This window comes from Bactrocera dorsalis, chromosome 2, assembly GCF_023373825.1.
Source record: "Bactrocera dorsalis isolate Fly_Bdor chromosome 2, ASM2337382v1, whole genome shotgun sequence".
NCBI classification, from domain to species: Eukaryota; Metazoa; Arthropoda; class Insecta; order Diptera; family Tephritidae; genus Bactrocera; species Bactrocera dorsalis.
Genome location: NC_064304.1, coordinates 90,505,204 through 90,577,292, shown reverse-complemented (window position 1 = coordinate 90,577,292; position 72,089 = coordinate 90,505,204). Strand labels below are relative to the sequence as shown.

General features: G+C 36.5%; 2 protein-coding genes across 6 annotated transcripts; one reads left to right on the top strand and one right to left on the bottom strand.

Moving 5' to 3' along the window:
* Positions 1 to 47,328: 47,328 nt before the first annotated feature.
* Positions 47,329 to 49,060, top strand: LOC125776573 (uncharacterized). 2 transcript variants are annotated; one of them, XM_049449509.1, is made up of 4 exons: positions 47,329 to 47,860; positions 47,920 to 48,287; positions 48,344 to 48,618; positions 48,722 to 48,859. In XM_049449509.1, exons 1-4 carry the CDS (start codon positions 47,565 to 47,567, stop codon positions 48,731 to 48,733), a joined length of 951 nt encoding a protein of 316 aa, XP_049305466.1. In that variant the 5' UTR covers positions 47,329 to 47,564; the 3' UTR covers positions 48,734 to 48,859. The 2 variants fall into 2 exon arrangements, with proteins under 2 accessions (XP_049305466.1, XP_049305465.1); XM_049449508.1 differs by having other exon boundaries at positions 47,330 to 47,860; positions 48,344 to 49,060.
* A 147-nt stretch (positions 49,061 to 49,207) lies between these two features.
* On the bottom strand, positions 49,208 to 50,478 carry LOC125776574 (transcription factor Adf-1-like). Of its 4 annotated transcripts, none has more exons than XM_049449511.1 (4): positions 50,240 to 50,478; positions 49,986 to 50,142; positions 49,912 to 49,929; positions 49,208 to 49,327 (listed from the first exon to the last, which is right to left on the bottom strand). In XM_049449511.1, exons 1-4 carry the CDS (start codon positions 50,370 to 50,372, stop codon positions 49,312 to 49,314), a joined length of 324 nt encoding a protein of 107 aa, XP_049305468.1. In that variant the 5' UTR covers positions 50,373 to 50,478; the 3' UTR covers positions 49,208 to 49,311. The 4 variants fall into 4 exon arrangements, with proteins under 4 accessions (XP_049305468.1, XP_049305470.1, XP_049305469.1 ...); XM_049449513.1 differs by having other exon boundaries at positions 49,306 to 49,397; XM_049449512.1 differs by lacking the exon at positions 49,208 to 49,327 and adding an exon at positions 49,370 to 49,467.
* Between the last annotated feature and the right edge of the window lie 21,611 nt (positions 50,479 to 72,089).

Genomic DNA, 72,089 nt, shown 5'->3' with positions numbered 1-72,089 from the left:
CCAGGCACTTTTTTCAAAGGTTAAGTGCAATGAACTTACGGTTTCAGAATAATTTTATTATTAGTTACGAAATCAGCACATCATTTACCAAAGTACCCAAGGCTTATACTTTACTCATAATTCCCTGTAGTCAGCATTTTCTTTCGAATTCAGGATTTCCAGAATTGTTATCAGTTGTGCAGTTTATGCAGGTTTGCTTGCTAATGCAACTTCCTAGAATATCATTGTACAAATGGGGTGTATGTAGTATAGAATAATGCATACCTGTTTTGCTAATGGGTATTAATAAATATGTTATCTTCTGTTTTTCGGATAAAATATCACAAGTGAAATTCTGAATAAATGCATATATATGGCATATACAAATACCAAATTCCATGTAATCAGTTTGTGTAGCACGGAAATATTTTATGTGTCGCATTTTGAAAAACGGTTGAAGTGAATTGCACCAAAACTAATTAAAACTAGCTGAATAACCGTTTGATTGAATGCGACAATTAAGCAATCAAGTAATTAAATATTCCATGTGATTGGTTAACACGTGACACTCCAATAGCAATTGAGTTTATTCAATTACATTCCGATAGATTTGTGTAAACTGTTTGTGAGTGTTGAGATTCTGCATGGAAAAATATAAAATTGAAGCTTCAATCTTCTGTCTATGTATATGTAAGTTAACTCAAATAGCTCATCCACAGACGGAGAACTCACGCGTGGCTTGAGGGAACAAAATTCTTATCCCACACTAGCCACTGCGTTGGTCGCTCGATATTATTAATAGTACAACAGAAGATATTGAGAAGATAAGGATATTCGTTATCTCACGTCAGCCACTGCATTGGTCGCCTGATGCTATTAATAGTGAAACAATGCAAAGCCACGTAGCTAATAGTAAACATAGGTTCTAGATATACTTTTCTTTAGATTTAAGTTTTAGTTATAAATTGTAGCTCATAAGGTGCAGCAGTAGTCCACCAAATTATTATAAAATAAATAAGAATTGTTTAACTTATTTAACTGGCGCCCAACAAGAAGGAGGAACCCAACAAAAGGACTGGAACCCAACAAAAACAAACGGATTGGAATATAACTATTATAAATAAATAAAGAAGCATGTAAGTAGAGTGCTTATTAAACAAAGAAACAAATAGAATCTGTACGAAAGGTTAATTAATTTTCATTAAATATTGTAATATTTTTACGTGTGATAGTGAAGTAGAGTAGTCAGACCATATAAAATGTCGCTTAGAGAATCAGAAATAAAAACGCTTATTGAGTTTGCGGTTAACTCTGCACTTTCAAATCAAGCTCAAATTTTTGAACAAAGGGTAAAAACTTTAGAAAATAAATTTGCATCATTAACGGTACCTGAAGTAGAAGTATTTAGAGATGCTGAAATAGTACCAGGAATATGTTGCGATGAATCATTAGACATGGTAAAATCACTACATGATTTCGAAGGGAAACACGAGACATATGTCTCATGGCGTAAGGCTGCTCATGCGGCTTATAAACTGTTTGATAGTTATGTAGGAAGTTCTAAACACTACCAGGCAATAGGCATTATTAGAAATAAAATAAGGGGCTCCGCTGATATGGTGCTGTCCTCATACGATACACCACTGAATTTTAAAGCTATTATCAACAGGCTAGACTTTACCTAAGCTGACAAACGACCTATTTACCTTATTGAACTAGAGTTATCGACTCTACGTTAAGGAAACTTGTCAATAATGCAGTGCTATGAGGAAATCGAGCGTAAGTTAACGCTCCTCATTAATAAAACTATAACGACACACGACAGCCCCTTAGCTTCCTCCCTTAACGACAAATATAGAACAGATGCACTGAGAGTATTTATTTCAGGCACGAAAAAACCCTTAAGTGACATTCTTTTTGCAGCACGTCCAAATGACCTGCCATCAGCATTAGCCTTAGCTCAAGAAGTTGAGTCTAATCATGAACGTTTCCAATTCGCAAACAATTTTGCTAAAAGCTTAGAAGAAAGAGCTCATATAAATGAATATCAGCATTAAAAAAGCTTAGATCCAAACAATGAAAACGTGCAACTGGCTAAAAATCCATTTTTTGGCAGACAAAAAACACAAAATAGAAGACCATTTTCAAAACAGGATACACCCCAACCGATGGATATTGACAATTCATCTCGATTTAGGCAATCTATCCAACAACCAAATAGAAGTTTCTCTCATTATGTACCACCCCCTAATCAGATCATTAAAAGATCATATAATGGCACTGCACGGTATACGGGACCAAAGCAACAAAGGATAAATCATCTTTTACAAAATAAAACCACACTTGCTCAAGACGAATCTGAATATCAAATTACAGCCGAATTAGAGGCAAATGATATTACAGATAAAACTAATCAATATGATGAAATAAATTTTTTAGAAATTGCTCCCTGTTACCGTTTGTAGAGCGAACGATAGGAGGTAGAACCATAAAGCTTCTTATTGACACAGGAGCTTCTAAAAATTATATTAAACCTTTAACTGAACTAAATAACGTCACCGCAGTAAACGAATCTTTCTTAGTTAAGTCACTTCATGGCTTCAATTCCGTTAAAAAAATGTCCTATGCATATTTTCAACACCATAACTACATACATTCTTTATACTCCCAAATCTGTCAACATTCGACGGGATAATAGGATTAGACCTGCTTAATGAAGTAGGTGCTACATTGGATTTCAAACATAAAGTATTAAAAACAGCATCCGGTTCAGAAATAATTCAGTTTTTAAAATCTTCTGACGTTAATTTTACAGAGGTCGAAAGCATAGAAGTTCCCAAACAAATTCAGCCAAAATTCAGAGAAATGATAACAAAAAGACAAGGAGTATTTGCTGACCCTAATGAGGCACTGCCTTACAATACCAATATTGTTGCCACCATCCGAACAGAAGACGAAGAAGCGGTATACTCTAGATTGTACCCTTACCCAATGGGAGTTTCTGACTTTGTAAATAGCGAAGTTAGTAACTTGTTGAGAAATAATATAATTAGGCCATCTAAAGCATCACCCTACAATAACCCAGTATGGGTAGTAGATAAAAAAGGATCAGACGAACAAGGAAACAAAAAAAACGGCTAGTTATAGACTTTAGGAAGCTAAATTCCAAAACAATTGACGATAAATATCCCATACCAAATATAAGTGCAATTCTGTCGAATCTCGGAAAAGCCAAATATTTTACCAAGCTAGACTTAAAATCTGGATTTCACCAGATATTACTTTCTGAAAAGGACAGAGAAAAAACCGCTTTTTCTGTAGTAAATGGAAAATACGAATTTTGCAGACTTCCTTTTGGTTTGAAAAATGCTCCCAGCATTTTTCAAAGAGCTATAGACGATGTACTTAGGGAGCGAATAGGAAAATCATGCTACGTTTATGTAGATGATGTTATAATTTTTTCAGAGAACATGGAAGACCATGTAAGACATATAAGATGGGTATTAGATAAACTCTATACAGCCAATATGAGGGTTTCACGAGAAAAGTCGCATTTTTTCAAAAAAAAAGTATCTTGGGTTCGTAGTTTCACGAGGAGGCATTACAACAAACCCAAGTAAAATAGAAGCTATTAGCCGATTTGAACAACCAACCACATTGTTTCAAGTTCGATCATTTTTGGGTATGGCAAGCTATTATAGATGTTTTATCAAAGACTTTGCATCTGTAGCCAAACCATTAAGAGAAATTCTGAAGGGTGATAACGGTAAAGTGAGTGCCGGTCAATCAAAAAAGATACCAGTAAGCCTCAATGAAAAACAACGACTAGTTTTTGACAAACTAAAAAATATTCTTATTTCGGAAGACGTCATGCTGCTCTATCCTGACTACCAAAAACCATTTGACTTAACAACAGATGCCTCATCTCTTGGTTTAGGAGCACTTTTATCCCAAGCTGGGAAACCAATTACTATGATTTCTAGAACCCTTAGGGATAACGAACAAAATTTCGCAACAAATGAACGTGAGCTACTTGCTATAGTGTGGGCATTAAAAACCTTAAGAATCTATCTGTATGGCGTAAAAAATCTAAACATTTATACCGACCATCAGCCGCTTACGTTCGCAGTTTCGGATAAAAATCCAAACGCGAAAATAAAAAGATGGAAAGCCTTTATTGATGAACATAATGCACAAATCTATTATAAGCCAGGAAAAGAAAATTTTGTTGCTGATGCTTTATCAAGGCAAAATTTACATGCTTTAGAAGAAGATGTACCATCTGATAAGGCCACTGTACATAGCGAATTGTCGTTGACATATGTCATTGACTCCTCTGACAAACCAGTAAATTGTTTCCGGAATCAAATAATCATTGAAGAAACCTCAGTCTCCTCAACACAAACTATAATTATGTTTGGCCAAAAAACAAGGCATATCATAAACTTTTCAGACAGGAAGGGTCTGCTAGAAAAAGTAAAAAACGCAGTCAATAAGAATGTGGTTAACGCAATCGTGTGTGAATTACCAATCTTAGCACATATTCAAAATAAACTCGTAGAGATTTTCCCGACAACAAAATTTTGGCACTCAAAAAATTGGTTATAGACGTTATCGACAAGAATGAGCAAAAAGAGATAATAGTCGCCGAACACAATAGGGCCCACAGGGCAGCCCAAGAAAATAGCAAACAAATACTTCAAGACTATTATTTCCCAAAGATGACCCATCTGATAAATGAAATAGTTGCAAATTGCAAAATTTGTAATAGAGCAAAATATGTCCGACACCCGAAAAAACATATTACCGGCGAAACACCTATTCCTTCTCATGTAGGCGAAATACTTCATATTGACATATTTTCTACAGATAAAAAATATTTCTTAACTTGTATCGATAAATTTTCAAAATTCGCCATAGTACAACCTATAGCGTCGAGAACTATAATTGATATAGAACCATCAATTTTACAACTTATGAATTTCTATGCGCATACCAGAATTATATTTTGCGATAATGAGCCATCTTTAAATTCAGGGACAATAAAATCACTTCTGGAAAATAGTTTTAACGTTCAAATTATAAACTCTTCACCACTCCATAGTACATCAAACGGACAGGTAGAGAGATTTCATAGTACCCTCGCGGAAATTGCTAGGTGCTTGAAACTTGAAAAACACATTAATGACACAGTTGAATTAATACTTCAAGCAACAATTGAATACAATAATTCTGTACACTCTATAATAAATAAGAGACCAATCGACGTAATACACTCCCACCCACCAGATCTCGAAGCAGATTATGAGAAAAAATAAAAAAGAGTCAAGAAATACACCTGCGGACACATAATGAGACAAGACGTCACAGAACTTTTCAGGTTGGGGATAAAGTACTTATGAAAATAAATAAGAGGCTAGGCAACAAACTTACGCCTCTGTATGAAGAAGCTACAATAGAAGCCGACTTGGGAACAGCGGTTCTAATTAAAGGTAGAGAGGTCCATAAAGACAATTTAAGATAAGTCTAAATCCCACTTTCTATTCTAAACTATATTTTTCTATTTAGGCTATCGACCGTGCTGTTTTTCGTGACTGTAGCAACTGCAAAACTATCCGATTATACACACTCGGACTACATCCCACTAATCGATGGAAATGTAGTTATCTGGCAGCATTTTAAATATCTCAGACACTCATCTAATTTAACCATGTATTCAGAAACAAGATTACTGATGAAACACTTTCCACAGTCGCATATGAAAAAAATTTTAGAATCTGATATAGGTCATATAGAAAGACTTCTAGAAACAGTTAACATTCACCATAGGCAAGCAAGGAGTATTAATATTCTAGGAACTGCTTTGAAAGTGGTTGCTGGAACCCCCGATTTTGATGATTTTGAAAAACTAAAATTCAATCAACAAAAGCTAATTGAGTCAATAGATAGACAAGCAATAATAAATACTCGGATACAGGAACGAATTAACAAATTAACAGAAACCGTAAATACTATCGTTAATTATGAAAAAGATAAAGAAATCGACACTGGTCACCTCTATGAAACATTACTCGCAAGGGATAGAACCTTAATCTCAGAACCTGAAACACTATTGTTGTCAATTACACTCGCAAAGATTCGCGTTATTAATCCTCTTATTCTCGATTCTAAAGATATAGAAAACATCTTAAATGAGCACTCTACAGGTATGACAATAATAGATTTAATGGAAGTAGCATACATATGTCAATGTAATACTAGATCATAATTTCCTACATTTCATAATTAAATATCCTGAACCTAGTTTAGTTTGTAAAAAGATAACTCTTTTTCCTGTCGAACACAACGGCACAATACTACATTTCGCTAAAGACAAAAACTTTGCAGATTGCGGCGATAAGATCCTGCCAATTGGAAACTACACCAATACATTAACTAAGACTTTCTGCAAAAATTACCTTTCACCACTTGCGCTCAACAACTACACTCCGGTGGCACGGCACATTGCCACCTAAAACCATTGGAAGTAATAGACGACGGTATCATCATTTTAAATGATGTAACTGCTGTTATAAAAATGGACAACAGTTCCGCAAAAACCATCTATGGTACATTTCTGGTGACATTCGATGAAGAAGTCGAAATAAATGGGTCTCTATTCTCGAACATGAAGAATATTGTTAGACGACATCCCAGCTCAGCGACATAGTCGTTCTTGAATATCACTGGACACCAAGAAATTCTAAGTCCATCATACCTACAAAGGCTTAACATCAAGAATCTACAATACATTGGAGAAATAGATAAAAAACTGACAACAAGGCCCGCAACGTTTAGCGTGGCTATCCTCCTCATCATAGCTATTGTATTTTCTATATTTAAGGTGCTCCAAAAATTAAAAGAAAAGAGACGCACATCTTCCCTAAAGATTGTTATTGACAGCCTGAGGAAGCCCGAGGACGGCCTACAACTAGAAGGGGAGGAGTTAACTCAAATAGCTCATCCACAGACGGAGAACTCATGCGTGGCTTGAGTGAACAAAATTCATATCCCACACTAGCCACTGCGTTGGTCGCTCGATGTTATTAATAGTACAACAGAAGATATTGAGAAGATAAGGATATTCGTTATCTCACGTCAGCCACTGCATTGGTCGCCTGATGCTATTAATAGTGAAACAATGCAAAGCCACGTAGCTAATAGTAAACATAGGCTCTAGATATACTTTTCTTTAGATTTAAGTTTTAGTTATAAATTGTAGCTCATAAGGTGCAGCAGTAGTCCACCAAATTATTATAAAATAAATAATTGAAATAATAAGAATTGTTTAACTTATTTAACTTGTATGTAAATAGGTAAATATGGACATTTTTCGAATAAATATTTTGTTTGGGTTGAGTATTGGATGGAGAGTATAGTGAGGTATAAAAAATGGCTGAAAATTTAAATTTAAAGCTTTAAAGATGAACAGCAAATTTTCATTTCATTTTACAATATAATTGCCATAGATAACGGTAGGCCGCTTGTAGCAAATTTTCGAACTTCATTGTAATACGAGGTGTGTTCAAAAGTATCGCGAATTTTGTGTTTTTCAAAAAATATTTATTTATTCATGAATATCTATTTTGTCCCCTTCAAAGTAATCCCCATGAGATATTATACACTTGTGCCAACTTTTTTCCAATCTTCGAAGCACTTCAAAAAATCATTTTTTTTTAATCTTCTTCAGCTCCTCCTTCGATGCCGTCTTTATCTCGCGTAACGTCGTCCTTTCATGGGCCTCTTCAGATTAGGGAACATGGCTGCGGCATCATTAGTATGTTGTTTTTGGCCAAAAAGTCGCGCACAAGCAACGATGTGTGAGCAGGGGCGTTATCGTGGTGCAATTTTTTTGATAGCTAAAAATCGAAGACGATCCAAAACACGTGCAAGCAAAGCAGCTGTCAACAATTAAATGAACATTCAAAATGGCCGAGCTTGTCGGCATAAGTGAGAGACATGAGTACCAACATAACGCCACAAAAAATTCGAAATTCGAATATACATACGTAACCCGCGAAAATTCAAAATTCGCGATACTTTTTGAACACACCTCGTATTTCGTTTCCTTCAGAAGGGGTTTTATTGGTGTCAGCGATCAGCTCTATATTGTCGCTCAACTTCTATACAGGGGAAATTCTTTCGTGGTCTGCGAAGATACAAAAATATCTGGGAGTCCGGAGTATAATTTGAAGCGGATCCAATCTCGACTTATGCAATTTTCCATCGTTTTCATTGATTTGTGACACCCATTTCCTTCACCATTTCATTTCGAGCTTGCATCTCATGGGATACAGCTTTTGATAAGGTCTACTTTTGTCAAAAATATTATTATTAGAAGCAAAACATAGCGAGTTAGATGCAATCTACGAAAGTATAAAGATATATTAAAGGATAAAATACTCCTTAAGCTACTTTCTTAAATGTTACCAAGTTTGGTTACAAGGGTTCTAGAAAAAATTTGCTGTTGCTTTCGACTTCAACGCCAGATATCTGTCAAAAATCGGAGTAGAAAGAATTTGGTTATTGATTCTTAGAAGTTAGGTCTTGATTTGCAATATAAGAACCAGTTATTAAAAGGGTATTTACCGAGGAAGGAAGAGTTTCTCAATCAAAAAACAAAAAAACACGAAAATATTGGCATGTCTTCCAGGTCGCTTTAGCACAAGACTTCGGCGAAAGTGTAGCGGGCCTATTGGAACAGCTGGTGTAGCTTGTTCGATTCACTACTTTCTAGCTTTGATGAAGCTAAAAAAAACCTGATTTGTCAGCAGAGGTGTATGTGCAATGAGCGATTTGTGAAAATTAAGATTTTTTTTCGAATTCGGTATGATATTTATGTTATATTGAACAAATCACAGTAAATTGCCAACTTTTGTGGCTCTTCGTTAGAATTTACATTTAATATCGCAATCTGAAGCTGTATGTTTATATTATAATGCAGCGAATAAATCAGTTTTGAAAAACTAAATGAGTGAACGAGTTTTCAAGCTACATCTTGCCATAAAGAAGACAACAGATAATTTTAAAATATGTAGTTGTAATGTTTTTTTACTAAAAAGTATTATAATTTGAATCAATTGTCCATTTTGGTTCATGCACTAGGCGCAGGAATTTTGATTTTTCAGTTATATACTTATCAGCCTCGCTATTATTTGATACAGTCGTGGTGGAGACGACATGCTAAATTTGGTCTAATAACAAAATCACAAGAATTAGAAATAAGTTTTTGAATTTAAATTGAAACACCACTACATTTATTGTGTATAAGTTAACAAAATAAATATTTTGTTATAAAGTGTACTGTACCATGCAAGCTTAAGAATGCTCAGAAATGTAGGTACACAATTTGGCAAACGCATCACGCCACTTTACCGCTGCCCAGTAAAAGAGCGCCAAACTAATATTACGGATTTTAATGACGCTACTAGCACGCCATATATTAAGTAGAATTAGAATATTAAGTTGGTGATAGCATAAGCTTAGATTTAAGTTTCACTTTTAATTCGGCTGTTCTATAAGTTGGTTGGACATCGCTCCAACAACTTAGAAATTAAAGTTAAGCCAGTATTTTTTGTACAGTTGTAACAAAATGTTTAAATAAAAACTTAATATAAAACTTAAAAGTAAGTTAACTTACATATATAAACATTGTACGCGCCGGTAGGTAGACGAGCTGGGACAGAAATGTTAAGTGCTTGGCGTAAATTCGATTTTCCATTGGAGCATTAGTAAGGCTCTACGTCAGAGTTTCCCAAAGTGGGCGATAACGCCCCCTTGTGGGCGCTGCAGGTGTCAAGGGGGGCGGTAAGAGACCCAGAAAGAAAATGGAGGCGTTGTGTAGAGGCCTGTAGGGTTATTTGTAATTTTATTTAGCTGGGAGGCCTCTTAGACAACGACTACATAAGCTCTCGACTTTCAACAACAACTTGTGAACATAAACTATTACGAGTATGAATTAAAAGATTGCTCAAACTCGGTTCTATATTTCTCTCCGCGTAGTATAGTATATAAGTTATCGCGAAGAAACGACACACCCTAATTCCCGTCGTAATAAGAGCCTACCACTCTGCACATGTCGCTAAGTCAGCACATTTTGCGTGAGAACATTGGCCAGACATCTAAGTAAACAAACACCATGCACGAGGCGCAAGGTCAGCAAAACGTCAGCAGAGGAGCTACAACGCGATGCGGGTTGGTGGCTTGAGCGAAGTTAGGAATAATTTAATGGGCACTTTATACTTGACAACTAAGCCGTGATGACGGCAAATAAAATAACTTCAAATTGAATAATACATTTGAATAATTGGCGCCCAACGTGGGGCTCGCGAGTGAAAAGTTTAATAGAAAAATATAAAGTTCTTAACTCGACTCGTGTAACTACGACAGTTGGCTCACTTAAAATCGACAACAATCAACTACTTGGACTCAGCGTGGACTTAAAGAAGAGACAACCTTTGGCCCGATCAATTAACCGGAAGAACCTGAACCTAATTTTAATCTATTCAAATCCAATGGAAGGGTAAGTGAGATGCTCGTTTCCTGGAATAAATATAGCAATAATTGTGAATAAAATAAAGGAAAGTGACAGAACAAAAATTAATGAGTGAAGGTCTGGAAGACCTTTTTAGAAATTTAAAGTTAGGAAGTCAGAAAGCAAATATGAACACGGAACAAATAACCGAGTTAATTAAGGCGGAAGTTAGAAGTGCTTTGGCAGCACAAAGGTTGGAGTTCGATAGGAAGTTAGGAGCAATCCAAAACCAGGTGACAGGCAGCAGGCCAAAGGTAGAAAAATATCTAAAGGTATCTGTAAATCCACTAGTGACATGTGACATAACGCTTGATGCTATCAAATCACTTCCAGAATTTCATGGTCACATAGGCACATATGTGTCATGGCGCGAGGCGGCGCATAACGCTTATGAACTGTTCAAAAGGTACGATGGCAGTGAACGACACTACCAAGCAGTTACCATTTTGAGGAACAAAATAAGAGGGGCTGCCGATGCGGTCCTCTCATCGTTTAGTACTGTGCTGAACTTTAATGCCATTATAGCACGTTTAGACTTTACGTACGCGGACAAACGTCCCGTATATCTTATAGAGCAGGAATTATCTACCTTAAGACAGGGTTCTAGGTCCTGTCTGGAATTCTACGATGAGGTAGAAAAGAAGCTAACGTTACTAGCTAATAAGACTATAATGTCTTACGAGAGTAGCGTGGCAGAAATTATAAACGAGAAATATAGGGCAGATGCCCTAAGAGTTTTCATTTCCGGCTTAAGGAAGCCCTTATGCGACATTCTTTTCGCCTCACGGCCGTCTGACCTTCCGTCTGCTCTTGCTTTAGCACAGGAGGTAGACTCAAACCATGAGCGGTATGCGTTCGCGGCCAATTTTGCTGCCAGGAACGTCGAGGGCAACCACATTAAAAAAAATAATAATATAATTTCAAGCCAGAACAACCATAGGACAAACACTTATGATCCACCCTCAGCTCATAAGAGCCCACACTACTATAGTAATAGGCAGTACAAACCCGGACATGCACCTCATTTTACGGAAAATCAAAGGGTAAATAACGGACGTGACAACGACAGACTAGTCAGAGCGGAACCAATGGACGTTGATCCATCCTTATCGAAATTTAAACACCAATCGTTTGACAGAGACCGAGGTGCCTATCAAGGAAACAGTAATAGAATGCAACAGGGCTATCAACAAAAACGTCCAGCAAATTCTGGACGTTACACAGGACCAAAGATCCAACGTGTTAATCATCTGGAGGAGGAAGTTGAGCTACAGAGTGAATCATTGTACGGTGCAGAAGCCGAACAAGCGGCGGATGACGTAAGTTTAGATCAACTTAATTTTTTAGGGGAAGGTCCCTCCTACCCTGGATTTCAAAGTTCCTAGGAGGGAAAGAAGTGAAACTCCTTATCGATACTGGTGCGTCGAGGAGTTATATGAAACCAACACCGGCTTTAAGGACACAACATTTCAGGGACACATTCTCTGTAAAATCTATTCACGGGGTTACTTCTATCATGGAAAAATGCTACATGAAAATATTTGGCGTAGTGGCAGAATTTTTCATCTTACCGGACTTAACATCATTTGATGGCGTGATTGGGCTCGACATACTAAACAGGGTCCATGCGAACATTGACCTTAAATCGAATACAATAAATCATGATTTTGGTGAGGAGGAAATCTTCTTCATTTCCAGTCATGACGTAAGCCATCTTAGGCTTCAAACAAATCTAGTACCAACAGACGTTAGGGAAGATTTTTCTAGAATGATCAAAAGGATGAATAGGGTTTTTGCTGACCCCAATGAGGCACTACCGTACAATACAAAGGTGATAGCAACAATTCGCACAGAGGACGAAACACCAGTTTACTCAAGATTATACCCGTACCCACTGAGTGTAGCGGATTTCGTGGACAAAGAAATCAAGGATTTGTTAGCAAATGGAGTTATCCGGCCATCAAGATCACCCTTTAACAACCCTATATGGGTGGTAAAGAAAAAGGGGGTAGACGAAAACGGACAGGCGAAGCAGAGATTAGTTATAGATTTTCGGAAACTCAATGAAAAAACTATCGGTGATAAATACCCAATTCCCGACATAACAGGAATTCTTTCCAATTTGGGTGGTAGTAAATACTTCACCACTTTGGACTTAAAATCTGGTTTCCATCAGATTAAACTATTGGAGCGTGATAGGGAAAAAACAGCTTTCTCTGTCAAGAATGGCAAGTATGAATTTTGCCGGTTACCTTTTGGATTAAAAAACGCGCCGAGCATCTTTCAACGCGCCATAGACGACGTATTAAGAGAGCATATTGGGAAAAGCTGTTTTGTCTATGTAGACGATGTTATTATTTTTTCGGAAAACAAACAGCAGCATCTGAAAGATATAGAATCAATTTTAAATGAATTATTTAGGGCCAACATGAGAGTGTCAGTTGAAAAATCCAAATTTTTTAGGACTGAGGTCGAATACCTGGGGTTCTTAGTTTCACAAGGAGGAATAAAAACGTGTCCAGACAAAGTCGACACAATACGAAGTTTCCCTGAGCCCACCACTCTAAGGGGACTCAGATCATTCCTAGGTCTAGCGGGTTATTATAGATGTTTTATAAGGGATTTCGCTAGAATATCAAAACCATTGTCGAGCATCATGAGAGGCGAATACGGTCGAGTTACTGCGTCCCAATCAAAAAAAATCAGAATTGATTTGACGGACGAACAGAAAAAGACCTTCGAAACAATTAAAGAAATTTTAGCGTCAGAGGATGTAACCCTGACGTATCCAGATTTTAACAAACAATTCGACCTAACTACTGACGCGTCGGCTCATGCTATAGGCGCCGTCCTCTCTCAGGAGGGCAAACCGATTACCATGATTTCTCGCACTCTGTCCGGGAGCGAGGAGCATTACGCTACCAATGAAAGGGAATTGTTAGCTATTGTATGGGCATTGAAAGCTCGGCGTAACAAAACTTAATGTTTATACTGACCACCAGCCGCTGACCTTTGCGGTTTCGGATAGGAATCCTAATTCGAAAATTAAAAGATGGAAAGCCTTCATAGACGAATGCAACGCAAAGCTAATCTACAAACCAGGAAAGGAAAATGTGGTGGCAGACGCTCTATCTAGGCAACATATAAATGCTTTAGATAACACGATCATCGAGACAATTCATAGCGAGGAATCATCAACCCATACAATTGAAAGATCGGAAAAACCGGTAAATTGCTTCCGCAACCAGATTATTGTGGAGGTAGGTACAGAACCTCAAAGAAAAACTTTTATAATTTTTGGAAAAAAGACAAGGCATATCATTTCTTACCGAGAAAAAAAGGATTTATTAGAACTTTTACAGGAGGTCGTAAACACAACAGCAGTAAACGCAATACACTGCGATCTGCATGCACTTGCACAGTTTCAGCACGAACTGGTCGAAATGTTTCCAACAGTTAAATTCAGACATACGGAGAAATTCGTTAACGACATTTCGAATCCGAATGAGCAGCAGGAAATTATCGCTGCAGAACATAACAGAGCGCATCGAGCAGCGCAGGAGAACACAAAACAAATTCTAGAGGATTACTTCTTTCCAAAAATGGAGAAAAAAGTTAAACAATTTGTGGGAAATTGTCGAACTTGCTCGCGGGCGAAGTATGATCGGCACCCAAAGAAGCAGCTTATTGCTCAAACGCCCATACCAACATATTGTGGAGAAATTCTTCACATTGACATATTTTCTACCGGGTCCAAGTTCTTCTTGACGTGCATCGACAAGTTTTCAAAATTTGCGATAGTACAGTCGTTGAAATCAAGAACGATAGTAGATGTCAAACCACAGCTCCTTCAGTTACTCAACATGTTTTTCGGTACTCGAATAGTTTATTGCGACAATGAGAAGTCGCTGAATTCACACAGCATCAAAGCTACATTAAAGAATCACTTCAATATCGACATTGCGAATGCTCCACCACTACATAGTACATCAAATGGTCAGGTGGAGCGATTTCATAGCACACTAATGGAAATAGCACGATGCCTTAAACTTGACAAAAATCTTGATGATGTTGAGGAAATTGTCCTTTTAGCTACGATTGAGTATAACAGGTCCATTCACACAGTAACGGGGATGAAGCCCCTTACCGTATTTCGTTCAATTAAAGATGACAACCAAATACCATGCCGCTTAAGAAACGCACAGGAAAGAGAACTAACAACTCATAATAAGAACAGGCAGGATAGGGAGTTCCCTGTTGGAGAAAAAGTACTTGTTAAAAATAACAGGAGACTAGGCAATAAGCTTACGCCTCTTTATACTGAGGAAGAGGTGGAAAAAGACATGGGTACAACAGTTTTAATAAAAGGGAGAAGGGTCCATAAGGACAACCTTTGTTAAACTTAATCTAGAACCTAGGCGTTTCTAATGATAAACAATTAACAAAAAATTTCATATATGTTTTTAGGATTTTCATAATTTTGGCCATATCAATATCGGTAACGACAGGAAGGTTAATCGACTATACCAATGCAAGGTACATTCCGGTGGTCGGTGAGGACCTTGTAATTTGGGAAAATTCAGGACACATCAAGCATGTTACCAACTTGACACTTTACGAATTACTGAGAGACGAGACAATTAATGCCACAGACCACTTTCCTCAGTCACATATGAGGAAGTTACTAGACGCGGACATAAACCAGATAAGTCGACTGATACAAATGATAAACGCTCACCACAGACAGGCGAGAAGCCTGAATGCCCTAGGGACAGTCCTGAAATACATTGCTGGAACTCCTGACCATGACGACTTCAATAGATTAATGAGCACAGAAGAACAGCTAATTAACTCGCAGGACAGACAGTTTACCATAAACACTCAAGTACAGAAAGAAATCAATAACCTTACCATTACAGTAAATAAAATCCTGAAATTAACAAAAGAAAGAGAAATAAACACCGGTCACCTTTATGACATACTACTGGCTAGAAACAGAGCAATTATTACAGAATTAAATAACATTATAACAGCTGTCACTTTCGCCAAAATTGGGGTCTTAAGTCCCATTCTCTTAGACAGTAACGAAATAAATTTCATAACAGGAGACGAGCACTTCACTGACCTTACCGTGGCCGATGTTATGGCAGTAGCTAGAATTAAGATATTACAGTATAATAACATAATTTACTTTTTAATAAGATATCCGATTCCTATGTTTAGATGTAAGAAAATTACTATTTTACCGGTAGCTCATGGCCACCAAATCCTGCACCTAGAAGAATCCATCTTAGCCAAGTGTTATAACCATACCGTAGCCGTAAAGAACTGCAGCGACACAACACCAACGTTTTGCTTACCATCTCCGACTACATCATGCGCTCTGCAACTACTGACTCGCAACACCGCTAATTGCAGTACAACATTTAACAACCTCACACCAATTTCACCGATAAGTGACGGCCTTGTTGTCATCAATGACCAATTGGCTGTCATCGAGGAAAATAATGAGGTCCCTATTACGGTCAACGGAACATACCTCGTGGTCTTCAAAAACAACGTAAAGATTAATGGTACGACTTTTTATAACGAAAATTCTACATTGCCTCTAAAACCTGAAACTCCATGGGCTTCTACAATCAACTTGACGCAGCACACAGAAATATTAAGCGCTTCTTACCTTCACCATGTGAATCTAGAGAATGTTCAAAGGATCAATCACCCGCAGCGATCAATCCATTATGGCCACGTTACAGGTTTCTCAGCCATTGGTGTCTTATTAATCATGGCATTCACTGTTTACGTCCTTCTCAGGATAAGGAGGACCAAGAGAGAGATTATCGTATCCAGGTCCGTTGAAACTGCAATTAAAACCGCTTCTTTGAGGACCGAGGACGTTCCCCATTTAGAAGGGGAGGAGTTATCGCGAAGAAACGACACACCCTAATTCCCGTCGTAATAAGAGCCTACCACTCTGCACATGTCGCTAAGTCAGCACATTTTGCGTGAGAACATTGGCCAGACATCTAAGTAAACAAACACCATGCACGAGGCGCAAGGTCAGCAAAACGTCAGCAGAGGAGCTACAACGCGATGCGGGTTGGTGGCTTGAGCGAAGTTAGGAATAATTTAATGGGCACTTTATACTTGACAACTAAGCCGTGATGACGGCAAATAAAATAACTTCAAATTGAATAATACATTTGAATAATTTATATAATATAGTAAAAATGAAAATCATGTCAATCGGTCGCTCCGTTTCATAACGGGGCATCTCGACAGGATAGAATTTATAGAATACTAACTGTCAAACGTATTGTTATTTATTGCCATTGCCAAATCTGTATGTAGGCATTTGCCATCATAATATAATCATTTGCGCAAATGTGTAGGGTAGGTAGGTTCGAGAGGATGTAGCGCATGCTTTGAGCTCTTGAAAAATTTATTTTATCACTTGCGAAATGACGTCGGGTAGGTAGCTGATGTAGCGCACGTTTTGAGCTTTTGAACTCCTTAAATCTTTTATGTGGAAAATAAAAAAAAGGATCTTTATCCTTTCTTACAAATGTATTTCTGGGAAAAATAAAAAAAGGATAAAGATCCATTTTTTTACAATTGTATTTCTCGGAAAAATAAGAATTCATATTTTTGGACTACTATATAATAGTTGTGCTTAAGCATTCCTATACAAACAATGTAATATTTATTTCATATTCATTTGTGGTTTTGCGCGCAATAGATGAGCATTACTTACGCCTCCTTTATACTACACGCGAAGTTAAACGTATTTCTCAAAGCAAAACAATGTCGGAAGTAAAAAAGAAGAGACGGCAATACTGTGCGGAATACATTAAATTCGGATTCATTGAAAATCCCACAAACCCATCCTCGCCTTTGTGTCTTCTATGTCTAAAAACATTTTCGAATGAAGCAATGAAGCCTTCAAGACTGCAAGATCATTTGAATAAAATGCATCCAGATAAGAGAGACAAGAATGTAGCATATTTTCAAGACCTAGAGAAGAAGCATAATACTCAGCCAAGTGTAGCAAAACTATTTTCGGCGGCTCTCTCTTTGTTAATTGCTCAAAAAGGCAAACCACATAACATCGGAGAAGAGTTAATATTGCCAGAAATAAATGAAGTAATAACTACCGTGCTTCATAAACCGGCCGCAGTTATTATCCGAAAAATTCCTTTGAGTAATAATTCTGTGCAAAGACGAATTGATGAAATGGCATTGTGCGATCACCTGAGGACAAGCCAATTCTCAATTCAGCTCGATGAGTCCACTTTACCAACTAATGAAGCAATGTTGTTGTCTTACGTGAGGTTTATTAAAGATGAGAAAATATGTGAAGAACTATTATATGCTAGAAACTTAGAGACCGATACAAAAGGCGAAACCATATTCAATATATTGGAAAAGTTTTGCGATGAGAAAGAGATTCCTTTGAAAAATATTATTTCAATTGCTACAGATGGCGCTCCGGCTATGATAGGGTGCCATAAAGGCTTAATACCGCACTTAAAAAATAAACTTCCAAATGTCCTTGGTGTACATTGCGTTATTCATAGACAACATTTAGTTGCTAGAAACTTAAGTGAAAAACTATTTCAATCACTGCAATATGTCATCAAAGCAGTCAATAAAATCCGCAACAGCTCTTTGAATGATAAATTATTTCATCAGTTTTGTGTTACTAATGACGAGAATTTCAATCGTTTGTCGTTTCATACTGAAGTTCGTTGGCTATCAAGAGGCAATTGTCTGACTCGATTCTACAACCTGTTTGACTCTGTTATAGAGTTCTTGAAAACTAAAGATACAGAATTTCAAGACAAGCTCATAACATCAAAGAATGATATAGCTTACATGACAGACCTGTATAAATTGTTCAACGACACGAATCTCCAACTGCAAGGCGATAAACTAAATTTAATCCACATTGACTTCACCGAACGATACCCGGACATTTTGAACTTGGAAATATCAGACTGGGTGTTGGATCCGTTTTCAAATGTCAACACAGCAATGTCACCTCAGCTGGAAGAAGAACTTATAGAATTGACAACAAACGAGGAAATAAAAATCAAGTTCAAAAATGGTTACCAAGAATTTTGGCTACAAAAACCGATCTCGCAATTGTACCCTGGATTGTGGTCAATCGTTCAACGATTCTTGATAGCATTCCCATCGTCATATTTGTGTAAGCGTGGATTTAGTGCTGTGACAACACTGCTTACTAAAAATAGAAATCTTTTGCTTGTTACCGAACGTGGCGACTTGCGACTGTTCTTGAGTAAATTGGAACCTGATATTAACAAACTTATTAAACAGCATCGGATTCATCCTTCACATTAGTTTTTATATATGGATCGATTATTTTAGTTTTATTTTTAATAAAAGATTCTCTGTTTTAATACTATAAAGTTATGTTTCAATAATCATACTTATTGGCAGGTGGAGCCCGTAAGAGTTAACTTGAGACCTAAGCGCCGTTGTACATATGTTACCTACTGCGCTCAGGTTTCAAGATGCTGGTTATAGTAAAAGTTTCGTTTAGAATTCTCCGTTAATATACATAAGTATATAGGTCACAATAATTAATTTGAAGTTATAGTGGTTTTTAAATAGGTGAAAAAATGGGGGCGCTAAAAAAATATTTATTCTCAAAGTGGGCGGTAGACAAAATAAGTTTGGGAACCACTGCTCTACTTATTGACAGCAGCATATGCATCTGCGCCATAACTTAGTTGTGTGCATGGTGAGCATAATCGGATGTTTTCCTATCGGCAATACACATACACACACAATAATTATACACATATATGTAGGGAATTGTTTTTAAAATTAAATGCCTTAGTTTGTTTTAGTATATAATATAAAATGATTTATTTAATAACATCGGTTGAAAACGTAGGGTTAAACACACAGTAATATAAAATTAGTTTAGTGACCAATTAATATTCTTTCGAGCACACGTCCGTATGGTATGGAGTTTCAAAATCAAGTGTCTATATTTTTAACTGTCGCTGTCGGCGTTCATTGCTATTCGTTGAGTCCATTCATTTAGGGTGTATGTTTAGAGTTGCATGCGTGCGCAGGTCAGGTCATTATTCGTTGGGTCCGTTCAGTCAGGGTGTACGTTTAGAGTTGCATGCGTGCGCAGGTCGGGGTTGCAATCCCACATATATGGATGTGTAACTGGTGCATGGAAAAGTTTCACGCATTAAATTTTCATTTGGGTAGTTTTGAGGATTCAGGGAGTGCAGGTGTGTGTGAGAAAGCTGCTATCTTAATGAGTTTTACGCAGGTGGCTATTGAGTGGAAATTAAAACTGTATAATCCAGTAAGTGTTGTGAAAATATCGTGTTCTATATATTTGCGCATATAGTATAATAGATACTTATCTCAAGCCGTACAATCGTTTGCTAAACTCTTTTTTTGGATTTTACCAGTTTACATATTAGTGCCAGTGAATTGTTCGATTCGCTATTCTTAAATTTTACCAAATTTAAGATAATTTATATGGTAGGCCTTATGGTTGGAGCTTATGCCCTTGAATTTATAAACAAGATTTGCCAGTTACCTAGCTTAGAATCTACAATGCATTCTGAGCAAATATAAAACTACTTTTCCGTTCCAAAGTAAATAGGACTTGAAAAAAAAAACAGAACAAACGTTTTTTCGGCAAAATCAATTTATTTTATTCAAGATAGTTTCCTTCTGCTTCAAAACAGCTTTTTGCACGGTCCAAAAGCATGTCGAACGAATGTTTTAGCTTGTTGGCCGATATGGAAGCCAGAATGCCGGTGCATGCCTTTTGAATGGCCTCTACATTTGCATAACGCTTTCCTTTCATGGGCAAATACATTTTTCCGAAAAGGAAGAAGTCGCATGATGCCATATCAGGTGAATACGGGGGGTGGTTAATGCTTTAAATGTGATTTTTGGTCAAATAATTGTCCTTCGAATGTTGGATTCTGAGCAATTGTTGGTCGTCAGTCAATGTGTGCGGACCAAACCGTGCATACACCTTTCGTAAGCCCAAACGTTCATACAAAATGTGATAAATCGATGTTTTGGAGATGTTCAATTCCATTTCCATGAATTTCAATGATGATTTCGGCTGACTTTTGATGAATTATTGGCCCACATATTGATCGTCATGTATATCCTCACGACCACTTTGAAAACGGGATAGACAATCAACGCCATAAACTTGTTTCATCAATTGAAACATTTCCGTAAAAGTTTTACCATTTTCAAAACAAAATTTAAATTCGTTCGAATCTCATTTTCTCACCGATAACACAAGCGAACTGACACTTAAAACGCAATAACTTCACTTCGAATCAATGAAATGTCATTAAACCGTCTCACCGGATATTCGATAAAGATAGCAGATTCTAACGCACCAGTCAACATATAGATGGCGCCACCAGAGGGCGCTAGATTCAAAAAGTCCTGTTTACTTTGGAAAGTTCCTTGTTAATAATAACACTAGCCGACAATTTTGACATTTTTTTGCTGCTCTGAAACCAAACTTGTTTTTATACTCTCGCAACAAAGTTGCTAAAGAGAGTATTATAGTTTTGTTCACATAACGGTTGTTTGTAAGTCCTAAAACTAAAAGAGTCAGATATAGGGTTATGTATACCAAAGTGGACAAGGTGACGAGTAGATTTGAAATCCGGATGTCTGTCTGTCCGTCCGTCCGTCCGTCTGTCCGTCCGTCCGTCCGTGCAAGCTGTAACTTGAGTAAAAATTGAGATATCATGATGAAACTTGGTACACGTATTTCTTGGCTCCATAAGAAGGTTAAATTCGAAGATGGGCAAAATCGGCCCACTGCCACGCCCACAAAATGGCGGAAACCGAAATCCTATAAAGGGTCATAACTAAGCCATAAATAAAGATATTAAAGTGAAATTTAGCACAAAGTATCGCATTAGGGAGGGGCATATTTGGAGGTAATTTTTTTTGGAAAGTGGGCGTGGCCCCGCCCCCCACTAAGTTTTTTGTATATATCTCAGAAACTACTATAGCTATATCAACCAAACTCTACAGGGTCAGGGTCATACAAAGGTTATGTTAAAAATCACTAAAAGTGCGTTAACCGACTAACAAAAAACGTCAGAAACACAAAATTTTACGGAAGAAATGGCATAAGGAAGTTGCACCCAGGCTTTTAATAAAAATTGAAAATGGGCGTGGCGTCGCCCACTTATGGACCAAAAACCATATCTCAGGAACTACTCTACCGATTTCAATGAAATTCGGTATATAATATTTTCTTAACACCCTGATGACATGTACGAAATATGGGTGAAATCGGTTCACAACCACGCCTTCTTCCAACATAACGCTATTTTGAATTCCATCTGATGCCTTCTCTGTATAATACAATATATACATTAGGAACCAAAATAAAAAAATATGTAAATGACGGATAATGAAATCTCGATTATCACTTTATCATGCGAGAGTATAAAATATTCGGTGACACCCGAACTTAGCCCTTCCTTACTTGTTTTATGTTGCTTTGATAAGGTACATATATAATTTGATTAGAGGGCTGAAGCCCCCCCCGAAATAAGGAAATTTTTTAAATAAATCGCAAATAAAAAAGATTTATCACTGACTGAATCTTTTGAAACTCTTATACACAACTCAGCTCAAACCTATAACAGTCGTACGCAACTACACTAGACGGTGACTGAAAACTTATCAAAAGTCATACTTAAGCGTTGTACAGATCTCCATCTTGATATGGCGAAGTTGGTTGGACAGGGATATGACGGAGCAGCAAACATGTCAGGGCATTTAAGTGGAGTGCAAACCAGGATAAGACAACTGTATCCAAAAGCACGATATGTTCATTGCGCTAGTCACCGATTGAACCTTGCGCTTTCTAATACTATGTCATTACCTTCAATACGGAACTGCCTTGGTATTGTCAATAAAATAGAAAATTTATTTAGAAACCATTCAAATGCAAACACAACTTTCCAGGACGTTATACAGAAGCACGCAACAGAAAGCAAAAAAAGACGACTTGTTCGCCTTTGTGAAACAAGGTTTATAGAAAGGCATGAAAGCATTATAAGCTTTGTGGAGCTTTTCAAATTCATTGTACTAAGTTTGGAAATAATTTCGAGTAAAACATGGTCCATTTCGTCTAAAGCATCAGCCTTCTTAGCAGCGGTAGAGAAAAGCGATTTTTTGCTTAGTCTATTCGTCTGTGAGCAATTGTTCAGCTTAACGCTGCCACTGTCTGTGCAACTCCAAGAAAAATCTATGGATTTTGTATCAGCAATGAACCGAGCCAAAGAATTAATAAGAACTCTGCACCAGATAAGAGAAACAGCGGATGGTTTTTTCAACGATATTTTCCAAACAGCATCACAAATGTCTAAAGATCTTTTTGACACAGATCTTGTAGTGCCTAGAGTGACTTCGCGTCAAACTACTCGTGCTAATCCACCTTGCACAACCCCTGAAAGCCACTTCAGAGTTACAATATTTATTCCATGCGTTGATGCTCTGATTCAAAACATCCCAGGTTTTGCTGCAATTGATAATGCCGCAGAATTAAAAAATTTAACTATTTACTTCGAGGAGCAAATATCAATGACAGCATTAAAATCAGAGTATCGATTGTGGTGTGGCAGCTTATCAACAATAGATCCAACCATAGAAGTGTTGAAATTACTGCAACATTGCGATGCAACGTAATTTAAAAATATTCACTACCTGCTTACAATTTTAGCAACTCTTCCAGTGACGACCGCTTCCGTTGAAAGAACTTTTTCAACCTTAAAAAGAATAAAAACTTTACCACGCAGTGTGATGGGCAATGAGCGGCTGAGTGCACTTCCTGTTATTGCAGTGCACTGGGATATTAAAATAGATCCAGATGAAGTAATTAATGATATGGCAAATAAGAAGAAAAGAAAAATATTACTTATTTAAGTTACAACTACCAAATCATTTAAGTAATATGTATATGAATTTATATTGTTTTTTTAATAAACAGAAAATTTAAAGTTTATATATTTATGTTTTTACTTCAGCGCCCCCCCCGAAATGAAAAGCTGGCTACGGGCCTGGTCAGGATTATCACGTATGTAAGCATATCCAGCAATAGTCTGCCAGCATGCCTTGATACCTTTTCTCCATACTCAATATGTCTTGGTGAAATCTCTCCCCATGTTCATCACTGACTGCACCTAAATTGGGAGGAAAGAAATCCAAGAGCGAATGTAGGAAATGTATTTTCAGAGACATGTTACACCCTAAAGCCTGAAAATCCGTCAGTAGGCTTGATATGAGTTCTTCATAATCGGGTAATTTGGTGTTACCCAAAAAATTTTTTACAACCTCAACAAATGAAAGCCATGCTTTTTTTTCTAGCGTATTTAGTTTAGAGACAAAGTTTTGATCCTTCATAACTCGTCATATGTCTGGCCTCACAAAAATCCCTTCTTTTAATTTCGCATTACTAAGTCTCGGAAATATACTTTTAAGGTATTGAAAACCTTCTCCCGTTTTATCCATTGCTTTTACAAAATTTTTCATTAAGCCTAATTTTATATGAAGGGGTGGCAATACAATATTCTCGGGTTCAACAAGACGAAGATTGGATTAGGTACATAGTCTGTTCTTTTTGGCCACTCTTTTTGGATATAGTGTTTGCTTCGAGCTCTGCTATCCCATTCGCACATAAAACAGCAAAATTTTGTGTAACCAGCTTGCATACCTAGTAACATCCCAACTACTTTTAAATCAGAACAAATTTTCCAAGAATGTTTAGCATACTGTATTTTTTGTAGTAGATTTTTGATATTTTGAAAGTGTACAAATGAGCATCCTCCCCCGACCTCAACACACACCCTACATTACCACACCACATCGTTTCAAAACTTACATCACTAACACGCAACCTTCACCACATCACACCACATCGACTCAAACCTACATCACTAACACGCAACTTTCACCACAGTACGCTTACAACCCACATCCTACACTACTCGTGAGAGCATTTACACACCGACATCTACACACATCAGCACACATGTACACCAACACTCATCACATCATCCGATTCAGCACCAACGGGATCCAGGAAGGACCGATAAACAGATCGACTCGCTCAGTTCGTTTGCGATATTAACAGCGATCGGTTTGTGACTATTTTTCTGCGCGTCCCGTTTCCAATCCGCCATCATCCGAATCCACGCCGCAATTTAATTTATCAGTTTTTATATTAATGATTATTATATAATCATCACGAGTCGTTTTGTGCTTTTTCTTGGCAATAAAAATCGGTTGGTGTCACCCGGACACAAGAATCACACCCCCTCGATAAATTGGGTTATTTTATTTCATTTTCTTGCGCTACTGACGGTATTGGTGGTATAAAATCAAAAGGGTGAGTGCAAAGATTTCCACATAGGTTTCTTTGATATGTACTCCATGCACCTGAATCTATCGCAACCTTTTCCGAACTCGTATAAGAAGTATAACTTCAATAATATTATCGTAATTGGACCTAAGGATTTTTTTTATTATTTTTCTAATGATATACATACTAACAGGAACCAAAATATATAATTTTTATTTCAGAGCAAAATCCATTGTCGGCTAGTGTAATTATTGGTTTCTTGTTATGCTATGATGGTCATGAGCGCGAATCAGGCGATGCAAAATCAAATTTTTCACAAAAGCTCTCTTTGGGTTCTTCATCGCTATTAATGGTAAGCAGCAAGTTATAGATAACATCATTTGCTATAGAATTCATGGTATTGGGATTAATGATTCTCAATCTTTTACTCAAAATATGACAATTCTCTAATAATATTTGCTCAGAATGCATTGAAAACTGCGCAAGTCCCCATTTTTAAGCCCTGAAGTTATATTTCTAAAAAAGAAAAATAAAAACATGAAAAATGGTATTTATTTAGGATCTCAAAATGGTTAGCTTTAGAGGAATATATGTATGTATGTATACAAATTTACTGGCGTAGACACCGCTTACACAGCGTCTTATAGAGTTTGGCTTTTGTTCGTCGAGAGAGGACTTTACTTTTCAATTGCTTACTTAGTCCGAAGTATTACCTGTTGGCAAGAGTTATCCTGCGTCGGCGCTAGCAGCTGTACACTCTTATAAAAGATTGTACCTGCTCGATTAAGTTCTGCAGCTCGAATTATTTTATCCAGCAGCACATTGAAGAAGTCGCACAATAGTGAGTCGCCTTGTCTGAGACCTCGTTTCGTATCGAACGGCTCGGAGAGGTCCTTCCCGATCCTGACGGAGCTTTCGGTGTTGCTCAACGTCAGTTTGCACAGCCGTATTAGTTGTTCGGGGATACCAAATTCAGGCATCGCGGCATAAAGCCAGCTCCTTTTCGTGCTGTCGAAAGCAGCTTTGAAATCGACGAGGAGGTGGTGTGTGTCGATTCTTCTTTCATAGGTCTTTTCCAAGATTTGGCGCATGGTGAATATCTGGTCGATTGTTGATTTGCCAGGACTAAAGCCACACTGATAAGGTCCAATCAGTTTGTTGACGGTGGGCTTTAATCTTTCACACAATACGCTCTATAGAACCTTATACGCGATGTTGAGCAGGCTTATCCGACGGTAGGCGGCGCAGATTGTGGGATCTCCCTTGTTGTGAATTGGGCAGATCACACTTAAATTCCAATTTTTGGGCATGCTTTCTTCTACCATATTTTACAAAGAAGCTGATGCATGCTCCTTATCAGTTCTTCGTCGCCGTATTTGAATAGCTCGGACGGCTATCCATCGGCCCTCACCGCTTTGTTGTTCTTCAGGTGGGTAATTGCTATTCGAACTTCTTCATGGTCGGGCAATGGAACGTCTGCTCCACCGTCATCGATTGGGGAATCGGGTTCGCCTTCTCTTGACGTTGAACGTTCACTACCATTCAGCAGGCTGGAGAAGTGTTTTCTCCATAGGTTAAGTATGCTCTGGGCATCGGTGACTAGATCACCTTTGGGGGTTCTACAAGAGTATGCTCCGGTCTTGAAAACTTCTGTATGACGTCGCATTTTTTCGTAGACTTTTCGAGCATTACCCCTGTCGGCCAAGCTTATCAAGCTCTTCATACTCACTCGTTTCGGCCTCTTTCTTCTTCTGTCTGCAAATGCGTCTCGGTAACCTGTTCAACTCTCGCTGCGACACGGCACTCCTCATCGTACCAGCTGTTCTTTTGCATTTTCCGAATACCAATGGTTTCGGTAGCAGCTGTACATAAGGAGTTTGAAATGCCGTCCCACAGTTCCCTTATACCGAGTTGTTGACGAGTGCTCTCAGAGAGCAGGAGTGCAAGCCGAGTAGAGAATCGTTCGGCTGTCTGATGTGATTGCAGCTTCTCGACGTTGAACCTTCCTTGTGTTTTTTGATGTGCGCTCTTTGCTGCACAGAGGCGGGTGCGAATCTTGGCTGCAACAGTGGTCCGAGTCGATGTTAGGGCCTTGGAGCGTACGCACTTCTAGAACACTGGAGACGTGTCTTCCGTCTATCACAACATGATCGATCTGGTTGGTAGCTTTTCGTCCCGGAGACTGCCAGATAGCTTGATGTATTTTTTTGTGCTGGAATCTAGTACCGCAGATAACCATATTTCGGATCCCGGCGAAGTCGATCAGCCTCAGCCTGCCAGGTGTATGTCCTCAATTCGTAGTCCTTGTTTCGTTTGCCATGGTCATTATCAAAAGGGGGGTCTCTCATCCGAGGCTGATTGCTAACTTTCATTGGGTATCTGGGAGACGCAAATCATGCGTCAACAAACAAAATTTGCCCTATTTTCATTAAAGAACGGGAAATACAAGCTATTAAAACGCTACAAAAAGTCGACAAAAAACCGCGCACTCAATCTATATAAGCCGACATCCTATAAACGATTCAATGTATTCTAAAGTCACCAAAGCCCAACCTGTCTCCCTTCAAACCAGCCATTTCCACACATCCCATACAGCACTCACAAATCAATCGAGCAGACCAATAACAACATACGACGACATAGCGACAACCTCACACGGTGAAAACCCAACCACATGCACACTTCCAGCACCAGCACGCAAAAATACTTCATTCAACTCTCCAAGCACCAAAATCAAAATACTTCCAAAATCCACATCCCATAGAGCTATATCAAAACTGAAAGCAGAGTTAAAAGCAAAAAGCAGCAAAATTAACAACAAAACTAACCATTCAAACCAAAAATCAGCTGAAACACTCGACATCGACAATAGCTCAGACTCGATGTCATTCGACCAAGACCTCTAAACAACTCCGCTTAGTTTATCTAGTGAACTAAAACGCGAGTTATACGATCATCCTCAATGAACCTCAAAATCCTTCAATGGAATTTGAACGGCTTCAAAAATAACTTACATGAATTACAGATCCTCATCAAAACAGAAAATCCAGACATCATAGCCTTACAAGAAACCCACCACAAAAACGAAGATATTAAAATCAGTAACTATGTAACAATAAAAAGCCCACCATCACCGACAGCAACAGGAGGTGCAGCTATCTTGATCAAGAAAAATATTCAGCACAAGCCCCTCCCCGCACCACAAAACACACAAGCAGCCATAACAGAAATAAACCTAAACTTAAAAATAGTAATAATATCAATATATATTCCACCATCCCAAGCCATTCCACAAGCTGAACTGGAGATGATGTTAAATCAGCCCAATAGCCACAATATTATTGCCAGCTATGGGGATCTTTCAAAACCAATACAAGAGGGAAGGATTTAGAGACACTCACAACACAATCTAACTTGACAATCCTCAACAACGGTGAACCCACTCACCTATCCACCCACTCCACCTTCACTCACGTGGACATTTCACTAGCTTCTGCGAGCCTCACAAGTTTCCTGAGTTGGACAACACTAAAAACCATGCACGGAAGCGATCACTATCCCATAATCATAACATATGGCGACAACACACAACCAGCAACTATAAAACACATTTCAAGTTACATTGTAACTAAAGCTGATTGGCCAAGATATCATAACCTGATAAACTCTAAAATAAAAAACTATGACATATCTAACAACATAAATAGTGAAGCTTCGAAACTCAGAAAATTAATAATGGCAGCCGCAAATGAAGCTATTCCTCATACATACCCACAACACACCACAAAGAAGAAAGTGCAATGGTGGAACGACCACTTAACTGAACTAAGGTCAACCAAACAAAATCTCTGGTATATATTCAAAAACAATATGACTAGCGAAAATAGAATAGCCTACAAAAAAGCGAATGCAATGTTTAAGAAGCAAGCCAAAGCCGCTAAAAGAAAATCATTCTTCGAATTTACCAGTTCAATAAACAATAGAACATCAATGAAAGAACTATGGCACAATGTTAATAAATTATACGGACCAACACCATCAGGACTATAAAAGATAACCTTAATAATACTTTCACAGATCCTAAGGACATAGCAAATTCCTTTGCCAAAAAATGGTCGTCATATGCAAGTGACAGCAACTTCGACAGCAAATTTATTGAACTCAAATATGCACACAATGCTACAGAATACATCACCAACGGACAAAACAAAGACGTACAAAAAATGGAAACAGACATTACTTTATCAGAATACTACACTGCACCAAAAGGCAATACCCCAGGTCACGATAAAATAAACTACAAAATGCTAAAAAACCTTCCTCTCGTCACGACACGAAGACTTCTAAACCTCTATAATAAAATACTAAACACGAACATCATCCCACAGGAATGGAAATTGGCAACGATTATTCCACTCACAAAACCGGAAAAAGAAAAAAATTCTCTAGAGGGCTACCGACCAATCTCACTAATTTCATGTGTCAGTAAACTGATGGAAAAAATAATAGCAAACAGGCTCACCTCGGTAATGAATAAAAAGAAACTATTGTCACAAAATCAATTAGCATACAAAAATGGCAAAAGCACCACGGATGCACTCCTCTTTATAGACTATGTAACAAACAAAGCACTATCAACTAATAACCATATTTCAGTGATATCCATTGACTTCGAGAAATCATTCGACAGAGTAGGCATACACACAATTAGAATGCAACTGCACGAATGGAAGACTAGTAAAAAGATAGTAGAATACATAACAGCCTTCTTAACAAAGAGAAAGTTTAGAGTACTGCTCAATGGACATTTTTCCGAAACTTACATGCTGCAAAACGGGATACCACAAGGATCCCCACTGTCAGTTGTTTTATTTCAAATCGCTTTCGAAAAACTTAACAAAATTATACTTCAACACAAAGACTTCAAGCACTGCATCTATGCGGACGATCTATACATAACAGCTAAATACAAATCAGACCAAAATTTTCGCAACAATTTCAACGAACTAAACAGGGATATCAAAGATTGGTGCCTAACAAGTGGAGCGAAAATTTCAACCACGAAGTGCAAAGCTTTGCACATTTGCAGAAAAACAACATGCAACCCCGTAACCATAACACTCAACAATACAACACTCGGCTACGTCGACAAATTAAAAATTCTAGGGCTAACCTTCGACAAAAAGTTAAGCTGGTCAAGCCACGTTGAAAACCTGAAAAAAGATCTAACAAGCAGGTTAAACCTAATAAAACGTCTGGCAAGTTTTCACAGCAACTGCCACATAAATACAATCATAAACATCTTTAAAGCCATTTTTTTGCCAAAGTTAGATTATGGCCTAGCTATATACGGACGTACTGCTAAATCAAATCTAAACAAACTAAAAGGAACTTACCATGCGGCAGCTCGCTATTGCATAGGAGCATTTACGTCCACGCCTATCACTAACATACTTACAGAAGCTGGTATACCCATGCTTAGAGCAACGAATTGAAGAACTCACAGCGAAGCTATACTACAAAATAATCAACGTGAACAAAAACTATTATACGCACCCAAAAACCCCCCGTGGAGTTTCAGTAAAGCAAGCATAATTAAAAATCTAACCAACAAAAAAAAAGATAATACAAGTGCAACAGTTTACATCCTGTTATTCCTGGAAATACAAAATGAATATAAAAACTGGAAATTTCACTACACCGACGGAGCAAAAACTAACACAGGAGTCAGTTATTCAATAACAGACAATAACCATCAAACGCTACGACTCTCAAGACTCGAGGAATATTGCTCCATATTCACAGCGGAATCGGAAGCCATATTATCCGCCATAAAAATATTTAAAACCCAAAAGGGCAAACACATCATCTGCACAGACTCGCTGTCCACCATTCAAGCAATCTGCAACACCCTACACCGCAACAATACAATAGCAGAAATCCGCGATTTGCTGATCCAATTACAAAACAAAATAAAAATAATGTGGGTTCCCGGACATATAGGAATCAAAGGCAACGAAGAAGCCTACAAAGCAGCGCGTTTCGCAATACGTGCACCAATTCAAGAACAACATACCACAACAAAATCCGGCATAAATCGCTTCTTTAAGCACCATTTACAGAACAAACGTTTAGAAGCATGGGAAAACTACACACACCATTACAAACAATTTAATACCATAGGAAAACCAACCTTATTCCCCAACGACTGCAAAAGGACATACGTACAGAAATTCACTCGCCTGAGGCTCGGACACACTCTGCTTACACACCAACACTTAATGCAGAAAACTAGTGCGCCCCTATGCAAGCTGTGAAATCTGGAAACAATATCCATACAACACATAACCGAAGAATGCCACAAAATAAAACAAGTACAAGAACAGCTGAACTTACCCCTAATCCCAGAACTACTTAAAATAAAATGTATATAGTTTAATGAATATCTTAAGACTTAGTAACATTCTGTACGATGTTTGAAATATACGTAATTAAATCTTACGTCTAACATACCACCGGTCGATGGCGCTTTCTGTGCTAGCACCTTAGTATTAAGTTTATTTTTGTAATTTACTTACTAAATAAACTGACAATAATAATAATAATAATAATAATAATAATAATAATATTAATAATAATAATAAAAAATTTCATTGAGTATATTTTTTTTTTCGCGGCGGGTTCCAAACCAAGCGCACAATCCTATGTAGGGGATGTTTTCGTCTTCTCACTTTAGCTCGCCTTCAAACGGATGCTTTTTGACCACCCAGAGGATACTTGGTCTAAGACCGGAAGTCGTTAGCTGCTTGAGCCATATGTAAAAGAATCGTTTCTGGTCACTCCTAAGTGAATGGCAATCAGAGAACTTTCCTCACTTGCGTGAACTTCTGCACATGACTCCATCCTCTATATATGTATATATACAAATACAAATATTTATATAGAGTGTATGTTTGGATAAGAAACATGTATGTTATCTCCCATGATGGTTGTAAAATTGTATCTTATAGCTGCTTATAGCCTATGCGCATACATTTGTAAGGGTTAAACTTGTATTGGCATATATGTATATTTGTCGCAAACGCAAAAAAATTAAAATTTTTTCTCTTGTAGATATCTAATTTGAAACGTTGCGCTGGATACCTTTCCAAAGTATTTAAATTGTTTTTCCACGTTTCTATATCTCAACGATATTAAAAATATTTGTCTAGTCCTTTATAGCTAGCGAGAACAAAGTACGAATCCCTTGAAAGCGGAAAATATGTGACAAAATTAAATTATCATTAACAGCGTTATTACGAGTTGAAATATTAGTTGCATGCAACGGTATTTTCTGTTCTAGTAGACACGGCATAAGAAGAAGAAGAATGAGGTGCGACAAATAAAATGTAATTAATATATTGAGCATTTTTTAATCACTTCAAGTTAATTAAAAAGTGACCTGACAAAAAACCGTTACAAATGCACATATCTATAAAAATATATATATGTGTGTAAGCATGTATTGTTTGGTTTTTCGCTAGGCTGCTTGACATGACATTTTGATCGAGAAGGCAAGCTTTAGCAAAATAATAAACGAGGTTTCTGGTTAGCTGCTCAGCTGGTAGGCGTTGACGTGACTTAATAGTGCAGCGAGTGCCGTTTAATTGAGATTTTTTAATGTCATATACTACTGTTTAATGCGTGGATAGTTAAGTATATGTATAATATATGTAAAAGCTTGTTTCGTAAACACATAAAGGGATGTATGTAAAACCTTTCTTTTGTAAAAACACAAAAGGGCTCAGATCCATTTTTAGGAGTTTTTGATACTATACTAAATGGTTAGTAGCCTAGGTGTGATACTATATTGTATGGCCGATACCTAGCCTTTACTACCGAACTACTCATATTGGACATAATTCTGAATTCATACATCCTTTAGAAAGCTCTATGCCCAAAAAAGCTCTACATAATTTAAATAAAAAAAAACTATAGTTTTTTTTATTTATCATTATTTATTTTACTTTATTCTATAAGACAGTTGTGACGATCTGAGTTGAATTAGTCATGTTAGTATGTCTCTACATACGCGAAGTAATCTCTTAGTTTTTGAGATATCTCAAATTTCTCTCACGTCTTTTTTTCTTTATAAGGCTGCTCATTTGTTGGTACTGTCGATAGCAGATCGTTATATCTTATGTCTGCCATACAAACTGAATTATCAATATTAAGAAAAATTATTATCCTATGAATGACCGATGACATTTTGGTTTCCATTGTTCCCGCACCAAGTTAGAGAAATGTGAAAATAATTGCTCGCATTATTGCATATATTAATATTTCGTCTTGAAAACTGTAAGCATTCATTGTTTAACCCTAGAAGGTCATCGCTATTTTTATAACGTAGAGGTCATCCCTCGTCGATTCGACGACGGCATTGCTCAAAGTCCTTAATATATTATCCTACCTATCAAAACCTACTAAAATCAACATATTCACATTACCTGGTTTATATATCTTCTAAATAAAACAATATCAAACAGTTTTTCTTAAATCTTTTATTAAATAAATAAAATTTTCACAGCTCTGATTCATTCGGCTTTTGTACAAAATACAAACTAAGAAACTTAAAAAAACTAAACAATTTAATAACATATTTTCACTGAATGGTATTTTTTCATAAAGATAATACTATTAACTGAAAACATAAAATACTTTACGGAAAGAAAGTTCTCATTTTGTACAAGAGGCACAAAGTTCTATTTTATGCTCCCCACAAAGACTTTTTTTACATTTTGCACAAAATGATTTCGTCATCCGTCTCTTAGCAGGCGGACAAATTGCGCAAATCTCTCTCTTTTTTGCTACATTTTTTTGGCGGTTAGTATCTGTGGCATTTTCATCAAAAGAAACACAACTTTCAATATTTGATCGCAACGACGTAGACAATGCTGGTACTTCAAGTCTGTTTTTCAAATTACTTTTAATAAGGGCAGAATGCAATTTTTTCTTAAAAGCAGAACGACTGAGAGGTTTTTTATTTGTTTGAAATACGTTCTGTGAATATATAATGTAGCTGTTAATAAAAGCCATGTTCAATATACCAAAAAATTGACACAGTGGCCATCGGTTGGTTTTGCGTGAACAGCTCATGACACTACACATTTGGTCAAAGGTATCAACGCCTCCTTTCGTTTTGTTGTAAAATTCGATCATGTAGGGTTTATTTGATTTGGGGTTTACTGCTCCTTCCTCATTACAGGATGATAATAAATCGGCATCGGCTTATATGATAGAAGCGTCAGCTCATTATCATAGCAAAACATTGACGTATTACACTTACGACCTTTTACATTTTTCATTTCACTCGGAATTTCTCGCTTATTAGAACGTAGAGTTCCAACCATTGTCAGCTTAAGAGGAATCGAACTAAACCAGTTGTCCATTGTAACGTTTCTATTTGAACCATGTCCAGTTTTAGTCAACTCATTTACGTAATATTCACCAAGTGAAAAGGTGGTTTTGTTTGATCCTTTTCGCAAATACGGCATAACATCAACCATGTACTTTGTACCGCTATCACATATCATGACCATTTTGAGTCCATATTTTGCTGGCTTGTTTGGAATGTACATCCGGAAGCTACATTTTCCCCTGAACGCATCAGATTCTGGTTCGCAGTTGTCTAACTCATTGTCAGTTCTTTCTTCTGAAGAACTTGCATGCCCTAACTCATCGTCTAATCCATTCTCGTCGTCGCTCATTGCAAGAAATTTTTCAATTTCTTCGTCAGTATAAATTTTGCTGCCACTCATCTTGTATTACAACTGTACAAACCAAATAGATAAATAAACAAGAAAAATAACTTCGGAACGAAAAACTCACACAAAGTTCATCGTACGTCTTTTCGAGTACGCCTGTTTAAAAAATAGATACTTACACAGATCGTACGAAGCCAACCAACTGCAAACATGAACAGATCAACAGCGACTAACGCTGTAAAAAAAAGAGGCACTGTGCAAACAATGGAACAGTGCGATATCGGTAAAATAAACACTCGCGTCGTCGAAACGACGAGGCATGGCTTTCCAGGGTTAAATGCGATACTTTAATGTACCATTGATTTTAACTTAAAGTTTTAAACTATTTCGTCACGAAAATATATACGGCGCGAAGCCCATTACTCTTCAGAACGAACATCAACTTTGTCACAATTAATTGAACCGTGAGTAGCTTCTAGGTCGCCGTGGGCATATTTGGGTGGCATAAAATGGTATAAGTTCTTAAAGAACTTTATGGCATCGGTTTATTTCAATTAAAGCTTTATTATTAACATACATATGTACATATGTACATATGTAAAATCTTATTCTTATATATGTGGGGATTACACCCACGCACTTACGAAGTAGTTTTCTTCTGTTCAAATAAAATTCACACTTGCAATCTTCTATTGTTTTACACTTTAGAATATGATAGTTTTATTTTATAACACGGATGAATATTACAAAAGAACGATTAACAATTAACTTTAATTTTACACGATTAGGATATTTAGTTTTTAAAAGATATTGGTAGTTGAGTTTACGATTAGGATACACTTCAGTTGTCTTCTGATAAATTCGTCAAATGCGCACGGCTACGCGGTTACTCAACAAGTGTTCGTCTAACATTCGCACTTTCTAGTTTTGCGCTTGTTGTTCGAAACTTGCGAAGAAGAGCTTTATGCGAAAAAGGGTTTCAGCGTTGCTCAACCTCACATATATAAAAATGAATCGCAAAATTGGCATTTCGCATTCAGCAAATTGACATCTGAGCCTTCACCTTACGCATTGCATTCTAAAAATTCTCAGTAAATTTAATGCTGGCATAATTGTAAATGAAAACACATATGTATATGTACATATATATTCATGCATATTGAGTTACACCTTTAATGGATTGTAATAAACTGAACATTAAAGGTAGCTAAAATATCTATGAAGTGACTGTATTGGTTTGTATGTAAATAGAGCGCACATACGTACATACATATATGCAACCTTGCAACTTAGTGGGTAATTGCCGGTTTATTGCTTCCACTGCGCGGTCTTTTGAAATGCAGCCACAACCACCATACAGGTGAGAAATGTTGACGTGCAAATTAATAACGGGCAACTGCCCGTGGTCAACTGCCTGTGGTCAACTGCCTGTGGTCAACTGCCTGTGGTCAACTGCCTGTGGGCAACTGCCTCGTTTTCTTTATTACATTTTCTTAAATACAATATTTCGCTTAAGCCTAGATACAAATATTAATCTTACATTCTAGGAAGTATATCTACAATCCACTTGAGATAGGACATATGTTACAAGTGGAAAGATTCATCTTACAATCTATGAGTTACATTTTTGGACCACCTAAGGCGGACAGTATTCGCAAAGTACCATATGGGTTACATATTTATAACAGAAATAGAATATGTTCTTGTAATATGAACTGGTGGTATTAACTCCCCCACCTCTAAATTGAAGCGTCCCGATTCAAAGGGGTATAGTACGTGAGGCTATAGACTATTTTATCAATTTAAACAGCACCATTTTAAAATCTTAATTTATATGTACAGTTTATTTAAATTTGACTCCTAGATACATTTTATATTATCTTTGACTTCTAAATAATTATTTTTTTGATTGAAGTCTTTTTAAATGTGACAACGTTTAGACAAAAATTTCTTTTTCTTGCATATTAATTTAAGATTTGATATTATCTTTATGTATTATACTGTTTCTGTTTTGTATTTTAATTGTATTTCCTAAATATTCTACTACTTGTCTTTTGTACTTGGGGTTCAATTTATTTCTTTCCCCATAAATTTTTTCATAAATAATATCTCCTTTCTGATAACTTTTCTGAAGCCTTTTCTTGTTATGTTGCTCTACCATTTTCTCTTCAGCATTTTGCAACACATTTTCCATATTATCGTGAGGCTCTTTATTAAATAAAATGTTGCAAGGTTGTTTACCTGTTACAGAATGAATTGTTTTATTATACTGTTGAACTGCTCTCATAATTGATTCAAAATTACTAATTAAGCTGTGTTCTTGGTTTAAACATCTGGAGATTTCAATCAGTGTTGAATGAACTCTTTCTATTTGGCCATTACTTGTACTGTGGCGTGGTGTACAATAATAAATTTGCACATTAATCCTTTCCATTAAAGACTTGAACTGTATCGTACTTAAGCCTGGTTCATTATCAATAACTATACTTTTAACATTTGGAAATGTTTGTAACAGTTCCAAAACTTTTTCTTCTAAGTTTGATTTGTCTTCTATATACATATTTTACGATTAGAAATTTGGAATATGAATCTATACATGTAAGAAATTTAAGCTTTTGTGCGAAAAAAATGTCTATATGGAGTTGTTCTCCCTCTTTTTTGGTATTGGTGCTTCCCCTATTGGAATTAGTTTCGGATGTCTTTCATATGTATTACTATTACATATGCTACAATTTTTTGCATACTGTTTAAATTGTTTTATCATTAAAGGCCAATAATATTGCTGCCTAATTTGTGGCAAATTTTCCCTTTAATTTCTATGCGCTCTATTATGTATTTGCTCGATTATCGATCCTTGATCTTCTTTATTGCATATATCATTAGGGAATAGTTTAGTATATAGAAATTTTATCGTAGGAAATGTCTCCTTCAAAATGTTTTTTATTGCATATAGCACTTCAGGTGTGCAAAATATTTCTGTAACTACTTTTGGATTCATATATTCTTTTAAAATACCAATTACATTTTCCGGTCTGTCATATTCAATTAAAAAACGTTTATTATTAAAAGAAAAAATAGTCTCTAAGACAATAATTCTTGCTCCATTATCGATTACTATCTGTTGCTTAAAATGATTCAAAGGTTTTTTTGTTTCATGAATTTGGTACTCATCGCTACTTTCTGCGGAATGTTGGGTTTCTATTAGTGAATCACTTGAGTCACTCGACTCACATGAACTAGTTAAATTGTTTAATACTTGTCTTGATAATGCGTCAGCAACTACATTTGTTGTTCCCGGTTTATAAATAATTTTTGGAGAAAACTCCTCAATAAAAGCTCGCCATCTTTTCATTTTAACATTTGGATTTTTTTCGGACATTGCAAATGCTAATGGTTGATGATCCGTATGAATTTCTAAATTTTTTACTGCATAAAGATAATGGCGTAATGTCTTTAATGCCCAAACTATGGCGAATAATTCTTTTTCGTTTGTTGCGTAATTTTGTTCGGTAGTGTTTAATGTCTTTGAAATAAATGTTATTGGCCTTCCTTCTTGGGATAAAACTGCACCTACAGCAACATTAGATGCGTCAGTAGTTAAAATTAATTTTTTCTCAAAGTTTGGTTGAGCTAATTCAACTTGTTCTTGTAACGCTCTTTTTAAGGTTTCACAAGCAACAATTCCTTCTTGATCAAGATTAATAATTGTTTTTTTGGACATATACTGCGATATTTTACCATTTTCTCCCTTTAAGTGTTTTGTTAGTGGTTTAGCTATTGTTGCATAATTTCCTATAAATTTTCTATAGTATCCCGTTAATCCTAAAAATCCTCTGAATTGTCGTAACGTCTTGGGATATGGGTAATTTTTTATTGTCTCTACTTTTTTGGGATCAGTTTTTATAACTTTATGGGATACAACGTATCCTAAAAATTCCACTTCGGTTTCTATAAATTTAGATTTTTCTATAGATATTTTCATATGGGCTTCTTCGAGGGTTTGTACTATATATTTCAAATGAGATATATGTTCCTTTAGAGTTTTTGAATATACTATTATGTCGTCAACATACACGTGACAAAATTTTCCTATAAATTCATGTAAAATATTATTCATTGCTCTCTGAAATATACTTGGAGCGTTTTTAAGTCCAAATGGCATTCTAAGGTATTCATATTTTCCGTTTTTTTACAGAAAATGCTGTTTTTTCTATATCGTTTTCTTCCATCAATATCTGATGAAATCCAGACTCTAAATCTATTGTGGAAAAGTATTTTGATTCTTCCAAATTAAAAAGTATCACCTCGGGATTAGGCATTGGGTACCTGTCGGTTATTGTTTTTTCATTAATTTTTTTAAAGTCGATGACCAGTCTTAATTTCGGACTACCATCTTCATTTATTCCTTTTTTTGGAACGACCCAAACAAGAGAATTATACGGTCTTTTACTATGTCGTATAATCCCTTTTGCGAGTAAACTTTCGATTTCCTTATTAACAAAATTATTTGCAGATATAGAATAGGGATATTGTTTGGACCATATAGGTTTGTCATTCTCAGTCCTAATTTCTGCTTTAATATCTGTTGTAAAAGTTAAATCCATGTTCACGTTTTGATGAGCTTTATTTATTATTTTAATAACATCCTCTCTTAGCAATGGAATGTTGATATCTTTCGTTTCATTATTATTATAGTTATACGTATCAGCAACTTCGTTAGAAATTTCAACATTATTTATTTTTAAAATGTTGTGAGCATTTGTTTCATTAATTTTTCTATCCTTAGTATCATTTTTGCTAATATTATTACTGACGGGTGCCTCAGGACTTTTTTGTCCCAAGGGGTTTAGTATAATTAAATCATTGAGAAAATTTATTTTCTCTGCTTTATTATTCCCATAAATCAATTTTCTATTCGGAATATCAATTGTCGCTCCGGTTTTATTTAGGAAATTAATTCCAATTAAAAGATCGCTCTCTAAATTGTTAATTTCATAGAAACGTTCCTGTATACCAAACAGATTGATATTATGAAAATGTTTTATTATGGTCGAACCATGAATGGTTCTAACCTTCTTCTTAATTACTAAAATGTTTTTATTATTATAAATTCCGGCCCGTATATATGAGAATTCTAAAGATTTGCCCAGTTTTTGTATCGGTTTTAATAACATACGGCAAATCAGAATTTACCCTTAAAAAAATGGTTCTCACCAATATTATTAGTTCGTTGAATTTTTGGTTGAGGTTGTGCGCTTATTTGTGCACTTTCAATTGAGCTTTTTGGTATGTTTGGTGGCTGATAATTGGTCTGCCAATTATACCTGTTACTCCTAACATGTGGTTGGTTTCTTTGCACATGACTGGGTTTATTTATTAATTGGATTGATTGATCCACTTTCATAGGTTCTGGGTGATTGGAATACATGTGGTATGAATTATTATTCATTTGGGGGTGCCTTAAGATATTCTGAAAATTCGAATATCTTCGGTTAGCTTGAGGCTTGTTTCGTGAACCAATTTCATGATTGTTATTAGTAAATTGCAAAGCAAATTGCGATCGTATTTGATTTGAATGAAGTTCTTGTTCTTTAGCAAGAGCATTTCGCAAATCGGTAGGTGTTAATGCAAATAGTATTTGGTTTAGAGGGTAATTTAAACAAGTTATAAAAGTTCTTAAAGCGGTTTCTCGATTCTTGATATTTAATTGTTTGGTAATATCTGAATTGGTGCCGTGCGTCATTATAGTTTTATTTATTAGTAATGTCAATTTCTGATTGACTTCATTATAATAATCAATTAAGGATGTCGATCCTTGTCTCATAACACTCATTTCTTGATCAATTACGTGAATTGGTCGTCTGTCGGCGTAGGCAAAATCTAATGTTGCAAATATTGCTCCTAAATTCAAAACTGTGCCATGATTAGTTAACATATCATTGGCATTACCTACAATCTTATTTCGGAGGATAGTTAGTGCTCCAAAATACCTTCTACTACCTTCAATATATAGGCTCATCGAATTCTTAGCAGCTTCTCTCCAGCTGACATAAGATTTACCGGAAAATTCTGGCAAAGACTTTATTATGTCTAAATTTTCGTCACATGTTATGGAATCGTTAATTCTTTGAGTTTCATACTCAGTTACGTGTGCCGCATCTGTTAAAGTTTTAATTCTATTACTCAACTCAGCTATCTCAGTTCTTAAGTTTGCGGTTTGTATAGCTATTAATCTAGCTATATCGTCTACAGTAAAATTATTCACTGCCATTTTGAAAAATTATAAAATTATCTTGTTCTCTTAAAAATTCTTTATTCCTATCGCCTCTTTTTTATAATCGTTATTTTTCGGGTTTGCCTTTTTTTATATACTATATGTATTTGTGAGTTTCATGAAGCAAGATATATAGTAATACTCACAGTAAACAATTTTTATACTTAATATTAGTGGGTTTATTTCCCATTTAATTAATAAATATAAGTCTTACTTACAACTAATTTTATGTTGCTGCTTCTACTGCTGCTGTTGTTACTATTGCTATTGCTGCTGTTGCTGCTGTTGCGGCTATTGTTGCCTTTGCTGCTGCTGTTGCTTTTTAAGTCGAATTTTGGCGGTTGGTTGTGAAATGGTCGTCGTTGGCGGCCGTGTGCGAGGTTTAAATGAAATAAGTTTTTTGGTGAAATTTCTGATTTACAGAAATTTTTTTTATTTATTTGTTTTTATGTGGATAGTTTATAGATCCACGTACTTTCTTCTATTTGTTTGAAATTTTCAAAAATTTTCACTTTCAGTTTGAGGTTTTTCAATTCAGATTTAAAAATCACTTTATTTGTCAAACTGTTGTAGTTTTTTGTTTCTCAATTTTATTTATTTTTTCAATTGTTGTAACGCGTACGTTAGCTTGTTTTTCGCTCGTAATCCGTATAGACGTGGCGCGTTCGATAGGCAGTTGGCACAAACACACACTCGAATTTTTTTCAATTGTGCCGCTGAGATTTTTTTCTTATGTCTCTTAGCGATCTTTATTTTGCCGTTAATTGCTTTGCGCGCTTCTAATTACCACCGTAGGCTTTGAGTAACACACTCTTACTTTTGTATTTCTTTTCTCGCGACTTCGCGATACTTGTTTGCGTTTTTTTGTTGTTGTTTTTTTTTTGTTTTTGGTCCAACAGGAGTTTACGTGCCTCCTGGCAGGATCGCCAATTAATAACGGGCAACTGTCCGTGGTCAATTGCCTGTGGTCAACTGCCTGTGGGCAACTGCCTCGTTTTCTTTATTACATTTTCTTAAATACAATATTTCGCTTAAGCCTAGATACAAATATTAATCTTACATTCTAGGAAGTATATCTACAATCCACTTGAGATAGGACATATGTAGGACATATGTTACAAGTGGAAAGATTCATCTTAAAATCTATGAGTTACATTTTTGGACCACCTAAGGCGGACAGTATTAGCAAAGTACCATATGGGTTACATATTTATAACAGAAATAGAATATGTTCATGTAATATGAACTGGTGGTATTAACTTGCATAGGATTCAACCACAAAATAACCGTACCACTGGGTCTGCTAGGATACCGGTGTGACGTCTCATTTGCATACACTATAAAATTTGAAGGCCGCCATGCGTGTAGTTAAAATTCGACAAAGGTGACCGAAATTGTAGCCACATATTTAGAAAGCGAAAGTAAGTTATTGTGAATTGGGGCACTGGTGAGTTAATTTTAAAAATGCGGCTTTTCAGGCGGGAAGCATTTAGCACCATTCCAGTATTGTGTCAATTCGTAATAACTACGTACATATACTTTGCTGCAGCAATGGCGCGCTAACTAACCTTAGAGCAGAGCCGCTCAAAATTTTTCATGCCTATACTCGGAGTATAGGCAAGCAAATGCAGTCGAAGCATGTACGCTACGACGCTAATTCTGCCAGCGTCAAAAATACACTCGAAATACAGGAATTCAGTTTCGAATAAACATATAGAGGACATAATGAGAATCAAAACTTACGATCTTGAAGTCGATATGGAAAAAATCATGGAAAGTTAAAAAAATTAACTTAAAATTATTGTTGTTCTTAATTGCTTTTTTAATCAAAAACCATAATTATTTATTTTTTTCTAAATTTTTAATAACAAAATAACCAAATAGCACGATTTCACTCAGTGTACTAAGCAAGCGCGCGCACTCAATCATACGCTAGCAGATATCAAATGTGTGATTGTATGCGTTGGTAAATAAATTGCGCATTACTTTGAGCGGCTCTGCCTTAGAGTACATACCTATGTACGTGCTTGCTGGTTGTTAGCAAGTAGTAACTACATTCGTAATCAGTGCATGTTGCATTCAACCAACATACATTTTGAGCAGTGCCAACCAGTTTTTGTACACTTTAATATATAAATATACTAGCTGACCCGGCGAACTTCGCCCCGCCCAATTTTTATTTTTTTTTGGAAGTCATAGACTCGTATAACTTTACCACAAATAATATAAACTTCAAACAACGCATTTTCATTTAATGTTTTTAATGTTTGTAGCGCCATCTACTGTAACATACCGCACTTACTCAATACTGCTGTTAGCGCCACCAACTGGCGGATAGCTCTTTGCTAATAATAAACAAATAATTTGCAATAAATAAATAATGCGACTATAAGGAGAGTTATAAACTATCCTATCTTTCAAGTTGGACCAAACTGCACAGAGTGTTAAAAATTTCATTAAAATCGGTTCAGTAGTTTAGGAGTCCATCGCAAACAAACAACGTGACACGTGATTTTTATATATTAAGATTAACAAAAAATATAAAATTCGCGTTTGATTTACTCAATATTATAACTCACGTTGGTATCACTGTCAGTGCATAGTGACATCTGTAATAAGTGGTACATCAAAGTGTGGACTGACAACATTTGATTTCTGCTCCTCGATAATGCACCGTCGCATCCTGCATTGATTCTTCGTGAGTTTTTACTCAAATTTTCAACCAGTATCGTGTCACTATCACCGTATTTCCCTGTGGCCCCTATGACTGGGAAACCCGTTTTGAGTCAACTTAGGCTATTTAACATAAATCGCTAGATGCATTGAAGGCTATTTCGAAAATTGATTTTAACAACTGTTTCGGGATTTGAAAATACTTGTGACAAGTGTGTTGGGAACAAGAAGATAACTTTGAGAATTTGAGTTTTATATAAAAACTAGCAGACCCCGCAGGCGTTGACTTGCGTGAAATTATGTGTTTTGAAATGAAAAAAAAATTTATGTACTATATTCTGTGATTAAATCATTTATTTGCGATTTTTCTAGATTTTTTCAATGTATTCAATTTTCCTGTAAAGGTTTTAACTGAAATGGCAAATGGTTGGAACTCAAAGGTATTCGTAGAATCAAGCATTCGGCGCCCTTGTATTCGATGGCTGTATCACAATCAGTCGGGTTCCATTACACTGTTTTGGGCGCATGAAGATTGGGAAACATAATAACGACAGATCCGATTTTGAGACGCAAATGATGCGGCGGCATACCAAGCCTCTCCAAAGGATTTAGAAATTCCACTGGATAATTCACGGCTTCGTCTTCATTGTCAATTGATCGGAGTTTGCCCATTTCCAATTCATAACGAATACAATGTAGAAGTGTAGCTTTTGTTCGTATCCCATAATTGACGCAGATTTGAAGGCTGATATGTTGAAATGATCATCGCGAAATGTGTGCGACCTTCATGCGAAGTAGCTATCGCATCGTCCATCATTTACCAGATTCCAGCAATTGTAATTGCTGCATGCTTCTCAAAAGCTGCACACACCCTACCATTCATAGTACGCAATGAATCAAATGAAGTTGAACCGCGTACATTAATCAATAGCAACCGAATGGAGAAGCAATCATCGTTTTTCGGGTGGATTGTGTAAATTGATTCTAATGCATTAGTTGAGAACACACCTGAATGTCCATCTACTGGTTGGGCTTGTTTTCTATGTAAACATTTCTTTGACGATGCATTCCATTTATAATATCAAGGCATTTGCGAAAAGAGCAATTTCCTCGCAAACGGTTCACTGACGCAAGTCGAGAAAATACTCGCCAATGTCAATTTTGTTGTTGGCGGTGTTTCCGCTAGCTGTACTGTATTCTCTGGGTTTAAATATACACTTTGGCCTTCTGTTCATTTATCGACCCATTTGATAATATCTCGTTTTTTTTTTGACGTACTTGCAAACGTATTTGATCGATTTCACCAAACAGCAATACTCAACTTTGGTGGATATGAAGTGGGATTGTGGCGTCCGCAAGGTCCATGAACCATTTTGATTTTCATCACTTTATATAATACTGGATCTTTCGCTGCATCAGGAATTTCCGCAGAAATGATTTCTGCAATTTGATCTGGTTTAGTCACCATCCACCATCCAAAGAAGAAAGAGTAATCTCTTTTGCCACTCAACAGAGTACATATAGCATCTAACAGCACCACATACAAGTATATATATATGTTGCTTCAAGATAAAGTCCATTAAACATCGTATCTGTTGTTTAAATGTTGTTGAACGTGCTGTAATATCGTGATGATCGCTTGATAATTCACAGCGATCCATAATTCCATACGTATGTCATCGCATCCTGGGAGTACTCATGTACATAGTTCATGTGTCTTGGGTTGCCATTCGTCGGAGGAGTTTTTTATATATTAGATATATACAAACTTCAAATACTTCAGCGCAGATTATCAGTAAACAGTGACGAAGGGAGGTGAAGGGGCATCGAAAGCGATACCCGGATCTGTCCCGAGGGGGGCTGCTGCGTGTAGAGGCCTGTAGGGTTATTTGTAATTTTATTTAGCTGGGAGGCCTCTTAGACAACGACTACATAAGCTCTCGACTTTCAACAACAACTTGTGAACATAAACTATTACGAGTATGAATTAAAAGATTGCTCAAACTCGGTTCTATATTTCTCTCCGCGTAGTATAGTATATATACATATATAGTAAAAATGAAAATCATGTCAATCGGTCGCTCCGTTTCATAACGGGGCATCTCGACAGGATAGAATTTATAGAATACTAACTGTCAAACGTATTGTTATTTATTGCCATTGCCAAATCTGTATGTAGGCATTTGCCATCATAATATAATCATTTGCGCAAATGTGTAGGGTAGGTAGGTTCGAGATAATGTAGCGCATGCTTTGAGCTCTTGAAAAATTTATTTTATATATTTATATTATTTAGCGCACGTTTTGAGCTTTTGAACTCCTTAAATCTTTTATGTGGAAAATAAAAAAAGGATCTTTATCCTTTCTTACAAATGTATTTCTGGGAAAAATAAAAAAAAGGATAAAGATCCATTTTTTTACAAATGTATTTCTCGGAAAAATAAGAATTCATATTTTTGGACTACTATATAATAATTGTGCTTAAGCATTCCTATATAAACAATGTAATATTTATTTCATATTCATTTGTGGTTTTGCGCGCAATAGATGAGCATTACTTACGCCTCCTTTATACTACACGCGAAGTTAAACGTATTTCCCAAAGCAAAACAATGCCGGAAGTAAAAAAGAAGAGACGGCAATACTGTGCGGAATACATTTGTTTAAATGAGTTAAACCTCCCCCCTCACTCAACCTGGAAAAAACAGGCGCACTCTAATACGACCGCGCAATTCACCACAGCTGATGACACTTCAACGCAACTCACCACACCTGTGCTCTTACCCACTAAACAAAAGGGATAGACAACAGGAAAGGAAACACATTCGAAATACACACATTCGCTGACACACTGCGCCCCGTCGTCATCACCCGACCCAATTCGTCGCTAACTATCCTCATAGCAACACTTTCGTTCAAAACCTCATCAATTGGTTCTACACAATTTGGTCGTTAACAGGCACACTGCCGCGTCGACACCCACGTTACTCAACATCTATCGACACCGATCCTGTACGCTTCGGAAATACAATTAACTTCTCAGCGGTCCTCTGTGATATGGTCGTCACTACTTTGTTCAATCACTTCTTTTGATTTCATGAAAAAAGCATAAAAAATAAAGTTAATTCTGAAAGTGTTTACTATTTGATCACCAAATAATGTGTTTCATTTTGCATAGTTAATGATTTAATAAAAACTAAAAAAATTAAGTGCTGGATGTTTCCCACTAAATTGGGCATCCAAGTATTCATGGTCCTTCGAGCCTTACAGAAAGGCACTAGTGGAAAAACATAAACCACAATAAAGATATAAACATATTAATATATACTTACTTGTGCGGTGAACAAAAAACAAAAAAAAAAAAAAGTGCAGTGACCCAACCAGAACGAAGATCAAAATATATTTATTATAAGTATATACATAGACAAAAGAGATAGAGATAGACGAAAAGTGCAGTGTCACAACAAAAAAGATAACAAAATAAACAAGCAGAACAATAGTGCGTTTATATATGTATATACACATATGTACATACATATATCATAACAAATTAAAAAGTACCGAAAATATGGACAAAACTAACTAAAAACATTAATACATATTAGAAGTGTGTGCCAACAAAACTAAAACTATATAAAAGACAGTCGAGATAAACTTAAAAAAAATCCATAAACCGCGCGTGAAATCGCGAATCTAAAGCTCTAGTTATGCATGCTTGACTCAACTCAGCTTCGAAAAAGGTGACTTGTGAAACGTAACTGCTATTATACTAAACACAGCGCGTAGAAATCAGCTGTTTTTGAATGTTGAGAGAGCACACAAACGTGACATTTTACTTGATATGTGAAGCTTGTGAAAATTTAATCAATATTAAAACAAATTGTTTTGTTGAATATATTAACTTTAATAATGGATAGTGATTTATTCCATGAACTATTATATTTAAATATTCTTCGCCTTCAAAGAAGAAAAGTATTAAGAAGACGTAAACGCCGCTGGTCCGTTCATCCAGCAAATCGGGATAGAAACCCAAATGGTTTCTTCTGGAAGAACTTTTTAAAATTAAAAGAAGACGACCAAAAACTATTTGCTTTAACACGGATGAATCGGCCAGTATACAACCTTCTTTTAAATATTATTAGTCCGTTTTTAAAAAAACCAAAACAACAAATTGGCGTCGAGGAGCGAGTGGTTATAACTTTAATGTAAGTAAAATCCTTGAAGTACATATATTCATTTAATTGTATTCTCATTTATTTTTTAGGTACCTCGCTTATGGAACACCTTTTGAGATCATAGCCTCGATGCATAAATTAGGGAAAACAACAGTGCGGAATATCGTACTTGAAACGTGTGAAATATTTTGGTTACACCTGTGCCCGATATACCTTAGCGAGCCAACTACCGCACAATATAAAGACATTGCTGCAGATTTTTTAAAACTGTGGAATATACCCAACTGCGTCGGAGCAATTGACGGGAAGCATATAGCTATTATTCGTCCACAAAATTCAGGCTCGTTATTTTATAACTATAAAAAGTTTTATAGTATAGTTTTAATGGCATCCTGCGACGCTCGGTATACGTTCACCTCTGCCAGCATTGGTAGCTATGGCGGACAAAGTGACGGAGGTATTTTAAAAGATTTGCAATATTTCAATATTTACTTATTTTTATTTTATTTCAAGGTGTCTTTCAGCAAACTAAATTTGGTCAAGCACTCTTGGAAAACAAATTGCCACTACCACCAAGAGCTCCATTATGGAATGGATCCTCAACAGATTTTCCACATTTTTTTGTGGCCGACGCAGCGTTCCCATTGAAGGAAAACTTAATGCGACCTTACCCCGGTGCACAGCTGCCACGAAACAAAGCTATTTTCAATTACCGGTTATCCCGAGCTCGTAGAGTAATCGAAAATAGCTTTGGTATTTTAACTGCTCGATGGCGTGTTCTACGAAAGGTAATAGACTTTAGCCCAAAGAACTGCGAAACAATTGTGTTAACCTGTCTGGTTCTTCACAATTTTGTAATGTTGAATGACCATGATCGTTGGTATTGTCCAGATACATTTGTAGACACAGACACCGCAGACCATGGAATATTGGAGGGAGAATGGCGTGAAGATTTAGAGAGTGTTGGAGGTGCATTACATTCAATAAGTACAACTCGACGCAATGCATCTAGTTTCGCATTCCGTCTAAGGGATTTTTTGGCAGATTATTTTATAAATCAGGGAGCGGTTTCATTTCAAGAAGATCGTATTTAGTGTATAGCAATGTTTGTGTATTTTATGCATTTGAAATATATACATATTTTTATGTATAAAATTGTAATCTAAATATCTTTATACTATACTTTTTGTTACGTTAACTTTTTTGTGATATTTTATTAAACCATGGATATATCTATAAATATTGTTTTATTTACTGAAAAAGATGGTAATTATCTGTATTAGGAAGATTACACAGGCATATGGCAATATGGACACAATAAATAAAAGACATACAAAATTAAAGAGTTATAAAAACAAATTATTTTATTTTTTCAAAAACATTCTTAAAACCCTTTTGAACATTCTTAAAACTATTTTTGAAAAATGAGATACATTGTTGTTTCTTATGTCTAGGTAACAAGCGTTTTAAACATTTTAAAACTATTTTTGAAAAATGAGATACATTGTTGTTTCTTATGTCTAGGTAACAAGCGTTTTAAACATTTTAAAACTATTTTTGAAAAATGAGATACATTGTTGTTTCTTATGTCTAGGTAACAAGCGTTTTAAACATTTTAAAACTATTTTTGAAAAATGAGATACATTGTTGTTTCCTATGTCTAGGCAACAAGCGTTTTAAACATTTTTACATATTAATTCAATATCTGTATAAAACAACAAACAAATGATTTAAAAATAAAAAAAAAAAATTATTCGGGTTCCGATTTAATAGCAAATAACGAATTTGTTAAAACTTGTATTGCTTTCATTTGCTTTACCTCGCTCATACCGTTCATGATAGAGGTCAACATAACACCAAACGACCTCACCGCCTCGCTGCAATTGCTCCTCTCTGCACACATGCTTTTGTATAGCTCGCACGCTTCTTTGAAACAGCTGTCGTCATCGCTGTTTGTTTTTTTGACTCTTTTCCGGATCGGAGTTGAAGACGAAAACTCCGAAGGTGACGATAAAATAGTCGGAGAACTTTCAAAAGTAAATGGCTCAAACAGCTCCTGCGAATATATATCTTCTAAAATGTTTGTGGTGCAGCGATTTCTGTAAAAGGGAAATAAATATTTAATACGTATAAAATATTAAAAAGATTAACTTACGGTCTGGGCTGTATATATAGTTTTAAAAAGCTCATATTATCGAACAATGGCCAGGTTTCGGTGTTACTCGCCCCACTTCCTGATGGTGACTCCATTTTCCTTACTTCCCTACTGAATCTCTCCCTTAGAGTCAGCCACCTCTTCGAACATTGCTCATCTGTAAAATAAACCCAACATAAACTATTAAATTCTACCTATATATATACATATATACAAAATATATTAAAATCTAATAAATAATAACAATTACTTACCAGTAGCACCTAGCTCCTTTGCCACGCTTACCCACGCAGCCTTCTTTTTGCTCGGCACCCGGTAGCCTACGCAGGCCTTGTTATATAAAATTTCACGCGCACGCACTTCTTCTATTAGTTTTTCGTCATTCATTGTGATTTTTTTGATTTATTTCTGGCAAATTAAATTTAGATTAAAATGAAATGATGAAAATGATGTGAATCGTTCAATTTGAAAAAGCGAGGGAAAGAACCGAGCTGACACTCTCTGAAATGTCAAAATAAAGGGAGAGAGCAAAGATGCCACTCTCTGAAATGTCAACGTAACTTGAAATTCTAAATTCAACAGACTTTCAAGTCAAGTCAAGCGTTCGGTAATCAAATACATGCAAGGCTCATTAAACAGATCTTTTATGTGACAGTTCTCAAGTCTGGCTAGGTCAAGTCAAGCATGCATAATTGGAGCTTAAGAATACATACATACAAAAAAACACTGGATGCGAAACCCAGCAGTACAACATACATATGTACATACATACGAACAAACTAAACGCGCGCGAAACCAAACTTAAAATATGAACTAACAAATTGAGCGGGCGCGAACAACAACATAAAACAACATAAAATAAACAAAACAACGCTAAACGAAAGACAACCAACTGGAAGCGAAGGAGAAGGAGTTGACATCAGCGGCCCGAATAAACGCAGACAAAAATACGCACAAACAACATTACAAAGCATACCAGATGGAAACGGATTGGAGAGGAGTACAGGAAATTTGTTAAATGCACATAAATACGTATATACAGCAATTACTTGCAAAAAATTTCTGGCAAACCCTTTCTGCTTAATAAAGCAGTAAGCGGGATTGTATATAATAAGTAAGTAAGTAAGCAAAAATCGCAAGTCCTACCTAAAGTAAAAGACAAAAACACAAACAAAATAATTATAACATACATACATGCGTGTATGCATATAAGTATATTTAGTGGAAACATTTATTATATATTTATTTCATTATATATACTTATGTACATACGCATAATTGCCAAGCGCAAAATATATATGTATACATATGTACATACATACATACATATATCTATAATACATATTAGACGAGGGTTCTAATTGTAAAAGTGCATATTTATTTACATATGAACATATGTACATAAGAGAAAATATCTTTGTCACATACCTCTCTCTCTCAAAAGAAAAAAAAACCAAAGGTTCAACAAAGCATACACAACTTGTAAGAACTATATAAAATATATATTAACACATAAACATTAGTACATGTTCAAAGTCCATATTTGCAATTATCCGGCAATACCTCTTGTTCTTTGGCAAACAAAAACAAGCAGGATTGTGGACAAAAAGCTAATTGATCTCTCTAACGAGCTCTCAATTGCTTACGAACAAAGCATAACAAACAATTCGTGCATACTTATGTACCAAGCATATTGATCTCTTCCACGAGCTCTCAATTGCACAAAACATAAGCAACTTCATAAGCACATACAAACATACACATAAGTCCAAGTATTAGGGTGTATCTATATACAAAATATTCGGACACAAAATATTTTAATTAATAAAAAGTACGGTTTTTAATAGCAATTAACAATTCAAAATAAAACATAAATAAAACTAATACTACTGCAAATAAATACAAAACTATATTGATAAAATATACGTTTGTACCGATATAATCTGAAAAAAACTCTTATTTATTTAAAAAAGAGTATACAATTTATTACACTTTTCGCACCTATTAAATACTACAAATCAGTTTACACTGAGAAAAATTTAGTTCATTTTGACAAATATTTTAATATATAATATAACAAAAATGGTTAATAACAAAAATCAAAGTACACCTGGAGCTACACGCTCAAAACAGGCTATTAAATTCATTTCCGAAAGTGACAGTTTAACAAGATACTGCACTAGATTTGCCGCTTCACCGATTCACGAAAACTCGGAATCGTTATTAGAAGTAAAAGGCCAAAATCTTAAAAATTTTTGGACTCGCCTCCAATCGGCTCATGACGCCATTGTAGAATCTGACGATTCAGATCTACCTCAAAATTTTAAATCATCGGCTTACGATGTTTACGAAAACTGCTTGGACCAATATGAAGAAACGAAAGCTATGATCTCCGATCAATTAAAGCTCATTAAAGCAATTACACCTACTCCCCACAGTAGAGTAGAGCTGCCACAAATAGACAATCAAGAGGCAAGTTCAGGCATCCAACTCGAGGTGCCTGCATGTGATACAGAAACCTTTTACGGAGGTTATGAAGAATGGCCGTCCTTCCGGGACATGTTCACAGCCGTTTACATCAACCATCCACAACTATCAAAGGCACAAAAACTGTATCACCTCCGATACAAAACAAAAGGTCAAGCAGGCGAAATAGTAAAACAGTTCGCTCTTAATGACGATAATTTCAATTTGGCTTGGGAAGCTCTAAAAGCTAGATACGAAAATGAAAGAATACTGGTCGATAAACAAGTAACGACACTACTAAACTTGCCTAAAATCAAGAAAGGAACAAGTGAAGAATTTGTAACACTACAATCCACTGTTTCTAATTGTTTGTCGACTCTGTCGACACAAAATATTCCCACAGACAGCTGGGACCCAATTCTGGTAAACATTTGCACCGCCGCATTACCAGACAAGTCGTTACTTCTATGGGAGCAATCGCTCTCATCTCGAAAAAAGTGCCCAACGTGGCAACAAATGAAAGATTTTCTCACCACCCAATATGAAATTGCGGAAAGGTTAGAAGAAAACATAATAAAAACTAAGAAAATTAAACACGACCAAAATAGAAGCTTAAATAGACCCCAAGCTAGAAGCAAAAACAACTCACACATAATTTTTAACAAAATACAATCGTTCACATCCGAACAACGAATACATACGTCGTGCGAACTATGCACAAGAGGGCATAAGCTTAAAACTTGCGAGAAGTTTAAGAAATTAAATATAAATGAAAGGAACAACTTTGTCAGATCAAGAAGACTCTGTACAAACTGCTTGTCCTATACACACAATCTTAAAAATTGCAAAAGCAAATATAATTGCTTATATTGTCACAAAAGACACAATTCAATGCTTCATTACGGCAGATATCCCATCTCACCCCAAAGAAGCGCTTATTCACAAAGAACCACGGGTATAATTGCAAAAGCAAATCCCGAAAACCAAAACTCGAAAAATTGCCAACAGACACCATGTTGCTCAAAGGCACAAAAAGTTCAAACGCTGCACAGCGAAACACAAAGTGGACTAGTTACAGAATTAGTTACCACCACACCAATTCAAGCACAAAAAGTTCAAACGCTGCACAGCGAAACACAAAGTGGACTAGTTACAGAACTAGTTACCACCACACCAACTCAAGTTGAGAAAAAATCAAACAAATGCCTTAATTCACAATTAAGGAAATTTCACGAGATAGGGAAACTTCCCCAAATACTAAACAAAACCAAAGAAGATCGGTATTGTGTGCACTTCTCTAAAGCCACAACTACTCGATCAAATAATGGCCGGTACATCGTACGACAACCACTAGAGCCACAATTTTCCAATACCCCACATAAGGGTAGAAAAAACAAGGTCAGATTCTCTCTGACAACCCCATATAAAAAGACAAATAAATGTTCGTAACTTTTCGACCCCGCAGGATGGCTTTCGCCAATAATGATAAAAAATCCTGCTTAAAAACTCTGAAGCTATGTTGTGCGGTACTAAACGTCAAATTAGTGCGTACGCACTTAAACATAAAATATAACAAAAATGTCTCAATAAGTCCAACAAAAAACTTTTCATACAATATTGCCCCAAAGAGGCTTAAATTTTCAAATAAGGGATCATCACACTCCCAATGCGATACAGTGACGTACCTACACTTACAAAAGGATAAAGGTCGCTCTTATCGTATCTATCCAAGCGCTTCTCATATCGGTGGGTTAGGGAAATCAGCTATACAAAGCATTAAACACTTATGAAGAATTCTGTACTGCATGAATTGAAGCCGTTCGCAATTCACGGCCACTCTCTCGCAAGATCCATCTATTGTCACAGCCCTAACTCCAGGGCTAAGGAGTACCCATTCTGGCCATATCTGAGCCAGGCGTGGAGTTACTATCCTTCATTAGCCGATCATAAATTAAATATCATAAAAAAATGCAACAATTGCCAAGAACACAGAAAAGCCAAATAATAAATAACCCGCAAAATAAAGTTGCTCCTCTTAAGCATCTATTTGCATGTTAAAATTCAAAGATGTACATACATGTACATTCAAATACGTAAATATGACAATATTACAACGCCAATATTAAATACTTTTGCTGCCAAATCCACAGCACGGCTAAATACGTACAACAACATATGTTTGAAATATTCGCCTAGGGGGCCCAGGATGTTTAAATGAGTTAAACCTCCCCCCTCACTCAACCTGGGAAAAACTGGCGCACTCTAATACGACCGCGCAATTCACCACAGCTGATGACACTTCAACGCAACTCACCACACCTGTGCTCTTACCCACTAAACAAAAGGGATAGACAACAGGAAAGGAAACACATTCGAAATACACACATTCGCTGACACACTGCGCCCCGTCGTCATCACCCGACCCAATTCGTCGCTAACTATCCTCATAGCAACACTTTCGTTCAAAACCTCATCAATTGGTTCTACACAATTCGGTCGTTAACAGACACACTGCCGCGTCGACACCCACGTTACTTAACATCTATCGACACCGATCCTGTACGCTTCGGAAATACAATTAACTTCTCAGCGGTCCTCTGTGATATGGTCGTCACTACTTTGTTCAATCACTTCTTTTGATTTCATGAAAAAAGCATAAAAAATAAAGTTAATTCTGAAAGTGTTTACTATTTGATCACCAAATAATGTGTTTCATTTTGCATAGTTAATGATTTAATAAAACCTAAAAATTAAGTGCTGGATGTTTCCCACTAAATTGGGCATCCAATTATTCAACATTAAATTCGGATTCATTGAAAATCCCATAAACCCATCCTCGCCTTTGTGTCTTCTATGTCTAAAAACATTTTCGAATGAAGCAATGAAGCCTTCAAGACTGCAAGATCATTTGAATAAAATGCATCCAGATAAGAGAGACAAGAATGTAGCATATTTTCAAGACCTAGAGAAGAAGCATAATACTCAGCCAAGTGTAGCAAAACTATTTTCGGCGGCTCTCTCTTTGTTAATTGCTCAAAAAGGCAAACCGCATAACATCGGAGAAGAGTTAATATTGCCAGAAATAAATGAAGTAATAACTACCGTGCTTCATAAACCGGCCGCAGTTATTATCCGAAAAATTCCTTTGAGTAATAATTCTGTGCAAAGACGAATTGATGAAATGGCATTGTGCGATCACCTGAGGACAAGCCAATTCTCAATTCAGCTCGATGAGTCCACTTTACCAACTAATGAAGCAATGTTGTTGTCTTACGTGAGGTTTATTAAAGATGAGAAAATATGTGAAGAACTATTATTTGCTAGAAACTTAGAGACCGATACAAAAGGCGAAACCATATTCAATATATTGGAAAAGTTTTGCGATGAGAAAGAGAGAAAGAGATTCCTTTGAAAAATATTATTTCAATTGCTACGGATGGCGCTCCGGCTATGATAGGGTGCCATAAAGGCTTAATACCGCACTTAAAAAATAAACTTCCAAATGTCCTTGGTGTACATTGCGTTATTCATAGACAACATTTAGTTGCTAGAAACTTAAGTGAAAAACTATTTCAATCACTGCAATATGTCATCAAAGCAGTCAATAAAATCCGCAACAGCTCTTTGAATGATAAATTATTTCATCAGTTTTGTGTTACTAATGACGAGGATTTCAATCGTTTGTCGTTTCATACTGAAGTTCGTTGGCTATCAAGAGGCAATTGTCTGACTCGATTCTACAACCTGTTTGACTCTGTTATAGAGTTCTTGAAAACTAAAGATACAGAATTTCAAGACAAGCTCATAACATCAAAGAATGATATAGCTTACATGACAGACCTGTATAAATTGTTCAACGACACGAATCTCCAACTGCAAGGCGATAAACTAAATTTAATCCACATTGACTTCACCGAACGATACCCGGACATTTTGAACTTGGAAATATCAGACTGGGTGTTGGATCCGTTTTCAAATGTCAACACAGCAATGTCACCTCAGCTGGAAGAAGAACTTATAGAATTGACAACAAACGAGGAAATAAAAATCAAGTTCAAAAATGGTTACCAAGAATTTTGGCTACAAAAACCGATCTCGCAATTGTACCCTGGATTGTGGTCAATCGTTCAACGATTCTTGATAGCATTCCCATCGTCATATTTGTGTAAGCGTGGATTTAGTGCTGTGACAACACTGCTTGGAACCTGATATTAACAAACTTATTAAACAGCATCAGATTCATCCTTCACATTAGTTTTTATATATGGATCGATTATTTTAGTTTTATTTTTAATAAAAGATTCTCTGTTTTAATACTATAAAGTTGTGTTTCAATAATCATTCTTATTGGCAGGTGGAGTCCGTAAGAGTTAACTTGAGACCTAAGCGCCGTTGTACATATGTTACCTACTGCGCTCAGGTTTCAAGATGCTGGTTATAGTAAAAGTTTCGTTTAGAATTCTCCGTTAATATACATAAGTATATAGGTCACAATAATTAATTTGAAGTTATAGCGGTTTTTAAATGGTTGAAAAAATGGGGGCGCTAATCAAAATATTTATTCTCAAAGTGGGCGGTAGACAAAATAAGTTTGGGAACCACTGCTCTACATATTGAGAGCAGCATATGCATCTGCGCCATAACTTAGTTGTGTGCATGGCGAGCATAATCGGATGTTTTCCTATCGGCAATACACATACACACACAATCATTATACACATATATGTAGGGAATTGTTTTTAAAATTAAACGCCTTAGTTTGTTTTAGTATATAATATAAAATGATTTATTTAATAACATCGGTTGAAAACGTAGGGTTAAACACACAGTAATATAAAATTAGTTTAGTGACCAATTAATATTCTTTCGAGCGCACGTCCGTATGGTATGGAGTTTCAAAATCAAGTGTCTGTATTTTTAATACGCTTTTATTGGTTTCACTTGTATGTATGTATGTATGTATGTATGTTTGTAACTTTTTTTAAGTGGTACTGAAACGTAGAATATTTGAGAGACACTGTAGGAAGGCGTATGTATATATGTATGTATGTATGTTTGTAACTTTTTTTAAGTGGTACTGAAACGTAGAATATTTGAGAGACACTGTAGGAAGGCGACAGTAAGTTTAAGCAGCTCACCAAAAATATGCGCTTAAAAGTATGCTACATATATATAAAACTAGTTTTGGTGACATTTAAATAGCATACTGAGTTGGGCGTCGATCGTTCATAATTATCGATTTACTTAACCAATAGAGTAAGTTGGGGTATTGTGATATGGGTGTGCAATGTGATATGCCAGCATATTTCGTAAACTATTCATGTTTTGACATGAATCTTTCCGAGAATACAAAAGCAACTGTAAAAAACTGTTGCTGCAAAGGTGCGCGTGCTACTGAACACTTCGTTTGCTCTCAGTGTGCCAAAAAGCTTATAGTAGTGCGGTCACCATTATTTCAACGGGCGTTTCGACAAAGGATTATTCAGAGTTTAATTCATATTTTAGAATTCTAGTAATTTTTTCTTGATCTTTCGTTAATATAATTAACCGTAATTCAGGTAATTTTTAGCCCAAATAAATATTTTTTTGTGAAACAAATATTTTATTATTTCAAACTGGAGTTTGGCTAATGTGATATAGTCAATGTTGTCCATTGTGATATAGTATATCATATTAAACAAACATAATATCATACATAAAAGTAATACTCTTCTTAAATTATAGTTTTTCGCAATGCCGAAGAAAGGGGAAATTCGTAAGTGGAATGCAGAAAAAATGAAAAAAGCCATACAGGCTGTAAGAGCCGAAAAGATGGGAATACTTCTGGCATCGAAAACGTATGGTGTCCCATTTGCAACCTTGCAAAGAGCTGCCCGCAGCGATAAAACAATCGACGAAATATTAGCTATTCCATTGGGACGTAGGCCGGTTTTTAACCGAGATGTTGAATTAGAGCTGGTAAGATATTTGAGAGAAATGGAGGCAAAGTTTTGGGGGCTCACTCGAAGTGATGTGCGTTCGCTTGCATTTCAATTAGCAAAGCGAAATAATATTGAGAACCCATTTTCCATAATCAGGGAATGCGCCGGAAAAGATTGGTTGCGTAGCTTTCTAAATAGACATAAAACGGAAATAAGTTTACCCTCTGCCACAGGTACTTCAATCGAGAGAATCAAAGGATTCAATGTGGAAAATGTGAGCAAGTTCTATAATTTATTGGAGCAGGAGTTTGAGAAGCATAAATTTTCTGCAACTAGAATATGGAATGTTGATGAGACAGGAGTGTCTATCGTGCAAAGTAAGCAGCCAATTTTAGCCAAAATTTAGCAGCAAAAGGCAAAAGGCAAATTGGTTGCATGACTTCAGCAGAAAGAGGATCTCTCATAACAGTTATAAGCTGCATGAGCGCAGGAGGAGCCTTTGTTCCACCATTTTTCATTTTTCCAAGAAAAAATCCCTCTCCGCTTTTAATGAAACATGCTCCCCCTGGTTCCGATTCTGCTTGTCACATATCGGGATGGATACAAATACCAATATTTACCGCGTGGTTTGATCACTTTTTGCGATTCACTAATCCATCAAAGGAGAACCCAATCTTGCTTATTTTAGATGGCCACTACAGTCATACGCGAAATGTTGATGTTTTGAATAAGGCTCATCAAAATGGCGTCATTATCTTATCATTGCCACCTCATTGTACACACAAAATGCAACCCTTAGATAAAGCATTTATGGGTCCTCTTAAAACATATTACAATGACGAAATAAGACGATTTATGCGAGAGCAAGGCCGAAAGGTGACACAATTTGATGTAGTTGAGCTGTTTTCAAAGGCTTATCTGAAAGTTCAACGTAAAACCAAAACACAACGGGCAACCAAAACTAGGGAAACTTCTTCGAGCGAGTCGGAAAAAAGCTTGCATCTTCCCAGTTCAGATGAGGAATGTTGGGCGGAAACACCACCTAGTAAGGATACTGCGTGCGCTTTTTGCAACAAAAACTTTGAGACGGATAAAGGAAGTATTGCTTGGGTACCATGTTTGCTATGCGACTTAGTTTGGGCACATAGCAAATGTCTCCCTAAGCGTCAAGCAATATTTGTTTGCGAGTCCTGCCAAACATTTTAAAATTAAAAACAGTACACATTTTTTTGAATCCTTGATTGTTTCTATGTACATACTTGAATAGTCATGTTTTTTTTTATTCTTAATGAATTATATTACAACAATACAAAATGTCGCTTTTTTGTTTTTAATAAATGTATTATTTAGCAATTCGTTCTTATTTTATTTTTTTTTTAAGGAAAGCTTATAGGTAATGTGATATAGTATATCACTTTACCTGACATAAATTTGGCGAAGTCGCTTTTTCGACCATCTATAGTTTAATTGAGTTATCTTTCAAAGTACTTGATATACCGAAATATCAATTTGGGATATATTGCGCAATGAAGCAAGGAATAGTATTGCATAATTTTTGTAAGTATTAGTTTATGAAATTTTAAGTAATAGTAGAAAAACTTATACCCATATCACAATACCCAAACTTACTCTACTACATGTCATAGTTCATATTTTAATAAATTTGGGGTTTCTCGCATCAAACTAAAAAATTAAAAATAAATATAGTTTAAAAAAACTAAAAAACACGCTTTTAAAGCATATCAAACTAAAAAGTGAAAAATAATTCTTTGTATAAACTAACAATAATAATGAAAGAAAAATTCCTGCATTATTGTGAGAAAAGCGTGGGGTGCTTTGTGACATATTTTTCATATATCGAGCATGCCACGCTTTTCTCACAATAATGCAGGAATTTTTCTTTCATTATTATTGTTAGTTTATACAAAGAATTATTTTTCACTTTTTAGTTTGATATGCTTTAAAAGCGTGTTTTTTAGTTTTTTTAAACTATATTTATTAACTGTCGCTGTCGGCGTTCATTGTTATTCGTTGAGTCCATTCATTTAGGGTGTATGTTTAGAGTTGCATGCGTGCGCAGGTCAGGTCATTATTCGTTGGGTCCGTTCAGTCAGGGTGTACGTTTAGAGTTGCATGCGTGCGCAGGTCGGGGTTGCAATCCCACATATATGGATGTGTAACTGGTGCATGGAAAAGTTTCACGCATTAAATTTTCATTTGGGTAGTTTTGAGGATTCAGGGAGTGCAGGTGTGTGTGAGAAAGCTGCTATCTTAATGAGTTTTACGCAAGTGGCTATTGAGTGGAAATTAAAACTGTATAATCCAGTAAGTGTTGTGAAAATATCGTGTTCTATATATTTGCGCATATAGTATAATAGATACTTATCTCAAGCCGTACAATCGTTTGCTAAACTCTTTTTTTGGATTTTACCAGTTTACATATTAGTGCCAGTGAATTGTTCGATTCGCTATTCTTAAATTTTACCAAATTTAAGATAATTTATATGGTAGGCCTTATGGTTGGAGCTTATGCCCTTGAATTTATAAACAAGATTTGCCAGTTACCTAGCTTAGAATCTACAATGCATTCTGAGCAAATATAAAACTACTTTTCCGTTCCAAAGTAAATAGGACTTGAAAAAAAAAAACAGAACAAACTTTTTTTCGGCAAAATCAATTTATTTTATTCAAGATAGTTTCCTTCTGCTTCAAAACAGCTTTTTGCACGGTCCAAAAGCATGTCGAACGAATGTTTTAGCTTGTTGGCCGATATGGAAGCCTGAATGCCGGTGCATGCCTTTTGAATGGCCTCTACATCTACATAACGCTTTCCTTTCATGGGCAAATACATTTTTCCGAAAAGAAAGAAGTCGCATGATGCCATATCAGGTGAATACGGGGGGTGGTTAATGCTTTAAATGTGATTTTTGGTCAAATAATTGTCCTTCGAATGTTGGATTCTGAGCAATTGTTGGTCGTCAGTCAATGTGTGCGGACCAAACCGTGCATACACCTTTCGTAAGCCCAAACGTTCATACAAAATGTGATAAATCGATGTTTTGGAGATGTTCAATTCCATTTCCATGAATTTCAATGATGATTTCGGCTGACTTTTGATGAATTATTGGCCCACATATTGATCGTCATGTATATCCTCACGACCACTTTGAAAACGGGATAGACAATCAACGCCATAAACTTGTTTCATCAATTGAAACATTTCCGTAAAAGTTTTACCATTTTCAAAACAAAATTTAAATTCGTTCGAATCTCATTTTCTCACCGATAACACAAGCGAACTGACACTTAAAACGCAATAACTTCACTTCGAATCAATGAAATGTCATTAAACCGTCTCACCGGATATTCGATAAAGATAGCAGATTCTAACGCACCAGTCAACATATAGATGGCGCCACCAGAGGGCGCTAGATTCAAAAAGTCCTATTTACTTTGGAAAGTTCCTTGTTAATAATAATTATTGGTTTCTTGTTATGCTATGATGGTCATGAGCGCGAATCAGGCGATGCAAAATCAAATTTTTCACAAAAGCTCTCTTTGGGTTCTTCATCGCTATTAATGATAAGCAGCAAGTTATAGATAACATCATTTGCTATAGAATTCATGGTATTGGGATTAATGATTCTCAATCTTTTACTCAAAATATGACAATTCTCTAATATTTGCTCAGAATGCATTGAAAACTGCGCAAGTCCCCATTTTTAAGCCCTGAAGTTATATTTCTAAAAAAGAAAAATAAAAACATGAAAAATGGTATTTATTTAGGATCTCAAAATGGTTAGCTTTAGAGGAATATATGTATGTATGTATACAAATTTACTGGCGTAGACACCGCTTACACGATTATAGCCGAGTTAACAACAGCGCGCCAGTCGTTTCTTCTTTTCTCTACGTGACGCCAATTGGATATTCCAAGCGAAGCCATGTCCTTGTCCACTTGGTCCTTCCAACAGGCTGGAGGTCTTCCTCTTCCTCTGCTTCCCCCCGCGGGTACTGCATCGAATACTTTCAGAGCTGGAGTGTTTTCGTCCATCCGGACAACATGACCTAGCCAGCGTAGCCGCTGTCTTTTAATTCGCCGAACTATGTCAATTGCGTCGTATTTCTCGTACAGCTTATCGTTCCATCGAATGCGATATTCGCCGTGGCCAATGCGCAAAGAACCATAAATCTTTCGCAGAACCTTTCTCTCAAAACTCGCAACGTCGACTCATCAGTTGTTGTCATCGTACAAGCCTCTGCACCATATAGCAGCGTCTTATAGAGTTTGGCTTTTGTTCGTCGAGAGAGGACTTTACTTTTCAATTGCTTACTTAGTCCGAAGTATTACCTGTTGGCAAGAGTTATCCTGCGTTGGCGCTAGCAGCTGTACACTCTTATAAAAGATTGTACCTGCTCGATTAAGTTCTGCAGCTCGAATTATTTTATCCAGCAGCACATTGAAGAAGTCGCACAATAGTGAGTCGCCTTGTCTGAGACCTCGTTTCGTATCGAACGGCTCGGAGAGGTCCTTCCCGATCCTGACAGAGCTTTTGGTGTTGCTCAACGTCAGTTTGCACAGCCGTATTAGTTGTTCGGGGATACCAAATTCAGGCATCGCGGCATAAAGCCAGCTCCTTTTCGTGCTGTCGAAAGCAGCTTTGAAATCGACGAGGAGGTGGTGTGTGTCGATTCTTCTTTCATAGGTCTTTTCCAAGATTTGGCGCATGGTGAATATCCGGTCGATTGTTGATTTGCCAGGACTAAAGCCACACTGATAAGGTCCAATCAGTTTGTTGACGGTGGGCTTTAATCTTTCACACAATACGCTCTGTAGAACCTTATACGCGATGTTGAGGAGGCTTATCCGACGGTAGGCGGCGCAGATTGTGGGATCTCCCTTGTTGTGAATTGGGCAGATCACACTTAAATTCCAATTTTTGGGCATGCTTTCTTCTACCATATTTTACAAAGAAGCTGATGCATGCTCCTTATCAGTTCTTCACCGCCGTATTTGAATAGCTCGGACGGCTATCCATCGGCCCTCACCGCTTTGTTGTTCTTCAGGTGGGTAATTGCTATTCGAACTTCTTCATGGTCGGGCAATGGAACGTCTGCTCCACCGTCATCGATTGGGGAATCGGGTTCGGCTTCTCCTGACGTTGAACGTTCACTACCATTCAGCAGGCTGGAGAAGTGTTTCCTCCATAGGTTAAGTACGCTCTGGGCATCGGTGACTAGATCACCTTTGGGGGTTCTACAAGAGTATGGTCTTGAAAACTTCTTCGAGCATTACCCCTGTCGGCCAAGCTTATCAAGCTCTTCATACTCACTCGTTTCGGCCTCTTTCTTCTTCTGTCTGCAAATGCGTCTCGCTTCCCTGTTCAACTCTCGCTACGACACGGCACTCCTCGTCGTACCAGCTGTTCTTTTGCATTTTCCGAATACCAATGGTTTCGGTAGCAGCTGTACATAAGGAGTTTGAAATGCCGTCCCACAGTTCCCTTATACCGAGTTGTTGACGAGTGCTCTCAGAGAGCAGGAGTGCAAGCCGAGTAGAGAATCGTTCGGCTGTCTGATGTGATTGCAGCTTCTCGACGTTGAACCTTCCTTGTGTTTTTTGATGTGCGCTCTTTGCTGCACAGAGGCGGGTGCGAATCTTGGCTGCAACAGTGGTCCGAGTCGATGTTAGGGCCTTGGAGCGTACGCACTTCTAGAACACTGGAGACGTGTCTTCCGTCTATCACAACATGATCGATCTGGTAGGTAGCTTTTCGTCCCGGAGACTGCCAGATAGCTTGATGTATTTTTTTGTGCTGGAATCTAGTACCGCAGATAACCATATTTCGGATCCCGGCGAAGTCGATCAGCCTCAGCCTGCCAGGTGTACGTCCTCAATTCGTAGTCCTTGTTTCGTTTGCCATGGTCATTATCAAAAGGGGGGTCTCTCATCCGAGGCTGATTGCTAACTTTCATTGGGTATCTGGGAGACGCAAATCATGCGTCAACAAACAAAATTTGCCCTATTTTCATTAAAGAACGGGAAATACAAGCTATTAAAACGCTACAAAAAGTCGACAAAAAACCGCGCACTCAATCTATATAAGCCGACATCCTATAAACGATTCAATGTATTCTAAAGTCACCAAAGCCCAACCTGTCTCCCTTCAAACCAGCCATTTCCACACATCCCATACAGCACTCACAAATCAATCGAGCAGACCAATAACAACATACGACGACATAGCGACAACCTCACACGGTGAAAACCCAACCACATGCACACTTCCAGCACCAGCACGCAAAAATACTTCATTCAACTCTCCAAGCACCAAAATCAAAATACTTCCAAAATCCACATCCCATAGAGCTATATCAAAACTCAAAGCAGAGTTAAAAGCAAAAAGCAGCAAAATTAACAACAAAACTAACCATTCAAACCAAAAATCAGCTGAAACACTCGACATCGACAATAGCTCAGACTCGATGTCATTCGACCAAGACCTCTAAACAACTCCGCTTAGTTTATCTAGTGAACTAAAACGCGAGTTATACGATCATCCTCAATGAACCTCAAAATCCTTCAATGGAATTTGAACGGCTTCAAAAATAACTTACATGAATTACAGATCCTCATCAAAACAGAAAATCCAGACATCATAGCCTTACAAGAAACCCACCACAAAAACGAAGATATTAAAATCAGCAACTATGAAACAATAAAAAGCCCACCATCACCGACAGCAACAGGAGGTGCAGCTATATTGATCAGGAAAAATATTCAGCACAAGCCCCTCCCCACATCACAAAACACACAAGCAGCCATAACAGAAATAAACCTAAACTTAAAAATAGTAATAATATCAATATATATTCCACCATCCCAAGCCATTCCACAAGCTGAACTGGAGATGATGTTAAATCAGCCCAATAGCCACAATATTATTGCCAGCTATGGGGATCTTTCAAAACCAATACAAGAGGGAAGGATTTAGAGACACTCACAACACAATCTAACTTGACAATCCTCAACAACGGTGAACCCACTCACCTATCCACCCACTCCACCTTCACTCACGTGGACATTTCACTAGCTTCTGCGAGCCTCACAAGTTTCCTGAGTTGGACAACACTAAAAACCATGCACGGAAGCGATCACTATCCCATAATCATAACATATGGCGACAACACACAACCAGCAACTATAAAACACATTTCAAGTTACATTGTAACTAAAGCTGATTGGCCAAGATATCATAACCTGATAAACTCTAAAATAAAAAACTATGACATATCTAACAACATAAATAGTGAAGCTTCGAAACTCAGAAATTTAATAATGGCAGCCGCAAATTAGGCTATTCCTCATACATACCCACAACACACCACAAAGAAGAAAGTGCAATGGTGGAACGACCACTTAACTGAACTAAGGTCAACCAAACAAAATCTCTGGTATATATTCAAAAACAATATGACTAGCGAAAATAGAATAGCCTACAAAAAAGCGAATGCAATGTTTAAGAAGCAAGCCAAAGCCGCTAAAAGAAAATCATTCTTCGAATTTACCAGTTCAATAAACAATAGAACATCAATGAAAGAACTATGGCACAATGTTAATAAATTATACGGACCAACACCATCAGGACTATAAAAGATAACCTTAATAATACTTTCACAGATCCTAAGGACATAGCAAATTCCTTTGCCAAAAAATGGTCGTCATATGCAAGTGACAGCAACTTCGACAGCAAATTTATTGAACTCAAATATGCACACAATGCTACAGAATACATCACCAACGGACAAAACAAAGACGTACAAAAAATGGAAACAGACATTACTTTATCAGAATACTACACTGCACTAAAAGGCAATACCCCAGGTCACGATAAAATAAACTACAAAATGCTAAAAAACCTTCCTCTCGTCACGACACGAAGACTTCTAAACCTCTATAATAAAATACTAAACACGAACATCATCCCACAGGAATGGAAATTGGCAACGATTATTCCACTCACAAAACCGGAAAAAGAAAAAAATTCTCTAGAGGGCTACCGACCAATCTCACTAATTTCATGTGTCAGTAAACTGATGGAAAAAATAATAGCAAACAGGCTCACCTCGGTAATGAATAAAAAGAAACTATTGTCACAAAATCAATTAGCATACAAAAATGGCAAAAGCACCACGGATGCACTCCTCTTTATAGACTATGTAACAAACAAAGCACTATCAACTAGTAACCATATTTCAGTGATATCCATTGACTTCGAGAAAGCATTCGACAGAGTAGGCATACACACAATTAGAATGCAACTGCACGAATGGAAGACTAGTAAAAAGATAGTAGAATCAATTTCAACGAACTAAACAGGGATATCAAAGATTGGTGCCTAACAAGTGGAGCGAAAATTTCAACCACGAAGTGCAAAGCTTTGCACATTTGCAGAAAAACAACATGCAACCCCGTAACCATAACACTCAACAATACAACACTCGGCTACGTCGACAAATTAAAAATTCTAGGGCTAACCTTCGACAAAAAGTTAAGCTGGTCAAGCCACGTTGAAAACCTGAAAAAAGATCTAACAAGCAGGTTAAACCTAATAAAACGTCTGGCAAGTTTTCACAGCAACTGCCACATAAATACAATCATAAACATCTTTAAAGCCATTTTTTTGCCAAAGTTAGATTATGGCCTAGCTATATACGGACGTACTGCTAAATCAAATCTAAACAAACTAAAAGGAACTTACCATGCGGCAGCTCGCTATTGCATAGGAGCATTTACGTCCACGCCTATCACTAACATACTTACAGAAGCTGGTATACCCATGCTTAGAGCAACGAATTGAAGAACTCACAGCGAAGCTATACTACAAAATAATCAACGTGAACAAAAACTATTATACGCACCCAAAAACCCCCCGTGGAGTTTCAGTAAAGCAAGCATAATTAAAAATCTAACCAACAAAAAAAAAAGACAATACAAGTGCAACAGTTTACATCCAGTTATTCCTGGAAATACAAAATGAATATAAAAACTGGAAATTTCACTACACCGACGGAGCAAAAACTAACACAGGAGTCAGTTATGCAATAACAGACAATAACCATCAAACGCTACGACTCTCAAGACTCGAGGAATATTGCTCCATATTCACAGCGGAATCGGAAGCCATATTATCCGCCATAAAAATATTTAAAACCCAAAAGGGCAAACACATCATCTGCACAGACTCGCTGTCCACCATTCAAGCAATCTGCAACACCCTACACCGCAACAATACAATAGCAGAAATCCGCGATTTGCTGATCCAATTACAAAACAAAATAAAAATAATGTGGGTTCCCGGAAGAAGCCGACAAAGCAGCGCGTTTCGCAATACGTGCACCAATTCAAGAACAACAAACCACAACAAAATCCGACATAAATCGCTTCTTTAAGCACCATTTACAGAACAAACGTCTAGAAGTATGGGAAAACTACACACACCATTACAAACAATTTAACATCATAGGAAAACCAACCTTATTCCCCAACGACTGCAAAAGGATATACGTACAGAAATTCACTCGCCTGAGACTCGGACACACTCTGCTTACACACCAACACTTAATGCAGAAAACTAATGCGCCCCTATGCAAGCTGTGTAATCTGGAAACAATATCCATACAACATATAACCGAAGAATGCCACAAAATAAAACAAGTACAAGAACAACTAAACTTACCCCTAATCCCAGAACTACTTAAAATATTTACTAAACAAAATGTATATAGTTTAATGAATGTCTTAAGACTTAGTAACATTCTGTACGAAGTTTGAAATATACGTAATTAAATCATACGTCTAACATACCACCGGTCGATGGCGCTTTCTGTGCTAGCACCTTAGTATTAAGTTTATTTTTTGTAATTTACTTACTAAATAAACTGACAATAATAATAATAATAATAATAATAAAAAATTTCATTGAGTATGTTTTTTTTTTCGTGGCGGGTTCCAAACCAAGCGCACAATCCTATGTAGGGGATGTTTTCGTCTTCTCACTTTAGCTCGCCTTCAAACGGATGCTTTTTGACCACCCAGAGGATACTTGGTCTAAGACCGGAAGTCGTTAGCTGTTTGAGCCATATGTAAAAGAATCGTTTCTGGTCACTCCCAAGTGAATGGCAATCAGAAAACTTTCCTCACTTGCGTGAACTTCTGCACATGACTCCATCCTCTATATAATATGTATATATACAAATACAAATATTTATATAGAGTGTATGTTTGGATAAGAAACATGTATGTTATCTCCCATGATGGTTGTAAAATTGTATCTTATAGCTGCTTATAGCCTATGCGCATACATTTGTAAGGGTTAAACTTGTATTGGTATATATGTATATTTGTCGCAAACGCAAAAAAATTAAAATTTTTTCTCTTGTAGATATCTAATTTGAAACGTTGCGCTGGATACCTTTCCAAAGTATTTAAATTGTTTTTCCACGTTTCTATATCTCAACGGCATTAAAAAACTTTGTCTAGTCCTTTATAGCTAGTGAGAACAAAGTACGAATCCCTTGAAAGCGAAAAATATGTGACAAAGTTAAATTATCATTAACAGCGTTATTACGAGTTGAAAAGTTAGTTGCATGCAACGGTATTTTCTGTTCTAGTAGACACGGCATAAGAAGAAGAAGAATGAGGTGCGACAAATAAAATGTAATTAATATATTGAGCATTTTTTAATCACTTCAAGTTAATTAAAAAGTGACCTGACAAAAAAACCGTTACAAATGCACATATCTATAAATATATGTTCCGTTCAGATCCTCCCAGTTGAAAAAGTTGGTCACATCCCTCAATTGTGGCAAATGTATACTTTGAATAAGCAAACGCATATATCTATGTGTGTAAGCATGTATTGTTTGGTTTTTCGCTAGGCTGCTTGACATGACATTTTGATCGAGAAGGCAAGCTTTAGCAAAATAATAAACGAGGTTACTGGTTAGCTGCTCAGCTGGTAGGCGTTGACGTGACTTAATAGTGCAGCGAGTGCCGTTTAATTGAGATTTTTTAATGTCATATAATACTACTGTTTAATGCGTGGATAGTTAAGTATATGTATAATATATGTAAAAGCTTGTTTCGTAAACACATAAAGGGATGTATGTAAAACCTTTCTTTTGTAAAAACACAAAAGGGCTCAGATCCATTTTTAGGAGTTTTTGATACTATACTAAATGGTTAGTAGCCTAGGTGTGATACTATATTGTATGGCCGATACCTAGCCTTTACTACCGAACTACTCATATTGGACATACATAATTCTGAATTCATACATCCTTTAGAAAGCTCTATGCCCAAAAAAAGCTCTACATAATTTAAATAAAAAAAACTATAGTTTTTTTATTTATCATTATTTATTTTACTTTATTCTATAAGACAGTTGTGACGATATGAGTTGAATTAGTCATGTTAGTATGTCTCTACATACGCGAAGTAATCTCTCAGTTTTTGAGATATCTCAAATTTCGCTCACGTCTTTTTTTCTTTATAAGGCTGCTCATTTGTTGGTAGATCGCTATATCTTATGTCTGCCATACAAACTGAATTATTAATATCAAGAAAAATTATTATCCTATGAATGACCGATGACATTTTGGTTTCCATTGTTCCCGCACCAAGTTAGAGACATGTGAAAATAATTGCTCGCATTATTGCATATATTAATATTTCGTCTTGAAAACTGTAAGCATTCATTGTTTTAATGCGATACTTTAATGTACCATTGATTTTAACTTAAAGTTCTAAACTATTTTGTCACGAAAATATATACGGCGCGCAGCCCATTACTCTTCAGATCGAACATCAACTTTGTCACAATTAATTGAACCGTGAGTAGCTTCTAGGTCGCCGTGGGCATATTTGGGTGGCATAAGTTCTCAAAGAACTTTATGGCATCGGTTTATTTCAATTAAAGCTTTATTATTAACATACATATGTACATATGTACATATGTAAAATCTTATTCTTATATATGTGGGGATTACACCCACGCACTTACGAAGTAGTTTTCTTCTGTTCAAATAAAATTCACACTTGCAATCTTCTATTGTTTTACACTTTAGAATATGATAGTTTTATTTTATAACACGGATGAATATTACAAAAGAACGATTAACAATTAACTTTAATTTTACACTATTAGGATATTTAGTTTTTAAAAAGATATTGGTAGTTGAGTTTACGATTAGGATACACTTCAGTTGTCTTCTGATAAATTCGTCAAATGCGCACGGCTACGCGGTTACTCAACAAGTGTTCGTCTAACATTCGCACTTTCTAGTTTTGCGCTTGTTGTTCGAAACTTGCGAAGAAGAGCTTTATGCGAAAAAGGGTTTCAGCGTTGCTCAACCTCACATATATAAAAATGAATCGCAAAATATGTTGCTAAGCGCATTCTGTATGCAACTTTACTGCTTCCGCATTTGGCATTTCGCATTCAGCAAATTGACATCTGAGCCTTCACCTTACGCATTGCATTCTAAAAATTCTCAGTAAATTGAATGCTGGCATAATTGTAAATGAAAACACATATGTATATGTACATATATACGCATGCATATTGAGTTACACCTTTAATGGATTGTAATATACTGAACATTAAAGGTAGCTAAAATATCTATGAATATAGATCTCTTTTGAAATGCAGCCACAACCACCATACAGGTGAGAAATGTTGACGTGCATAGGATTCAACCACAAAATAACCGAACCACTGAGTCTGCTAGGATACCGGTGTGACGTCTCATTTGCATACACTATAAAATTTGAAGGCCGCCATGCGTGTAGTTAAAATTCGACAAAGGTGACCGAAATTGTAGCCACATAAGTTATTGTGAATTGGGACACTGGTGAGTTAATTTTAAAAATGCGGCTTTTCAGGCGGGAAGTATTTAGCACCATTCCAGTATTGTGTCAATTCGTAATAACTACGTACATATACTTTGCTGCAGCAATGGCGCGCTAACTAATTTTAGAGTACATACCTATGTACGTGCTTGCTGGTTGTTAGCAAGTAGTAACTACATTCGTAATCAGTGCATGTTGCATTCAACCAAATTCGGATATTGTGGGCATTGCCTATAAAGCTGACAACAAGAACTAAGCAAGTGTGCTGCTGTGATGGAATAGTATATGTGTGGGCAAAAAATGCTTAGTAAGACTTTTTAATTTAAATTTCACTCGAAAACCCATTCGTCGAAATATGTGATTCGTACGAGTTACATATTGTACTATTCACTCTATTATTATGGGCATTACTTTGTACTTATTCAGCACATCATATTCTCACATTCTCATTCCTATTTCGTTCTTGAAAGCAGGTGGACATAAATTTTGAACAGTGCCAACCAGTTTTTGTACACTTTAATATATTAATATGTTAACAAAAAATATAAAATTTGCGTTTGATTTACTCAATATTATAACTCACGTTGGTATCACTGTCAGTGCATAGTGACATCTGTAATAAGTGGTACATCAAAGTGTGGACTGACAACTTTTGATTTCTTCTCCTCGATAATGCACCGTCGCATCCTGCATTGATTCTTCGTGAGTTTTTACTCAAATTTTCAACCAGTATCGTGTCACTATCACCGTATTCCCCTGTGGCCCCTGTGACTGGGAAACCCGTTTTGAGTCAACTTAGGCTAT

Excerpts from the sequence above, each read along its gene's own strand:
- LOC125776573 (XM_049449508.1), top strand. The coding sequence starts at position 47,565 with ATGGATAGTGATTTATTCCATGAACTATTATATTTAAATATTCTTCGC. Across the intron at positions 47,861-47,919 it reads CGAGTGGTTATAACTTTAAT|GTACCTCGCTTATGGAACAC; the intron begins GTAAGTAAAATC and ends TTTATTTTTTAG. Across the intron at positions 48,288-48,343 it reads TGGCGGACAAAGTGACGGAG|GTGTCTTTCAGCAAACTAAA; the intron begins GTATTTTAAAAG and ends TTTTATTTCAAG.
- LOC125776574 (XM_049449510.1), bottom strand. The coding sequence starts at position 50,372 with ATGAATGACGAAAAACTAATAGAAGAAGTGCGTGCGCGTGAAATTTTA. Across the intron at positions 50,143-50,239 it reads AAAGGAGCTAGGTGCTACTG|ATGAGCAATGTTCGAAGAGG; the intron begins GTAAGTAATTGT and ends TTTATTTTACAG. Across the intron at positions 49,930-49,985 it reads CTATATATACAGCCCAGACC|AAATCGCTGCACCACAAACA; the intron begins GTAAGTTAATCT and ends TCCCTTTTACAG.